The following is a 72,089-nucleotide window of genomic DNA, read 5'->3' on the forward strand; positions in this document are numbered from 1 at the left end:
ATCAAGATACGACTGAAGTCTGTAAGTGTTAATAATCACTGTGTTCCTCTCAGACAGATGGAGTTCTTTGTTCACTGTGTTCAGATCCAGAGTGATCCGATGGGAATCTGATGGAGATAAAACACATCACAATCAGGAATCATCAATCTGTCCATCTTTTAATCTACAATGTAAACATGATTTCTGCTGCTTGTTAAATGAACTTCATTAAAATGAGTTAAAGCACACAATTACTGCACATTCTGTCCTGATTTAATGGAGTAAATCCACTTAAACACGTCAAACTGAAGTTGACTTCATCATTATTGGTGTTGAACGAACTGAAACTGGGCAGTTCCCAGCATGCTTTGCTCTGGTCTGGATCTATTCCAGAATCTGAGGAGTTCATGTAGGATTTGTCTCAGATCTGAACTTGATTTAGGATCTTCTGGTCTCTAGTTGTGAATCTTAAAGCCTCCATCAGTTCGGTGATCGACTCTCAGGTCTGCTGTGAAGAAACGCTCCAGATTCAAATGGAGGATCAAAACAGGTGTGCTTTTAATGAAGTTTGATCAAAGCCTGTCACTGTATTTCATGAGTCTGTCATTATTCATCTCAGGGGCGCCTGCAGGATTTTATCGCACAGAACTTCAAATGTTAATAATTTAGTGGTTTGACAGTGAACACACTCACAGAAGACCAGATAAATAGACGAGACGGTACAAATGCTGTAAATCTCTTGAAATAATGTTTTCTGGATGTTCAGGTTCTTCCTCTCAGTCTTTATTCATCTTTTTTTTTCCATGGTTTCTCAACAGACATTCACAAAAGTTGATTATATTGTAACTGTATAGTGTAGTTCTAGTAGAGACACATTGTAACGCAGAACGAACCCTATCTGGATTATAAACCTGGTTAGTGTCTTCTGATAGTTAGTGAAGCATTAAAGAACGAACAGATAGGAGATTAAAATAATATCAGATTTATCTATAAATATAGATGAGAAAAATTAGCTTAAGTAATTCAGTTGGCTTGAACTTACTGTTATGCTATTTTCTTCTGAGACTAAAATTTCTGACGCTAACTCCTCCTAGAGCTTTAACTCTACAAACTCCAAACTCGGCTCAGACCTTCAGACTGTTCTGACTTAGTGTGCTATATCTTTTCTAAATGATCAGACTTACGGTTTTCCTAAAAATGACTATTAAAGCTCGGAAAAATCCCATTGACTTTCATTGAGAGAATGTTCAAATGAGCCAAGACTTTCAAATTCCAACTGTCAAAACTCAAATTTAAACTACGGAAGCCCATTAGATTCAAAAACTCAATCAGACTCAAGTGCCGTTCTATGTACTAATACATTCAAACTCATTAAACTCTATCTATCTATCTAAACTCATTCAAACTTATCTATCTATCTATCAAAATACAGGGAGTGCAGAATTATTAGGCAAGTTGATTTTCTGATCATATTTTTTTTACCAATTCCAATCCACATCAATCTTAATAACTACTATTAATATTGTTTTTAATCATTTATAAGTGATATATAATTGTTCATGAAGGCTGGAAATGAAAAATGCCCTATATTCAGGTGTGCAGAATTATTAGGCAGGTTTTCTTTTACAGGCAAAATGAGCCAAAAAAGAGATTTAACTCAGACTGAAAAGTCAAAAATTATTAAATACTCATGAGAAGGACGCAATACTAATGTAATACTAGAAATTGCAAAGTTAAAGCATGACCATTGGACAGTGAAATGCTCATTGGGTCAGCGGGGTCATACAAAAACAGCTGGAGAAGAAAAGACACACGTTAACTGCAAAATAATTAAGAATTAAGGTGAAGAATTAAGTGTGAAACCATCAGGAACCCTTTAGTCTCCAGCGCCACCATTTCCCAGAACTGAAACCTACCTGGAGTCTTCAGAAGTGTGAGGTGTCAGGATCTCAGAGACTTAGGTTAGGTGAAGAATCCTAAAAAATGACCCGCTCTTTATAAGAATCACAAGCTGAAGTGTTATAAAGTACATGAAGACTGGGTTTTTATAGGCCTTATAGACAGACAGATTGAGAGTGACTCCTGAAGGACCAGCACCACATCCTCTTGTACCACTGTTTGAAGAATTTATCTTCCAGAATCTGGCAGTAAGTTTTGGAAGATCATTTAGTCCATCTCTGCAAGATGGACATTTCAGGATAAGAGATGGACTAAATGATCTTCCAAAACTTACTTAATCAACTTGCCTAATAATTCTGCACTCCCTGTATAGCCTATATATATATATATATATATATTACATTTTCATATGTTCTGTCATATAACTGGTAAAACAACCTTTAGCAAATGTTTCAATGAAGTTTAGCTGTTTTAGAGAGCGTTTAAACATTTTGAGCTTGTTTTGTTAAATTTAATTTAAAGCCTCCATCAGTTCGGTGATCGACTCTCAGGTCTGCTGTGAAGAAATGCTCCAGATTAAAATGGAGGATCACAACAGGTGTGCTTTTAATAAACACACGCGCCAAGATGGCAGCAAGCTGGTTAAGTGCTATATGTCTCTCCTCTGTCTTCATGTTGTGTTAATTTCCCAGTAATGATAGCATACTTCAGTATTTTTACAAAGATTTCTGAACAACTTTGTCATCTACCTGTGTGCGTCTGCGAATGCTTTTGGACTGCTGGCGCAGGTTGAGTGATTTTGACCGCTAACTGGGGGATTTGTTACTCTCGGTGGACGTCGTTTCTGTGCGGCGTGCAAGCCGCACGCAAACTTCTGGTCCTACTGGTCCGGTGCTGCCCATTGCCCGTTCCCAGTTTCTGTTACAAGTATTGTCTGGATAAAGTTGCGATAAAGCGCTGACTGATGGTGTCGGCTTTTTGTTTACATGCTATCTAATTCAACATCGGCGGATCGGGAACACGGACTGGATTGTTTGTTACGGATTCTGGATTGTTTGACAGACTGCCCTTCTAAATCGGTGAAAAACTTTGAAAAAAATGAAAGTTGGTCCTGCTCTTAATGTATTTAGCAAGGCGACAAGTGCTGGGCTGAAATATATGGTGCAGCAAGAAAACCGCCCTCTTTCCTACCTGACTACAGCGTGGTTCCTGGAGCAAGTTGATCACTGGTTTGATCCCATGTCATCTCGTCATCCAGTTACAACTCTGAGCAGGGTCAAGATGGAGGCATATGAAAAGGCCATCATCTTCCTACAGGATATCATCCATCTGTTCCATGGGATGAAGATTGGTCATAAGGAAGGTTGGAAGCCTGTTCATCAGGGGTGATAATGGCAACAAAATCAATTTTGGCCATACAGGAGGAGATGCTGACAGTAGGACACAGGTTTGTGTTAACTTCAAGGTTCACACAAGACTGCCTTGATAATACATTCAGCTGTGTGAGGTCTAAAAATCCCATACCAACTCCAGTGGAATTCCATCATGCAATGAAAATTATATCTGTAGGGCAGTTCCTCACTACCATCAGGTCTGGGAGCTACCAGGAGGACAACAGCAGCTTTTTGGCTGACTTCCTTGACACAGTGGAACAAATTGTCACTCCATCAGTCAGAGTGGAACAGCTAATCCATCAGAGTTGTAGTAAGGGTTAGCTCTTCCATCTTGCAGGCTACATTGTCCACAAAGTAATCAGATTTGCCAGCATCTGTGGAAAATTCAAAACTGCAACACAGCACAAAGATGACAATCCTGCTTGGTTAACTTAAAAGATTTTAAGGCAGGTGCTCTTTATCGTCCCTCCCAAGAAGCCTATGATTAAACTCAACAAGTTGAGAAACTATTTAGGTTCCACCCTCATGAAGCTCCCCAACGCAGTGGATGTCTTGGAGAAAGAAGCTCAGTCCAGCAGGCTTCCATCATGGTGTGGAGTACAAGATAAAATCATCAAAAAATTTATAAGGCTGAGATTGAGACAAAAAAAACAACGAAATGACAGAAAAAAAAGAACACTTGAATGATGGACATCTTGGAAGCAAGAGCCAAACGAAAAAGAGCAAAAGACCAACAGTAGCCAAGCTTTAACATCCAGCAAACAGCTCCAAAGGTGCTATCAAATCCATTAGTTGTTGCCATGGAAACACTTGGACTAACCATAACAGCCAACAACACTGCTCCTCAACCTACCAGCACTCAGCCAAGATTTCATGGTATTTGACAATACTGTAACGTTACCTGGGTCCATTGCACGTCCAAGCTGGTGAACATATCGACATAAACAAAAGATTATAGAATTTAAATTGTCACATGTACTGGATAGTGATATTTCATGTCATAGAAATCAACCAACAGAACATACAGTTGTGACATGAACAGTAAAGATAATTGTTTTGTTTATTGTAGATTAAACAAGCAAAAACAGTAACGTAGACTAACCATGTTCCGTACACAACGATGTTCCGTACAGACGACCTTTTACCGCCAATCGCTGAATAAATACTTCCTGGTCATACATAAACTATATATCGGTGTCATCTTCATTTCTCCCTCTTTCACCCCAAATCACGACAGAGAGCACTCCACCATTTGCTTCAGTCAGATTTAAGTAAGTTTGCTAGGTGCGCCCGCTACGCATGAAAATGGATGGTGGGCAAGCTGCACGTCAGACTGCAGCTTGGGTGGGGAGACAACTAGAGCAGCGAAAATGTACATTTCGATTTAAATTATGCTTCTCACAGTATAACAGTATTTATGAAATTAATGTTATGTTATCACACATTTTAAAATATATTACCTTTTGTTGAATATATGCTTTGAAATAGGAATATTTAAACGTCAATCGCGGGCGATTACCGCTTGGCGCCACTCTCAGTCTGAGGCAGGTTTGCCCATCATCCTGCGTGCAGTGATGGTGTTTATTCATAAAGGTTTAAATATTCATGTAACGTTAACAACATTAACTTAATTGACCATGTTAAATTGTCTTTAACAAATTAAGTTAAACATGAACTATAACTCAAATGATTGTTATTTCATAGCCAACTTTTCATAAAGTAACTTAACATTGTTATTTAATGTTAACAAACACAATGATAGGATATTCACACATATTTAGTAAGATTATGCACACATTTAATAATATTTCATACACACATTTAAAAAAGATTTCATACACATTTAAAAAAAAATTCATACACACATTTAAAAAGATTTCATACAAATTTAAAAAGATTTCATACACATTTAAAAAGATTTCATACACATTTAAAAAAAAATTCATACACACATTTAAAAAGATTTCATACAAATTTAAAAAGATTTCATACACATTTAAAAAAAAAATCATACACACATTTAAAAAGATTTCATACAAATTTAAAAAGATTTCATACACAAATTTAAAAAGATTTCATACAAACATTTGAAAAGAATTTACACAAATGACGTTAACAAAGTTACATGATTAAATTAACATTTAACGTTAATGTTTCAAAGGAAAGTCAAAAGATGAGTGAAAAGATGTCAGGAAAGAAAAAGCAGTACACAAGGGAGAAGCTAGAAAAGGCAGTTGAGGAAGTGAAGGCAGGAGAGAGCTTGAGGGCAACAGCAAAGAAATACAACATACCACACACAACACTACAAGACTACAAAAAAAATTTATTTTTCACACAACCCTCATCCTAATTCGGCCCTGACACCATCAGAGGAAGAGGCCCTCATTTCTTTTATGTTCTGGATGGCGGACCATGGCTTTCCACTGACAAGATCTCTGGTAAAAGTTCTTGCTATGGGCATAATAAAAGAGAGTAGCAGATCCCAGAGCACCACTGTGAACATGGAGAAGGGGCCAAGTGATGTCTGGTGGGCCAGGTTTAAGGCCCGCCATCCAGAAGTGTCCTCAAGGACAGCAGATTCTCTGGACAGAGCCAGGGTCCATGGTGGTACACCGGAGGCCATTGAAGGCTTCTTTAAGTTATACGAGGCCCTCTATGTCAGACATAGATTGGAGGACAAGCCACACCTCGTTTATAACTGCGACGAGACTGGCTTTGGTGACAAGCCTCGATCCAGGGAAAAGGTCCTGTGCCAGACGGGGAGAAAGCATGTATATCAGCAGCAGCAGACGACAAGGGAGCACATCACAGTGCACTGCTGTGTGAACGCAGCCGGGGACAGCATTCCACCTTTCATCATTTACCCCGGCTGCCTCCCCAGTAGTGCCTATAGGCTGGATGGGCCCCCCAACGCCCTCTGTGGCATCCAGGACAAGGGCTACATGGACTCGGAGCTCTTCCTGAAATGGCTCCGACATTTCATTAAATATGCTCCTGAGGAGAGACCATTAATTTTAATCATGGACCAACACGAGACACATGTCTCAAAAGACGTAATCATGTACTGCAGAGAAAACACAATTGAAATTCTCTGCCTGCCTGCCCACACCACACACATCCTTCAACCCCTGGATATTGCCGTCTTCAACCCACTGAAGACTGCTTTCTCCACCATGGCTTCCAGGATGGGTCTGGTTCAAGGGGATCTTGTTGTGGGGAAGAAGCAGTTTTCACCGCTCCTCAAAACTATTTACCCCACTGCTGTCACGGCCCAGAACATCAAGGCTGGGTTCCGCAAGGCTGGCATCTTTCCTTTGTCCAGGGGTGCTGTGGACACAACACAGGTAATTTTAACATTAATACAATGATAATTCATCCTCTAAGCTACTTGAATGTCTTTTAAAGTGTGCTAATGTGTTTCACATATGTTTTACTTTCTTAGGTGGTGAGAGTGCTCCCAACTGCAGATGGAAGTGACGCCACTCAATCCATCACTCCCACCACTCCTTCCACCACACCATCCAGTGCTCCCGTCACTCCTTCTGCCACACCATCCAGTGCTCCCGTCACTCCTTCAGCCACCATCCAGCACTCATGCCACTCTCACTCACACATCCAGCACTCAACCTACTGACACAACATCAGCCACTCCCTCCACCACTCAAACACCTTGCCCCTCCTGTAATAGGGTGGCTCCAAAAAATTACCTGGTGGCAACAGGTATTATCCCCGAGAGTCTGGCTAATGTCCTCATGAGCCCAGCCCTAGAGAGGAAGGAAAAGGTGAGGCGTCGCATTCCGTTGCCAGCCCGTGTCATCACCAGCGACCAGTATTTCAACCTGCTGGTAGAAAAAGAAGCTGAGGAGAAAGAGAAGGAAGAAAAGAAGAGAAAGCGCAAGGAAGAGACGGAAAAGAAGAAAGAAGAAAAAAGGCAAGCCCAGGAGGCCAAAAGGCAAAAACAGCAGGCGGCTCCTCTGACTGATGATGACGGAGAACACTGCGCCCTCTGCCGTAGAGTGGTCCCACCTGGATCAGGAGACGAGGCCATCGATGAATGGGTGCAGTGTGATCTGTGCCATTTATGGTTCCACTTGCAGTGCACAGGGGTGGAGCAAGTGCCAGACACTGCCTGGCTTTGCCATAAATGTTGTCTGTCCACATAAAAAAAAAAAAACACACAAGTTACACATACACTCTCACACACACACAATGTAAATAGTGTAGAAAAATTTCTTGTTCAGGTATTTTTAATCAGTTTATAAATGTAAATAGTTGTAAACACACACACATAATGTAAATAGTCCACACATAAAATTTAATTCACACCCCTTCATCTCTAGTTATGGTATTTGTTAATTTAGTGTTAAATGTAAATAGTTGTAAACACAAACACACACACACACATTTGTTAATGTTAAGTAATAAAATTTTTAAATCAATGCAAATTGTTTGCCCTTCTTCTTTGTCTTCAGAAAGATATGGTAACGTTATTCACTAACGGTTCACATGGTTAATGCTTAACTCACACGCAGTAATTAATATCACGACACAATCATGCCTAACTCGCATGGTCCTCTATCTTATTTACGCAATTAAATGAACAATTTAAACAAATAAATAGGTACTCACCTTCCTTATTTATTTAAATGATGTTTTCTTCTCACAAATGATCAGGTAAATGTCCATTTTCGCCGCTGAAATCAAGTTATCCGCGCTGTACGGAACATCATTAGAGGCTGTACGGAACACCGTTAACGCTCATCATCTTCCGTACACAGGCGGAGGAGGTACTTTTCCCCACTTTTCTCAAAAACTATTGGTCCAAAAGACATCAATCAAAGTGTTGCCTGTACAAAAGGTATTACCCCAGAGTATGATCACACAAACATGCTTGTCTGTCTCTCAACAATGGAGGAGTGGTCGCGGACGTGCAGCGAAGGGTGAAAAGTGTACGGAACATGGTTAGTCTACGTTAGAGGAAACGCGGGAAGCTGTACAAGAGCCTCCAACCTGGCACTCCTAGGGTCCTTGACTGTCGTCCGGTCATTAAATCACCATGATGACAATTTTGGATTCCTCTTTTAAGTTTTATCTGGAGGATAGACTGGAAATACCCTCGAGACAGTAAGTGTTTTGATTGTGGCAGTTGTTTCAGGTATAAGTTTGGCAAATACATATGAAAATGTAATTGTCACAAGCATGTTTTTTACAACCAGGTAACTTTTAACTGAAGTCAGTTTATGAAGTGTCTTTACTGGGTAGAATCTGCCATTCTCTGACCCAGTTTGTTTGCTGGTTTCCATGGCTGCAATACACTGTGTTTCCTGCCAACTGGCAACATGTGATGTCAGAATACTATTGGATAAACTGACAGCACATGGTTTCACACAGACATTCCGAAAATCTTACATATAACCCCTTTAATACAGAAAATAGGAACTAGAAATTAGAATTAGAAAGTTCTATTCCAAAAGCATCAAACATTATATATATATGAAGAGTTCAGATGCAAAAGCCACTAATGGCCACTTCTGTCAAAAATGAGATAATGACATTGAGCAAACGCTTACGGCATGTAGTACACATTCAACAAATCACATGCTTCAAATCCACTAAATCCCAACATCAGCCCATTCAGAAATATCGGTTTGTTGGCAAAAGCCTCTAGATGCCACTTCCTTTTGGCAGCAAAAGCCGCTATGTTCCGAGAACCAATCAGAGGGCGCAAATCGAAAAACGTAACAAGAAAACGTTATTTACCTCAAAACTTTGCCCATCATAAGGCAAAAGAAAATAGATACAGTGGAAATGGCTTGGTCGCAATTGTATCGTGCACTCAAAACAGTTCTTCATGCAGTGCCGTTACTTTAAATAGGATTTATTATAACAGCTCTATTTCACGAAAGACAAAGTCAAACAAGATGCTATTCTTCTGTCTCATATGGAAGCTGTGCCATCCCAGCCAACATTTGTATGTGGGGCCCATATGGGTATGAAATGGGTTGAAAAATGGACCCTATGTAGGATTGTCCGTGGCCACATGTTAATTGCCCAGATGGATTTCATGCAGGATTGCACCTGCCTCTAGGTGGGCCCAAAAGTGGGCAACTTGTGCAAGACCCATCTCGGCCCCAGCTTTAAAACACTAAAAATTGGTGTAGTACTGTTACTTGTTTATAAATCACTCAATGGCCTAGGACCTCAATACATTGCAGATATGCTCATAGAATATAAACCTAACAGATCACTCAGATCATCAGGATCCAGTCATTTAGAAATACCCAGGGTTCACTCAAAGCAAGGAGAGTCTGCTTTTAGCTGTTACGCCAGCCGCAGCTGGAACCAGCTTCCTGAAGAGATCAGGTGTGCTCCAACAGTAGCCACATTCAAATCCAGACCAAAACACATCTTTTTATCTATGCATTTGCTGATTGAACACTGTGATATGTCCGAACTGTTTGCACTTTATTTTATACGTATTATCTCTTTATTCTTTTAATAATTTTTCCTGTTTTTATTTCATTTTAATGTATTTTATGTCACTTTTTTATCATCTAGTATCTTTTATTTCTTTTATATATTTTTAATGCATTTTAAATATTGCTGTCTGGTTGAAAGAGTTGGGAGAATTAGGAAGAAAGCATTTGTGATTAGGTTAAATTTGGACAAACCATGGGGAAATTTGAGCTGTGACGGATGGTTAAGATATCTCTGGATTACAGTTAGGACACTTTCCAAAGGGTAAATTTGAACTGCGTTCCATAGGTAAGATATCTCCGGAAGGGGGATTAGGGCTGTGTGGTGCAGTTTGAGGTGTCTTGGCAAAAGGGGAGATTAAAACTTTGTTTATCAGTTTGAAGTGCCTTAACAGGTCGCTAGAGAGCGGTCCTGTCATGTGAGGTTTAGATCCACTCTGACGGACAACAACAACAACAATGACAACAAAAAAAAACTCCCTAAGACTTCCTAGATCTATTAATCAAGATAGCAAAATTCTCTGTTTTTACTGTTATTCCTTATGTTTTATCTTTATTATTCTTCTTTATGTAAAGCACTTTTAATTACCATTGTGTATGAAATGTGCTGTACAAATAAAATTGCCTTGCCTTGCCTAATTTAATTTTAGTCAATAAATTCATTAGCATTTTCATCTGTTACACTAATTTGAACAGAAAACTCATAAATTACCATTTAAAAAAGCTTATAATTTAAAAAGTTTACCTGTTTTTAACCTTTTTTTTTTTTTTTTTTTTAATTAATCACTAGTTGAATAACCTACTAAAATGTAGGGGGGCATTATTAAATAGATGAATTTAAAAAAAAAAGAAATTATATTAATAAAAAATATTTTTATTATTAAAATATATTATGTAGACATTAAATCAATTTAATGTGTTTTACTAACAGCAATATGTCTTAATAATTTGTGGCACTGTTAACTCATTAAACTTTAAAAGATGATAATTTAGTGGATGATTTAAAAAAGAAATTGTTAATCATCTGTAGGTAGCGTATTCAAATCATAACGGTCGCCTGAGGGCGCTCAAAGACCACGTGATCTGTGAGCGTGAGAGTTTCTAACAACTTTATTAAAAAGGATAAATACATGAAATTATGTACACTATTTAATGTTTATTTTTGTTTGCAGTATTTTATAGTATTAAATGATTATGAACACATTAAGCATGACAAAAAAATTACACAATCGATTAAACTACAAAGCTGGCATGTATGATTACAAAATAAAGTCATTATGATTGTTAATGTTATTGTGCTTGTGGCGCGCACTCGTGAATTGCATGCGCAATTCTTACTTTATTCTAGGTTAAATAAAGCGCAAAAGAAATTACGAGCAATGACCGTCGTTGTTCTGTTGTAAGTTAAGTCATGTAATTACCAAACATGCGATTACAGCTGCCTCAAAACTGTGCATGCATCTATTTGTTGACATGGTTTTAAAGTTATTGTTATCCAATTTGTTGTCCTTAAAACTTAAAAATGCACGTATGTACACCAGGGAAATCAAAATTTTCTATAAATAACTACAGATTGATTTAGCATTTCTATCAGGAATTAAGAATTATTAGTGTCAGTGTAAATAGTGGTGCAAATATCTAAGCTAATGCTTCAAATCTCAAGGATAAATCAGGAGATTTTTTGTAAAAAATGTTTCTGTAACAGCTGCCAAAATTAGAATATAGCTCTATATACTAGATATCTATATACTAGATAATATTAGTATTTAGTATGTATATTTGCCCACAGAAAGCCCACATGGGGCCCCAAAGGGTTTGCCCTTGCCCACACTGTCCCACAGAAAACCCGCAGTGGGCCCACATTGGCATGTTTGCTGAGACGCCGCACCCTCAGCATCCCTACTTCCCGCGCAAATGGCTGGAAGTTAATAACTACTCCTCTATGAACTACTTCTTTAAGATCCATCCGCCCACCCCTACCGCGCCATCTTCGTCATAGCTGTCGATCTTCTTTACCTGATTGCATCTTTACATTAACATTAACTTGCAAATATGACATATGTGCTGATAAAAGGGAATAAAAGAGTGTCTTTGAGACTCGACGACATGCGGGCCTGAGAAAATTTAGAGGATTTTCCAGGTGAGTTTAATCATTGTAATTGAAACAAGGTTGTTAATGACTTTAGGCTAACAATAAACGCGTCCCGCCACGTGGGATGTTTGTTTAGGCCAAAAGTTATGGAAGCATATGGGTAGCAAAAATCATTTTGAAATTTATTAGGCAAAATAGCAATACAATATATAAAATGACAATGCACTTCTGAACCTCCTACGACCTGGCGTCCACATACGTGGACATCACATTTTTGGTTGTGTTCACCATAATACTTAATTCTGCTTAAGTTAACTGGAACCTGTTTGTACACAAACTTGGACACTTGCACTGCTGTCTAGCAGTACCAGAAGAGAAAAACACTTTACATACATATTTCAAGATGGCGGAGACAACATCTGAAAAGTCAGGAAGCGTCACTAGACCAAAACGTCCTCAATGTAAAAAAATCCAATTAAATTTAATTGTTGATTCTTGTTAAGTTAGGCATAATCGTGTTGTTTGAATAATATGGTATGCAAATTTGACAAATTTTCATAACAGTAAAGATTTACTATGCCGCTACACTTAAGGGCCACATATGTGGACAATGGGACTTAGCTTAGTTGAAAATGTAAAAATATTAGCCAAAAATGTAACTGTGAAAAGTAGTTTTGGAAGAATTTGTTAGAAAACATCAGTTTACAACAGTATAAATTTACATTGCATGTGTGATAAATAACTTTGCATTGATTTTTATTTTTCTCATGATATTATTTCCAGAATAGACTTGTGCCGATATTCGGTAATGCGATAAATCGCGATAATGAATATGCATGATATTGTAATCGTTGGCACTTCAGAATACCGTAAATAATAATTTATTACCAATTATTAATTTTTTATAAGGCAATTAAGAATATTTTACCCATCAATCGTGTAAAATGCACAACACCGCTGTATTCTGCTTCAAAAGGACACGCGCTCAGATGTAAACAATCCCAGCGTGCACGAGAAGCACATGGCGGAACCAGTGAAGGAGACGAACTGAATGAAAGTGCGCGTTCACTCTCTGACAGCAGAGGGCGCTGATGGAACAGCAGCGTGCAGCGGTTACCACGGAAACCGTGCAAAGTAACTGCGCTAGTGAAGTTTTTAAAATGCTTCAAACAGCCATTCATTTTTTTGTAATCTCAGTGTTGTTCATCACAGCACTAAATACTGAATACTTAAAAAAGACTTAAAAGGATATTTATTTTCAAACCTAAACATTTTTATATTTTAATCTGGACTACAACATGCCCTAATGATTAGAAATGTTCTGATTATTTGTTATTGTTCAGTAAAACTTTGAAAACATACAGCTTCATTGGTTAACATGTTAATTCATTATCACTAAACTGACAATAAAAATACTTATAAAATATTAATTATTATTAATTAATGTTAATTTCTTAGTTACCATTTAATAACATTACTAAAATCAAAAGAACTTATTTAATGGACCTGAGATGAAACTAACAATGATCATTTGTGTTTCTAAACTAACATTAACAAAAAATAACACTTTCTGTAACAAATATAGCTATTGCTCAATCTTAGTTAATGCATTAAATAGAGTAAAGTGTTATCTGTTGGTCTTTATAGCCTTCTTTTGCATTTTAATCTGTTCGAAAATTTCAGTCAGAGTTGTTTTGCAACTTATTTTAATACCATGATAATACCGTATACCGTGATAAAAGCTTCATCAATTAATTGCAACATTAAAAATTTATACCGTCACAAGCCTATTCCAGAACATATTCCCTCTTCCTCCACTTGAATTACTACTGGAGTCAATTCGTGGGGACAACTCAGAGGTTTGATATTGATGACCCCGTAGAGGAGGTTGATTACCATCCTCCTCAACAGGAGCCAAGCAGCAGTGAGGACTCGGAGGCGTGAAGTAGGGATGAAGAACCCACTCAACAGTGCACTGAGGCCAGCCAGGGACATAAACATCTCCATGGTGAAAATTATAAAGTTATTGTTCAGATCGTAGCATTACTATGATAGCAGCAGTCCCAGATCCCAGGTGAAAAAAGTACATTTCTATAATGTACTTAAAGTACATTAGTATTAGTATTTTTGTGCACTCATTTTGTACTTAATATACTAAAAATTCATCTTTAGTACTTCTTAAGATCATCTTAAAAACATGTGTCCTCAACTGTGCTATTTTGAGACGGCATTAAATATGAACTAAAATGTGCTTTTAATATACTATCTCTGTATTTAAAGGGTTAGTTCACCCAGAAATGAAAATTATGTCATTAATGACTCACCCTCATGTTGTTTCAAACCCGTAAGAACTCCGTTCATCTTCAGAACACAAATTAAGATATTTTAGATTTAGTCCGAGAGCTTTCTGTCCCTCCATTGAAAATGTAAGCACCGTACACTGTCCATGTCCAGAAAGGTAATAAAAACATCATCAAAGTAGTTCATGTGACATCAGTGGGTCAGTGGGTAAGTTTTTGAAGCATAACATGAATAAGCATGAACTGATCTCAAGCGCTAACAGAGATTTATCAGAAAGAAATAATATAACATCTCTATCACCAGTTAATACTGGATGTCACCGATGAATCTGACCAAAACACAACCATTATGACTGTGCTTCCCAAAGCATTGTAAACCTAAATTGATCAACTTTGGCTTACATAAATGTTTTAGAGCATTTATCAAGCAGAATTTTTTAAGTTTGTTGGAACAGAAATTTATTAAATCAGCGCTACTAAACACGGATATCGGCCAATGCCGATATATTAAAAAAAGGCAAATATCGGCCCGATATATCGGTCGACCTCTAATTCATATACAGGATGTGTAAAGCTTCAGTGATTGTTGTTGCTGTTTTATATTAGTGTTGATTGGTGTTGTTTTCAAATTAAAGAAATCTGTTAATATACAATTTGTAGTTACGGTGCTCATTAATTTTTGGTGGGTGCTCCTAAATTTTTGAAGTTGGAAGCATCAGTGCTACCAAATAAAAAAGTTAATTTCGAGCCCTGATCTTTTTTTTTTTTAAAGTACACAGACTGTCTGTGATTATCCTTATAGTGAGAGTGTTTCATTCAGAAGAAATGCTGGTTCAAGTGGAGTGTAAATGAACCCGAAATGGATCTGAATACCAGTGAAAAATGACTGTTTTGACTTCTGTGAATTCATTAAAGAAGGTAATTATTTCACTTTGAAATCAATGATTATTATTCATATTAAAAAGTATGTCATTCAATTTTATAAATGGACTTAATCCCAAATAATATTCTGATTACACTAAATACAATTTTTTTTGCATATAGTAATGTTAACAAATCTTTGTATATTGCAGTACATTTGACTTTAATTTTATCCTACTGAACTGAATAGTTATTTATTTTATCATATTGTATTAGATTTTTTTTTTATGTATTACTTGCATTTGAAAATAATACCAAATGATTAATGTTGTCATTTCAGTATGTTTGAACATGAAATTGAAATGTATTTTCTACCTTTAAGCTTCAGCAAAGTTCAACTTGCCGCATGGAGCCAATGTGGTTCTTAAAGACTCTGCAGGAGTTGATGTTGATGCTGATATTTTTGAGGAGCTTGTGAGAACATCTAAGGTGTCCTTCAAAATTTTGGATGGTGATACAGCAGGTAAGAAACTCATGACCTGCTGCCATGTTCAAAAATGTATAATCTAGTGTGCATTCTCAGACATCTTTCTTCACAATACATGATGATAGCATCTCTTTTTAATGTTCATATTGTCTTGTGTGCTGAATGTGATTCTAAGATAATGTTCCACAAGCTGAGACCGATTTCTCTGAGTCGTCATTTTCATCAGTAGAATCAGAAAGTTCAGATTCCACAGTGATTCCACAATCTTCAAAGGCACGCAAAAAGCGTTTCTTAGAAGAACCTTCTGACTGCAATGCGTCAAAAGATGTCAGTTATTTTTCCTCTCTTGCTTCAGTTTTGTCCTTAAATGATAACATTTGATACCGTATCAATAATCTTACCAACATTAGTATATCAAAGACTGGTTTATTTGCATTCATCTATGTTTTTTTTTACAGCTAGTTCATGCAGCGCTTCACTCAAAACCAGGAGGCTCTGATATATTGAAGGAGTACGAACAAACGAAGAGCCTGTCTGACAAGACACGAAGGAAGCTGGTATACATCCTTGTGGCTGATATGGTAGAGAAGTATGGGTAAGTGACAAAGAAATGTAGTTTATATATTGCACTGGTATTTGATCACAGTTACATTTTATGTATTTTTTTTTTTTTTTTTCATGCTGTGGTGTAGGAGGATTCCACCAGTCAGTATCCGTGTAAGCTATGCTCTTGGAATCATTACGCTATTCCCCAATTTGAAGGATAAGTGCTCACCGACTGGTTATGTAAGTATATACAGTACATGGAGACCGTACACACTCTTTATTTCATGAGATGATCAAATTATTTATTATTATAAATTATTTGCCTACAGATTGAAAACTGTTCAGCGCAACTCTGTAAATAACTTGAAGGGGGTGTCAAAGGTGGTTTACCAAGATGGTCCTAAGACTTTGCGTGAGACATCAACAACTGAGCAGCTGTCAGGTGATGAATGCACAGAAGCTATATCCATGATGAAGCATTCAACAGACGCACCAGTTATTAAGGAGAAAATGAAGGCAACATTCAAGTACAGGCAGGAATTGATGCATGATCCACTCATCCTTGATTACTTTCCCCGATTTTTGGATACACCAGGCTTGGTAAGAAATATTACAATTTTGATGTTTATTATATATTTAATTGTAATGTTTGTTGTTGACTTGACTTTCTATGTTCTGTGCTTTTTGGAGATGACATTTCAAGCAAGTTTATTGCAAAATGGCCAACATTCTACAAGCCAAGAATAATTGCTGACTGCAAAAACCTGCATCATGGTGCACATGTGGACAACCTTCTGTCTGCTCTGGAGGAGTCTGATTACAGTAAGTATAAATGTTGTTTTTTTTTTTTTTTATAAAGCTGGTATAAGGTTTAACTGAATCCTCTATCATGCTAGGATGGGACAGTGATGTGGCAGCTATTCTCTTGCTCCTTCATCTCTTGCCTCCAACTGTAAAAGGAAAGAAGACTGGGAAAATCAGTGCTCCTGAAGCGGCTGATATTATCAGCAGTTGTAACTCGGGGTATGACGTATTTTTTGAAGCATTTAATTTCTGATCATCATAGACTTTTTAAGTCCATGTTTCCTGAAAAAAGATTGATTCCGAAGCACCATCTAATGATCCATTATCCTAGATGTATTAGGAAAGTGGGTCCACTTATACATATGTGGTGCATGAAGTACGAAGGGAAGCATAACTTTTTTAAGAAGTCTGTAAAGAACTTTAAAAAATATAACCAAAACATTGGCCAAGAAACATCAACATCAGTTGGAGTTTTTATTTTAAAAGATTTCAGTTTGGTCCTTTTAATGAAGTCTCTACTTGCACTCTGGAGGGTAATGAGCTTTTAACTGAAACTTGGAATGTACCCACTGTCTCCACTACAACCTGGGTAAAAATTATGTCACCTAATAGGACCTGATGAAAATTGATATACAATTGAGCAATAAACCACAAGAGGTTGTGCTGCATCATGAGTAGTAATCAAAGTTCACAAGGTAACACTAACAGCAACAAAGCAACATGGTCTAATTATTTTTAATACAAAATGTGGCAGTATTCAATAGGCTAACACAACAAAATTTAAAAAAGTTTGTTATTGCAATGAGCAGTGAGCCAGTGACATTTGGAAATGTCTACCATTTGAATGAAGAAAGTTAAATGATCCATCTTGTCAGATACTATAGTGGAGTGTCATCAAGACAGAAGTTAAAGACCGTGTGCATCCAGGTTGTCCAACACCACTCATGAAGAACTACTGTCCAGCAGATTTCAGCTCCAACCCAAATCAAAGAAAGTTGACCTCTCCAGAATGTAGATCAAGCATAACAATTAAATCAAATTAGATGTCTTGCCAACATTCATGTTTTTACCACCTATGACCCAAATAGCCTTTTTTCCAGTAAACAAAAAAAGAAAAAAAAAACCTACAAAATCTCAGGTTGTAATAAGGCTTTTGACATTTTCGATCGTGGTACTGATTATTCAACACACAACTGCTGTTTTATCAATGAAAGAAAGAGAATGAAAAAGACAGTTCTCCACAAAAGGACAACTCTGATCTGATACCCTACATCAGAATAAAGAAAACATTAACATTAACACTGTTAACTGAATTTAATACAATCATTTTAACAAGTATTTCTCAGAGAAACTGCACTCACTGACTGTACATGTTTGTGTTTTTGAAGGAATAACGTTTATGCGTGGTTATTGAAAAAAAAAAAAACTTAAGTCACTGAAATAAGGCCAAAAAAAGTATATTAAATCTGTATTCACAAGACTTCTGGGTATTGGAGGTTGTAAACTAGAGTTTTTGCTTCAGAATTATGTAAAAATTATGCTGCTTACTCCTTCATATAAAACAATATATTGATTTAGTTTTTGTAAGTCACTTTATGTCAAGAAACAGTATCCGTGGAGGCGTGAATCATCATGAATAATGGGTCATTTACACCTGAGAAGACAAAAGAATCACATAATAATGACCTGAAATTACTTGCATAAATAATGAGCTCTTTCAGTCAGATAGGGTGTGAAAAAAACCCCTCTGTAATCATGTCTCAGCTCATCATAAACAGCAATGCTGTGAAATATAAATTTAAAATGTATTCTATTATATTCTTTAAAATATAATGTATTTCTGTGATGCAAAGTGTCTGAACAATTATGTTACCTCTATGGCATTTCATATAGGCTTTTAGCTTAAAGCATGCACATTTGGAGAAATATTGATGGATTCTTATATGTTTATGTCAAATTTCTATACAGAGGAGTAATATTTATTCTATATTTATTCTATATATATCATCACTATGAGTGCTGGATACAGTTCATACTTGCAGCCGGAGGGCGCTCTCTGTACACTTTTAGGCCACAAATCCATAAAGAAGAAGAAGAACCAGGAACTAACTGCATGTCTTCTAGAGTTCGCTAACCATGGCTTTACCATCCACATAAACACTTTTGAAGACAATGAATACACGATTGAGATGACGAATGCATGTATTGACTGAATTTGCATCTGAATAGCGCTGGCTCCGTGGGCGTGGCCGCTTTAGTGTATAATGAGCTGAATCACAGACTTCTGACATGGCTCTCTTTTCATACAGATTACTTAAACACAGAAGGTTTGTTTTCGATTTGACTTGCACGATTTATACCTGACATTTTAACGTTTCTTTAGACATAAGTGTCATTTTTTTGTCATTCGTATTCACTAAGTTACAGTTCATTTTCTGAGAACTATCAGATTGGACTTCGTTCAGAGGGAGATGAGAGATCACGCATCATGTTCGTTTTCTTTATTTTACAAAAAGCACAGCATTCTGTTTTTACTCTGAGTGTACACAAATAAAAGAAGATATTCCACAGATTAAAATGGTGTATAACTCTTAATTGTATGTGCAACATTGACAGAGTATTTTGAGTCTCTTTCACACTAATAAGAAAAAAAACGCGGTGGTATCTCCGGCGATACCATCAGACCTCAGAGTGTTAATGACAAACAATGTTTCAATGAGGGAAGAACAAAATAACTTACCTGAGGTGGCGTGTGGGAACTCCCTTGACCAGCCATTTTTGCAGTGGCGCAAAAAAAAGCGCGATCCCTTTAGGTGAGTGACAGGATGAGGGCGCGTGCACGCTCAGTGTGTGATCGATGTATCTCTCACTCGTATATTAATGCCTGTGACAGCGGTGACATAATCTTGACAGTAGATTGTTGCTTCATGATTCTTACTCGTAAAGTCAAGTCACCTTTATTTATATAGCGCTTTTTACAATGCAGATTATGTCAAAGCAGCCTTACATTGATAACTGGTATATAATTTTTCCTCTTAAAGAATAGTGTCAATGCAGGCAGATCAAAGCACGGTTGAATAAATGTCAAGAATACTGTTGAATATCAGATGTAAAGTCAATGTCAAGTGTCCCCAACTAAGCAAGCCAAAGGCGGCAGTAGATTGTCGATTCATGATTCGTACTCATAAATAAGACTTTGTACTTGTAACCCAGCAGTCGTAAAACTATATTTCGTGTGTGTAAACTACACCAGTTGTAATTTTTGGAGTCATACTCAAACAAACGTGGCATATGTCATCTGTGTATTTTGATCATAGATTCTGGAATTGTACCATCATAAAGTCACGATTACGCTCAGATAATTTTGACAGTTATAGAATTATGCACGTTATTATTGATAGCCTTTTCCATTAGGCAACAAGGAGCCACGAAGATGGCTGAGAACAAAGATGTCTCTTCGTGGAGCTCACAGAGCACCTGGAAATCTCAAAGAGGGTTTCCCCACACCTTAGCTGGAGGTTTAGGATCGGGACTTCCAGCTGAGTCATCCTTGGTTTTTGCAACTGCAAAGTACAAGTACAGTATCTCTTAATTTTTTCCTTAGTGTTTGCCATTACAGATTGTAATTAGAGGTGCACAGATACTAAATTTCTCAGCCGATATGATAGCTGATTATTCAGAATGACCCTTTAGATAGACAGGATATAATCAGCCCTGAACATCGGCCCTTTTTAAACATTTGCCTGATAGCTGATAGTGATAATAGCTTTTATCGGCCGATACCGATCGATTGTTGGCCAATACATCAGTGCATCTCTAATTGTAATGTTTTTTAATTAACTTAAACTAGGTGTGTAAAATTTACAATACAACAAAATACATAACGTATAATGTGCTTTTCAATCAAATTCTCATTTATTTTCACGCACCATACTCTAAGAATACTAGATAGATGAATGGAAGGACAGACAGGAAGACAGACAATACTTACTTTTTCTACCTTTCCTCTGAGACTAAGATAGCCACTCTTTGTAAAGAGGTCCATCTCGTTGTCATTGGCAGAAGGTGATGGTGGGCAGAGGGCATCGAGGGCTTTCTGCAACTTCACTCACATCCAGAGGAGCAGTTCTGAACTTCATGGACGTTCATCCAAGAAGCAGGTAATCCTGCACATTTCTATTTGAGACTGTGCCGTTTTTAACATTGTAACATGCACCCTCCTCAAATTCAGGAGTAGGGTAGTAATTCAGGTAGTAGTGTGTTAGTAAGGTGTTACTGAATGAGCCTTGGCATGGAAGTGTCTGTAACTAAAATATATTCCCTCATTTACATATGCCACAGAGCATGATAGGATGTTAACTGCATCATGCAATATACCTGTCTGAAATCTAATACACTCATCCTTCCACATTCATTATGTTTTTACTTCAGTTTGTCCCCCATCTGTATGTTATGTATGTATAAAATGATTGAGGTAAAGATAAAAACTCTAACCCTGGCTTCAGCTAGAACGTGATCATGTTTCAGTTCAAGAGCCATGCGTCTCCCCTCTTGGTCCTTTGAGTCAAGGATATGTCTGGTGGCCACTGCAACACTGACAGATACAGACACAGACAGACAAGTACACAAAACACAGAAAGAGAGGAAAGACTGAGAAATTGAGATAGATAACAGATAGAGATTAAAGAGATGGATAGAAATATAGATGGACAGAGAGGTTGTGAGAGATAGAGATAGAAAATGATGAAGAGAAAGTTAGAGGTTGGCTCTTAAAAGTGCCTTTGGGTTTTGTAAATCAGGTGTATAATAGGATGAAGGTGAAGTTTGACAGGATCTGCAGGAGAACAGAAAATGTTCATTATATAGTGAAGGCTAGATATGTTGAAAAAAGGTTTAAAATGTGTACCCCGATAGTGAGAGATACCCATTGACACTTGACATTGTGTTGTTGAATTATCAAGCACACTTTCGTGTTTATGTGTTGAAAGAAAGATGAGGATATCATTAAAAGAGAATTGGGTCATCAGGTAGTTTTAGCTGACATCTTCAACATAGTAAAAGTAGATAAGGCTCATGGGTACTGTAGTATTAGTTTATCCATCTATTTGGTGTCAAATCGAACAGTAAACGGCTTTTCTCAGAAAAGAAACCATAGCACAGTAGCCTACAGAAGATAAAGCAATTAAAACAAGGATAAAATCTCCTGGTTAAATGTTGAGTAAAGTTTAAAAATGAATAACAAATGAGAAAAAACAATGCTTCCGAGTGGCAGAAAGAAAAACGTGTTGCAGACTCAAAAGATGCTTCCTATTGAAATACATTAGATCGAAAGTCATGCTGAGTGACACGAATCAATAGATTAAATTTCATAACTATGTCACAAACTGTTGTGAGACTGGGTTGAATCAACTGTGTACACTACACAAAATTGTGTTATTTTCCAAGTGAAAACATTTCTACTAATGTAGTGAGTATTTGAAAAAAAAAAAAAAAAAAACATCTCTGCTACAAAGTCCAGTAGACACAAGTATATACACCTGTGACAAAAAACTCACTTCACATTGTACATATTTTGCAAATGTATATGTTGCAACTAATACAACTTCAACTTATCATAAACTTTAAAAAAAAAAAAAAAAAAAGAAAGAAAGAAACACAGCCTCCTATCCATTCTAACACTCAAGTTCTTCCAAATCCAAGTCTATGTCATCAAAATTGTCTTGAACATCTACACCCTCTTTCTCATTAGTACAAGCAGTAGTACAAGGAGTACAAAGCACACCGTCCTTCTCAATGTGAACATCAGATTGCACAGCTTTACTATGAACACATTCACTGCCGCTTAACCCTCATGTGGTGTTCAAAACCCTATAACACTCGTGATGTTCCCGGTCAAAAATGAGCGGCCCATAAAAAATAGCTTATAAATCACTCATTATACCATATTTTCACCCAATCTTGGATTCAATCTTTTTGTCAACTTGTTCTCTTTCAATTAGGACTGGTTTTATATTTCTGTTTGCATCTGATTAATCGTGGGCCTCATTTATCTGAGAGTAGGCATCTCATTTTTTGAGTAATTTATTTTTAATTTTTGAATAATTTTGGAAATATTAAATAAAATCTGAAGAAAATTGGTATTGTTGATCACACTAGTCTACTCTAATGTTTCACCAGGAATTTTGTTTTGAAACTTTTGTTTTGTAAAAAATATGGCACATAGTCACACTTGTGGTGTTCCCGGTCAAAAATGACCGGCCTATAAAAAAAAGCTTATAAATCACTCATTATACCATATTTTCACCCAATCTTGGATTCAATCTTTTTGTCAGCTTGTTCTCTTTCAATTAGGACTGGTTTTATATTTCTGTTTGCATCTGATTATTAATCGTGGGCCTCATTTATCTGAGAGTAGGCATCTCATTTTTTGAGTAAAAAACAAATAGTTTATGAGTAAATTTGGAAATATTAAAAAAAAAAAATGAAAAAAATGGCTACTGTTGATCACACTAGTCTACTCTAATGTTTCACCAGGAATTTTGTTTTGAAACTTTTGTTTTGTAAAAAATATGGCACATAGTCACACTTGTGGTGTTCCGGGTCAAAAATGACCGGCCTATAAAAAATAGCTTATAAATCACTCATTATACCATATTTTCACCCAATCTTGGATTCAATCTTTTTGTCAGCTTGTTCTCTTTCAATTAGGACTGGTTTTATATTTCTGTTTGCATCTGATTATTAATCGTGGGCCTCATTTATCTGAGAGTAGGCATCTCATTTTTTGAGTAAAAAACAAATAGTTTACGAGTAAATTTGGAAATATAAAAAAAAAAAAAAATGAAAAAAATGGCTACTGTTGATCACACTAGTCTACTCTAATGTTTCACCAGGAATTTTGTTTTGAAACTTTTGTTTTGTAAAAAATATGGCACATAGTCACACTTGTGGTGTTCCGGGTCAAAAATGACCGGCCTATAAAAAATAGCTTATAAATCACTCATTATACCATATTTTCACCCAATCTTGGATTCAATCTTTTTGTCAGCTTGTTCTCTTTCAATTAGGACTGGTTTTGTATTTCTGTTTGCATCTGATTAATCATGGGCCTCATTTATCTGAGAGTAGGCGTGGTCAAAAATGGTCACAAAGGCCAACCATTGAAAGTTAATGGGAGAGACTGAAAATAACAGAACAATTTAGTTTTCAGGAGCATGTTCATTATTTTCATGTACACATATGAGCATATGTGCTTGCAAACATCGAGCCCTTGGACCTGTGCATGTATCGATACATTTATACACACGCTACCCAGACACACACACGTTAAAACACACAAAATTTTTTGAGTATTACACACATTCTTTTCCACAGAGAGAAATTTATTCCTACCCCTCTCTAGAACAGTTCTCAATGTTCTCTGTTACAGTCTTACCAGTCTCACATCTCTCTCTCTCTGTGTGTGTGTGTGTGTGTGTGTGTGTGTGTGTGTGGTAATGTCAGATGGATAAATGTATATCAGATGCAGGTTAGGGTAGGATCAAATTTCTCTCTGTGGAAAAGAATGTGTGTAATACTCAAAAAAGTTTGTGTGTTTTAAAGTGTGTGTGTGTGTCTGGGTAGCGTGTGTATAAATGTATCGATACATGCACAGGTCCAAGGGCTCGATGTTTGCAAGCACATATGCTCACATTTGTACATGAAAATAATGAACATGCTCCTGAAAACTAAATTGTTCTGCTATTTTCAGTCTCTCCCATTCACTTTCAATGGTTGGCCTTTGTGACCATTTTTGACCACGCCTACTCTCAGATAAATGAGGCCCACGATTAATCAGATGCAAACAGAAATATAAAACCAGTCCTAATTGAAAGAGAACAAGCTGACAAAAAGATTGAATCCAAGATTGGGTGAAAATATGGTATAATGAGTGATTTATAAGCTTTTTTTATGGGCCGGTAATTTTTGACCGGGAACATCACGAGTGTAACAAGGTAACAAAAATTTCTGTTAGTGACAAAGTCACTAAGTTTCAGTCCAAAGCGATAACATTAACTAGTATTTTCGGGAAAAAGAAAATCTTCTCCGGGTCAAATTGACCCGAACACCACATGAGGGTTAAAGCACAAGCACTGGCAGAAGAAGTACAACGCACACTGTCCTTCTCAATTTCAACATTCGAGAGCATACGTTTGTGGAAATCAGGCACACTACTGCTTCTGGCCTCACACATGGACTTTTCTGCAGCATTGTCTAACAGTATATTTATCATGACTTGACCACACATATCAATCTGCAGTTTTTCATGGCCAAGTACTTTTGAAACCAATTCATTGGAGTCATGCCTACCACGTGTTGGCAAACCTAATAGGTTGCAGAAATTGTCATTATCCATATAAATTTTCTTGTTTTGTGCTCCTATTTTGACTGTGTCCACGTAACAGAGATGTAACTTTGGTTAAGTTTTACAGAAAGCTCTGCAATTTTCACATCGAGTCATATTGGTTTCCAGATTCACAAACTCCAAAGTATGGAATTGTGGACGGCACAATTTCTGAATTCTGATTTCTGTGTCCACAATTTCTCCTACAATACTTTCTCATTCACCTTGTTCTTCTTCTGCTGAACTACCACAGTCATCAACAATGGAAAAAGTTGTTTGCACAGTTGTGCTCAAACACAGTGTCTGTTTGAACAAGCGTACAGACACATCTGTAAGCTCATACCAGCTACCTATTATCAATGAAGCGTCATCCCACACTGTTAAGGAGATTGTTTTAGCATGGTCTGCAACGGTATATGTCGTCATATGTGTCGACCTCTGCCTTCTGAGAAAGTAACTGCAACACCTTCACCTTCAAAGACCCCTTAAAAATGTGGACATGTGGACAAGAATAAATGCTGGATTTGCACAAAGGCTTTTACTGAAAGATGGAGCAGTTCCTACTTTAAAAGCAGAAGCTGCTGTTTATTGGCTTCAAACTGTAAGTACGTTTTATTGTTTGTACATGTGTTTTATATGTATAGTTCTGTTGCTATTTTTGGTTGCATCAAGGACATATACAATGAGCAACTCGTTTTTACTTCGCTAGCCAGTTAGCTAAATTCTACAAACACCAACAAACTTCATATGTTCATAGACAAACAGTCGTTCATGCTATAATTAATTAAATACTATAACATGCTATAAATAATTAAACGATGCCTTTACAAAAATGTATTCGGCTACCGTAAAGCTTTAATCAGGATAAAACTGTATATTGAAAGCTAACAAACAGCAGTGACAGCATCTAAACACTTTGACACAAATACTAAATGAAATACCATTCATAAATATTCTTTAAAAGCTGCGATTGCGATTTACCCTCTTCATTTGTGTTTAATTCGGCTTAATTTGATACAGCAATATAGACGATAAAGCAACGGATGGTAAGGGGCGTGGCGTTTCCGGACACTTCAGCGAATCACGATACACTGGTCCAGCTACCAACCTGCTAACCAATCTGAGCACATTGTGTATTTCGGAGGGAGCGGCTTCATAGAAGCAGGAAGTCAAACTAGTCGTTCATATGATAGTGGAAACAGAGGTGTAGAATAAAGGTAAAATATATGAAAAATACAGCGTTTTCAAAAAAACGAAGCATTAAGACATGTTAAACTGTGCCCCCAAAACACAATCAAGCCTAGAAAAAAAAAACACTGAACCACCCCTTTAATCAGGAACAGCCAATTTAAGGCAATGTATGGATTGGATGTTTGGAAAGTCACGCTTAAGTCTTGCAATGACTCCAGAAGTTTTGCCAGTGAGAACTGCAGCCCCATCTGTGGCCATGCTGATGAGGTGTTTCCCTGATGGTTTGATATTTAATAATAACTACTGTACTGTACAAAGAAAGAGAACCACTGTAACTGCATTACAGTAAACACATTTCCAGTTTCTTTTTAAGATTTATGGGGTATTCACCATCATGATATTATATCAATATGGTTTTAAGGGTTTGTTCACCATAAAATTAAAATAAAGTTGAGGTAACCACAACTTAAAAAAAAAAAAAAACAGCCCAAACTTTCCTGAACAGCTTGCTTGTATTGTTAAGCTTGGTTTTTGCCTCCCCTCTTAGCTCATTAATGTTTGCAGATGTCTTCTCTCTTCTGTGTTATGTATTACAGGAAAGCAATATTTCATTTGACCATGAGATGAGAAACAGTTCAGATGAAGAATCTGAGGTGTGTAGAAATTAAAATTAAATATAATTATTATTCACGCTCATTGTTCCAAACCTGATTTAATTTTATCCTCAATGTAACACAAAATGAGATTACAGAAAGATCAAGAGCTTGCTTTATTTATTTAATTAGTTATTCAGATTAATGATTCATTCTGTCATGTGATTGAAGAATACAGTGACATTGAGCTGTCAAGTACAAAATAATCTTAATCCAAACTGAAAACAAGATTATATATCTTATTCTTGGTTTGATATAAGATTATTTTACTTACCCCACTGGCAGATTATTTTGCTTGATTATTTTCACTTAAATTTGACTTATTTTTCCTAAAAACAAGAAAATAATTTTTACTTGTCAAGAAAATGCTTCTTGATTTCAGAACTTTAAGATATTTTGTCTAGAAACAAGACAAAAACTCTAAGTAAGAACAGCATTTTTTGCAGTGTACAACTTTTCCCTCAATAAACTCCTAGTTTACTGCTTATTAATAGTTAGAAAGGTAGTTTAGGTATTGGGTAGGATTAAGAATGTAGAATAAGGTCATGCAGAATAAAGCATTAATATGTGCTTAATAAATACTAATAAATAGGCAATATTCTAGTAATATGTATGATAATAAGAAACCATTCTGGATTATAATTAATTAATTCCTGGATTATAATGCATTCAGTGATAGAACAAAGTAGCATGCAACTTAAGTGTTTTATATATTGTAATAATGTCATTATTTGATTATTATTATAATTATAAAGTTAACTATAAACTATAACTATAAACTTTTACAACTATAATAGAAATTGTTACTGTAATTTGAAATTTTGTCTGTTTAATTGTAAATAAAATATAAAGCTTTAGTAAACTGTTTGTTTGTGTGTGTGTGTTTAGAACATGCTTTGAAAGATGGATGGATTGACTGTGCACTGAATGTCTGCAAAAAGGTGGTGGGGTGCTTCTCCTATAGCTGGAGACGAAGGAGGGAGTTGTCTGAGGCCCAGAAAGAGCTCAATTTACCTCAACACAAGCTGAAGACTGAGTGTCCAACGAGGTGGGGCTCAAAACAAGCAATGATTGCCAGGGTGTTGGAACAACAGAGCGACATTTCTTGTGTTCTCTCTGTGGATAGAAAAGCCAGACACCTTGTCCCCACATGGCAGGATGTAGAAGTCCTTGAGGCGGTCAACAACTCCCTTTCTCCACTTGCTGAATTTACTGATGCTCTTTCAGGAGAGCAATATGTAAGTGTATCATATGTGAAGCCTGTTCTACATTTGTTCAACAATAAAATCTTGGCAGAGAAAGAGGGAGAAACAGAACTCTCAACATGCATCAAGATGATGATCCTGGACTACCTGAATGAGAAGTACGATGATCCACAGACTCGAGAGTTGCTTGACATCGCTTCTGCAATTGATCCCAGATTCAAGCTTAAGTACATCAAAGAAGACTGAGTTGAAGCTGTCAAGATTCGTTTGAGAACTGAAATGGCATCAATATCTACAGTCATTAAGGTAATAAGGTTGTATGTGCCATGTATATAATTTAATTTTGTTTGAGCCATTTTCAGTATTAATTTAACATTAATAAGTAGTCCTTATCTTGCATCTTACATTATCTTGAGTTCAACTAAATTTTTATTAAAAGCCTCAACCATTTGTGATTGTGACTGTGAGAGAGGAAGCAGTTGACCAAAATGCACCAGTACAAAAGAAGACCAAAAAAAACATTGGGCAGCTTCTTTAAAGTGGATGAAGACCCCAGACCAGCATCATCATCTCTCTCCAGTCTCCAAGACATGGCCATAACTGCTGAGCTACAGTCATATTTTCACTCTGCTTCAGTTGATAGTGAAGAGAATCCTTTAGTCTGGTGGAAGGAAAACACAAAGCAATTCCCAGCTCTATCCAAGTTAGCACAAAAGTATTTGTGCATTCCTGCAACAAGCTCTCCCTCGGAAAGAGTGTTCAGCACTGGAAGAAACATTGTGACTTGTTTGCGTGCATCCCTAAAGCCTGAAAGTGTAGACAGGCTTGTGTTCCTGGCCAAAAATCTTTAAAAAAAAAGTCAAACTTGATGTTGTTCATTCCTGAAAACTTGAAGTGTTTTTGTGGCTTGCCTTGTGTTCTAGGCCAAAATACTTAAGGCAAACTCAGTTTTGTTTTCTTTCTATGGGTTATCTTGAGTTTTTCCGTTGTTTAAAATTTATTATAACATTATTGTACCATGCATATTGCATATTTTACTTTTTACTTTTCTTTTTATTTAAAGAAAACAAACCAATGCATCATTAATATTTGTGGCAACGGGAAAAGCAATAAAGGTTTTTCAGGAAGTGTGTTTTCAGCTTGTTTTTTATATTTTTATATAATAATATGGCATGCAGTTGCTTCAAACAATTTAAAACATCAATTAATGTAAATTGTGATAATCGTAATCAATAATCGCAATTACAATTTCAAGGGAATAGTCGACAATTATGATTTTTGTTAAAGCCCTACTTTCACCAAAAGAACAGTCTCTTAAATGTGCATTTTTTAAGGTGGTTATGCCTTTTTTGGGGGGTAGTTATAACTACTTACTGCAAAATTAAAGGTCCCATGAGTTTCTTTAACATTAATATGAGTTCCCCTAGCCTGTATATGGTCCCCCAGTGGCTAGAAAAGACGATGGGTGTAAAGTGAGCCCTGGGTATTTTGCATTTTAGAAAATGAAAGCTCATGACCCAATCTGGAATCTTCCCTATATGTCGTCATACTCCCCGCCCATGAGAAACTAAGCTACTAAAGACAGTGGCGAGTGCAATATTTTTTTTTCTCCTTGAGAGAAATCATGGCTTGAAAACGAGTGAAGCATGGCAGTTGCTCAGTGTCTGAATTTACAAATGAACACTGATGTATTTTTTTAGTTCCTTCATCCGAACCAGGGTTCTAAATTAACTCCCGCCAAATGTGGGTTAAAATTAATTTTGGCTGGTGTTAATAAAAACTTACTAGCCAGTTTGCATGAGTCTCTCTTCTGTATGTGCAGTCAATCACAAGGAAAGCACGAGCCTTTTCTCATTAGAGTTGCCAGATCTTGCTAGAAAAATCAGCAAACTAGAATAAGCTCATAATAAACCTAAATAAATATAAATGCTTTATGCTGAAAATAAGACCAAAATGTTGCGATCATGTCTGCACACTTTAATAAACCCATAAAGCCGTTCGCTTTATGAGACGAGCTTAAACAACAAGTTTAAATACGCTTATACGCGCGCTCTGTGTTAGGCTACGTTTACACGTGGGTAGCTATTTTCATAAACGGACATTTCAAAAATAACATTGTGCACACCTGTCAGTTTTCAGAAAAGTGTTCATTTACACGTACCAGTGTATATATGCCGTCAAGAGCATGCCAAACCTGTAGGTGGCCGTGTAACGAGAAGCTCAAGCCCACGTAAGACAATCAGAATCCCGAAAATAGCAATGAATCAATTCCTCTTGAAGTGATTCGAAGTTGTTGCAAATTTGCTGACCTCTGAGCACTCATTTGACACCTGGGAGTGGACTTCACAACGGATCTCCCAGCTTCTGATGGCTATACATGCATCCTGGTGGTAGTAGACCTCTTTTCCAAAGCCTGTTGTCTGATTCCCCTGAGAGGTCTACCTACTGCCATGGAAACTCTTGTTTAACCACGTATTCCGTTACTATGGCATTCCTGAAGACATCGTCTCAGACAGGAGGACCCCAATTCATCTCTCATCTTTGGAAGGCATTCCTATCCCTCCTGGGTGTGACTGTCAGTCTTTCCTACGGATACCCCCTCAGTCGAACAGGCAGACGGAAAGGAAGATCCAAGAGATCGGCCGACTCCTGGAACCAGTACCTGGGTTGGGCCGAGTACGCATAGAACTCCCTACGCCAAACATCTACTGGACTCACTCCATTCCAGTGTGTACTCTGTTACCAACCCCCACTGTTCCCCTGGGATGGGGAACCATCCAACATTCCTGCAGTCGGCTACTGGTTCCGGGAGAGCGAGAGGGTTTGGGACTCAGCCCATCACCCCCATCATGACAGCAGACCTTCGCCGTTCCAACGCTCCCATCAAGCGGGACAGAAGGTCTGGCTGTTAACCCGGGACATCAGACTGCGTCTGCCCTGCAAGAAGCTGAGTCCCAGATTCATTGGCCCATTCACCATGACCAAACAAATCAACCCAGTCACGTACCAACTCCAACTCCCTCCACAATACACAATACAATTCATCCTACATTCCATGTGTCACTCCTCAAGCCTCACCACCCCTCTGTTCCTCTTTCCACAGATCCTGACGTGGTAGCCGCCAAGCCCCCCCTTCCACTCATCCTGGAATGATGAGTGGAATGGTGCAGCCTACGAGGTTTGTGAGATACTGGACTCCCGGCACCGTGGTGGTCTGCTGGAATATCTGGACTGGGAAGGCTACGATCCCGAGGAGTGCTCTTGGGTACCCAGAAATGACATCCTCGATCATAATCTTCTTCAAGCTTTCCACGCCAACCATCCCGACAGACCTGCTCCACGCGGAAGAGGATGACCACCACGACGCCGGGGTCCTCGGCCCTTCAGGAGTGGGCCGTGGGAGGGGGGGGGTACTGTCACAGACACGTCAGGTTCCACCATCCACCAATCCCAGCGCACTCAAGTGTATCAGAGTATCATCAGCACTGCAATCACTCGCACTACAAAAGACTCACACACACTCTTTGTCCAGTCTCATTTGCAGTTCACTTACCTGTTAAATCATGTTAAATCCATAATATTATACATTTACAGTTTATGGTCTGTGGCTGCAATTTTTAAAGAAATAATATTATTGTAAGGTGAGCTTAAAGCATAGTCGCCGCACCCACAGAAAATTACAAGATATTCTCCATGGATTTTAATGAGTAGAAAATCAATTGCAGCTAATCAGAAACAATCATATATATATATATTTTATTTTATATTCATTTTATTTATTTTTTATTTTAGTTTATTCAAGACCGTTTCTATTTTAATGGCAAAAGTCGAGAGCTCATCCAGTGTTGAGCAAGCACAAATCTCTCACTTTCGTGCTCACTTTCACCCACCGGGAGAAAGTCACCTGGTGCCACACTCTAATCGGCTAATTAACTCTAAACACCTGCAAAGGCCTTTAAATGGTCTCTCTGTCTAGGTCTGTAGGCTACACAATCATGGGAAAGACTGCTGACTTGACACTTGTCCAAAAGACGACCAGACTCCTTGCACAAGGAGGGAAAGACACAAAAGGTCATTGCAAAAGAGGCTGGCTGTTCACAGAGCTCTGTGTTCAAGCACATTAATAGAGAGGCGAAGGGAAGGAAAAGATGTGGTAGAAAAAAAGTGTACAAGCAATAGGGACAACTGCACCCTGGAGAGGATTATGAAACAAAAACCTTTCAAAATTGTGGGGGAGATTCACAAAGAGTGAACTGCAGCTGGAGTCAGTGCTTCAAGAACCAATACGCACATACGTATGCAAGACATGGGTTTCAGCTTGAACACAGACAGTGTCAGAAGCGGCTAAACACAAAAAGGACTGGACTGCTGCTGAGTGGTCCAAAGTTATGTTCTCTGATGAAAGTAAATTTTGCAATTCCTTTTGAAATCAGGGTCCCAGAGTCTGGAATCCACGTTGCTTGAGGTCCAGTGTAAAGTTTCCACAGTCAGTGATGGTTTGGGCTATCATGTCATCTGCTGGTTTTGGTCCACTGTGTTTTCTGAGGTCCAAGGTCAAGTTTTAGAGCACTTCATGCTTCCTGCTGCTGACCAACTTTATGGAGATACAAATTTCATTTTCCAACAGGACTTGGCACCTACACACAGTGCCAAAGCTACCAGTACCTGGTTTAAGAACCATGGTATCCCTGTCCTTAATTGGCCAGAAAACTCGCCTGACCTTAACCCCATAGAAAATCTATGGCGTATAGAGGGTATGCACATGACGTCACCGTCGACCGTTACGACTGCGGTCATGCCCACTGAGTGGCAAAAGACTGAGCAGCAGCATTGGTTTTCCACGTGAATGTCGCGAAAAACACACAAAACACTTCCAAAACGGGAAAAAGCTTTGTGATTGACTGTGGCCTAGCCTGTAGCCTGTAGTTTTTCAATAAACAACACTGACAAAACCTATACTATAAAACTATATATGTTTTAGGGCTGGACAATATGGCGATATAACATTGATATAAGTGATTACGCAGATTTAAACCTACCGATATTGTAGTTATATAAAGTATTCACAGGAAGATTTGCTTTATGTGTCTCCCAGGCATCGAAATCAGGCACATATAAGTGTCAGGAAACACGACTCCTGGCTGCATGTCAATATCTATGGATTAGGTTTATTTGACAAGTTGTAAGGAATACATTCAATTCCAACCTTTAGTGTAAATTGTTTTACTCGCGTTATCGCAGTTTCCCCTTATTAAATCAAGTCATGAAGCAGGTTCTTTTGCCACTCAGTCCAGCTGAGGGAGCACGTTTTCAGCGGGAAAGTAACATCGATGCATACCCTCTATTGTGGAGAGGAAGATGCGATATGCCAGACCCAACAATGCAGAAGAAATAAGGGCCACTATCACAGGAACCTGGGCTCTCATAACACCTGAGCAGTGCCACAGACTGATGGACTCCATGCCACGCCACATTGCTGCAGAAATTCAGGCAAAAGGAGCTCCAACTAAGTATTGAGTGCTTTCTAAAAATCCTTTCTTTGTATTGATCTTAAGTAATATTCTAATTTTCTGAGATACTGAATTTGGGATTTTCCTTTGTTGTCAGTTATAATCATCAAAATTAAAAGAAATAAACATATCAGTCTGGGTAAAGTATGTGTACGAATTGTACAGTTATGTAATCAATTTATAATAATAAATCATAAAGCCTTATGATTAATTATGATGCATATATCGACCCAAGAGGGAATTATGCATATATATGTGAATCAATTACAACAAATTATAATCAATTAAGTATATGATCAGTTTTAGCTTAATAGTTGTTTAGAGAAACTATCCAAGTTTGTCCAGCAAACTGTTAGTTTTCACAGACTATTGTAAAAGGAAGGTTATTCTCTGGCAACGAGATTAAACCTGCTATCATAGCATCAAAGCATAAAGCAATGGTGCTGGATCGAAAAACGTTAAAGTGACCAGGATTTTATAAATGAACAACAGAACAATTGGACATGAATATAATGTATTTAATATATGAAATTGAGTTCTCATGTCGTCTTTAAGGCTTCCTTTTCTGTTGAAACTCTTTCCACACTCTTGATAGGTGTAAGCCTTTTCTCCAGTGTGAATAGTCATGCGGACTGTAGGGTTTCCTTTGTCACTGAAATTCTTCCCACATTGTCAGGTGAAGGTTTTCTCTCGAGTGTGAATTCTCATGTGGAGTTTAATGCTTCTTTTATAACTGAAACTCTTTCCACATTGTTGGCAGGTGTAAGGCTTTTCTCCAGTGTGAATTCTCATGCGGCCTTCAAGGCTTTCTTTACGTGTGAAACTCTTTCCACATTGTTGGCAGGTGAAAGGCTTCTCTCCAGTGTGAATTCCCATGTGGACCATAAGGCTTCTTTTATGACTAAAACTCTGTCCACATTGTTGGCAGGTGTAAGGTTTCTCTCCAGTGTGAATTCTCATGTGGACTTTTAGGCTTTCTTTATGTGTGAAACTCTTTTCACACTGTTGGCAGGTGAAGGGTTTCTCTCCAGTGTGAATTCTCATGTGGACTTTTAGGCTTCCTTTATGTGTGAAACTCTTTCCACACTGTTGCCAGGTGAAAGGTTTCTCTCCAGTGTGAATTCTCATGTGGGCTGTAAGGCTTACCTTTTGACTGAAACTCTTTCCACATTGTTGGCAAGTGAAAGGTTTCTCTCCAGTGTGAATTTTCATGTGGACTTTAAGGGTTTCTTTAAGTCTGAAACTCTTTCCACACTGTTGGCAGGTGAAATAACTTTTAGTTCCAGTATTTTGAGCTCTTTTTTGTGAGGAAGCCTGTGTTGCTCTTTCCCCAGTCATGAAATGATGTTTATGATAATGTTCTTCCTCTTCTTGCCTTTCATTAAGTTCATGACTCGCCTCTTTCAGTGCCATTAGGTCTAGAGCAAAAATAGACATAAAACAATTTAGACATTTAAAGCATTAAAACCAACAACATGTTTGTATCCTATGGATCAGGGATGGGCAGCTTTTGTACTGGAGGGTCACTGTTTTGCAGAGTTAAGTTTCATCCCTAATCAAATACACCTGCCTGTAATTATCAAGCATTCCTGAAGACTTGAGGCTGATTTATACTTCTGCATCACATGTACTCTGTAGGTACGGTGTATTCTGTGAGTACCACATGTAGCCTATGACGTAGCCTGATAGGCAACTCTTAAAAAAATGTAACAATGTGTCAATTCTACCCAGACCGCAAGCGCTGTGATTGGTCTGTTAGAACCCCTCCCTTGGGTAAAAAAATTGGTGCAGAGCAATCAGAGAAAAGCAAGTGTGTGGCAAGGGATGACTAAGGATGGGCATTTTTACAAAAATTTTGCATTTGAATATATGTGACCCATCGCGGAAACCAGGGACACAAGTCGGCAGCACAACTATTGAGCAAACTGAAAAAGAAGCGTTTTTTTTCCTTCGTTTTTTTGCAGAATCTGTTAGTTGAGATCATGAAGAAGCCTCTCCGTGTTTGAGCTTGTTTTTCTGGGATTCTATCTCGCAGTAGGGGCATGTCATTGTCTGTTTGTATTTCCATACTGGAATCGGATACGCCGGCTTGTTTCTTTTGTTATTGCCCTCGCCCTCCAAGGGAAGCGTGGCTACTTATTTATGCAGCGTTCTGGCCGGCTCTAGCTGATATCAAGATTTAATGAAGATGGACGCCACAAAGAATAATCGCAGACGAGCTGAAACATGGCCGTTACACCAAAAATGTTTTGAAGTATAATATACGGCTGGATTCTTTAGCTGCAGAAAGAGTGGCAGGACATGCAAATTATTGGACATTTAGAGGCAAACAGACGCACAGTGCAAAAACCACAAAGACGACCCCGACAAAGAGAAAGGTTGAGTTTCCATAAACATCAAAATTTGTCGTTTTGTGATCATTCTAAGAACACGTAGGCTACATGTTATCTCATGTGTCTATTGTTATTAGCTAGCTCAGGACTGTCGTTTTAATTTAATTACTATAATGGGCTTTTTAGATGGTAATGTTAGCATCTGCTATTAATTTGAATAACGCTTCAATTGCTTGAATTGATTGGTGTGAATGACTTAGCCTACGTAAACCTGCCTATTCTTGAATTGAATGTGACGCTAATAATTTTAGCCAGTGGAGGAAGTGCTACTTAATATTCTTAACAAGGATTTACTAATGTAATAGTAAATGTATCAGATTAAATTCCTACGCAAGTAAAAGTATAAAGTATCCGTAGCCGTAAAATGTGCGTTATAAAGTATCCATAGCCGTAAAATGTGCGTTATAAGTCAAAAGTAAATTAAGTTTAATGTACAGGATTTTTTTAATCCTTTGACTCAAACCAGGTCTAACCACTAACTGAGGTCTAAACCAGGACTATAGTGACCAAAATGATCACGGTTGTCACAGAATCCTGTTCAAAAAGTCCTAATGCTACACAATAAAATCAATTCACCAAGTATTATGTAGAAAACCAGCAAATAACAAATAAAATTAGCATCAGTATGTACTTTTTGTTTACATTAACATTAAAATAATAACATTAAAAATGACGGCCAGATTTTAAAGGAGTGTCTTGCAACATGTTATCTACAATGCACAAGTTCAAATAAAGTTTTGACAAAAAAGGTTTTATAAAAAGATAAAACACATATTTCAGCCTCTAAATCATTTTTATAAAAGTCAAAAAAGATAAATTACTGACATGTACAATGCACATTATCCTTTATTATTAATAGTATGCGGTCTGATTTTTCCCGTTGCGTCTGTCGTTGCTATGCAACCATGCAGCTTTACAGGGGGCATGGCTTATCTAAATGAGATGTAAATGAGCCCTTTTGTCACTCCCAGCAAGTGAGAACAGGCGAGAACTGCAAAATCTTTAGGGCCATTTCTCAGTATGTGTACTTGTGTTCTTGTGAAACGTCATCAGTCACTGTCCAACTACTGTTCCAATTCAAAGTTCACATCTAGCCAAGTTCAGTTCAAATCCCCGGATGTATTCTTGATCCGCCCCTTTTATCGAGGATGCATCGAGAGGTGACTTGTGCAGACTTGAGACAGCCAGGTATCCCAGACTGCATCTCGCAGTAACCAGCAAGCGTCAATAGTAAAGTAGAAAACCTGACGTTGTCGGTGTTTTGAGATCCAGGTGATCACCGGACGCTCAGCGCTCATGTGCCCAGCCGAGAGCAGCCTTACCTCGGCTAATCCTTCTGACGTTTGCCGCTGGCTCCGTTTTGGCTGAGGGCAATGTGACATTTCATAAATTTATATATGGCCATTTAACTTTTGTATCCTACTAAAGCGTTGATTTTGTACGCTTGACTGAATTGTTTGCTTTATTTCTTATTGTATATTCTTATACCTTTTATAATGGCTATTATTGATCATTAAAACTGACATAAAACAAATTACATGGGTTTTGTTTTATGTTATAGCCTATTTCATTTTATTACAGTGAATAGTACGGTGCTAGTAGTACAGTGATAGTATTACATTTAATATTTTTGAAATATATACGAAAAGAGGCAGGGTTGGTCAATATTTCGTTTTGTTAGAAATAGCTTATATGCAGACATTGCAGATAATCAATCACTCATTGCCTGAGACTATTACGTATGTTTTTGTTTGTTTTTTAAAATAAAACGAAAAGAGGCAGAGTGTGTGCCAAGTGAAGTTCGCAAACTTCGGACTTGCGTCCTTGGTAGTTAGGACTTGGTAAGTTCAAGAGAACGAACTCCCGTGGACGGGAGAACACAAGTCCGGTGATTCTGCAAATGGAACAGCAGCGTTCTTGATAACTCACTCAGCTCGCTCTGGCTTCTCCGGTTATCTCTGTATGTATGTTTTAGCCAACAATAAAACGAAATTTGTTATAAAACACCACTATGCCTCTTTTCGTTTTATTTAAAAAAAACAAACAAACAAAAACATATTAATAGTCTCAGGCAACGAGTGATTGATTGTCTGCAATGTCTGCATATATTTATAACAAAACAAAATATTAAACAACCCTGCCTCTTTTCGTATATATATTTTAAAACATTAAATGTAATACTATTTGTGCATACTCTGATTAACTTCACTGTAATAAAGTGAAATAGGCTATAACATAAAACAAAACCATGTCTCTATTTGTCAGTTTTAATGATCAATAAAAGGTAAGAATATACAATAAGAAATTAAGCAAACAATTCAGTCAAGCGTACAAAATCAGCGCTTTAGTATGATACAAAAGTTAAATAGCCATATATAAAGTTATGTAAACGTCACGTTGCCCTCAGCAAAAAGGGAGCAAGCGGCAAACGTCAGAAGGACTAGCCGAGGTAAGGCTGCTCTCAGCTGGGCACATGAGCGCTGAGCGTCCGGTGATCGCCTGGATCTCACAACTCCGACAACGTCAGATCAAATTGTCAGAAAGGCACAATCTTTATCAATGAACCACAAATTTGAGCTTTAAACCAGTACATTTTCACCTGAAAAATTCTTAAAACTACATATCATGACATAATAACAGTAATATGTTTAAATAACGCTGGTTTTCTCCTTTACTATTGATGCTTGCTGGTTAGTGCAAGATGCAGTCTGGGATACCTGGCTGTCTCAAGTCTGCGCAAGTCACCTCTCGATGCATCCTCGATAAAAGGGGCGGATCAAGAACACATCCGGGGATTTGAACTGAACTTGGCTAGATGCGAACGTTGAATTGGAACAGTAGTTGGACAGTGACTGATGACGTTTCACAAGAACACAAGTGCAGACAAGTACGCATATTGAGAAACGGCCACTTTTTGCTAAATTATCTGTGTCTCATTTAATTTAATTTCGAAGACTGCATCCACAAGAGGACGAATCCTGTTTAGGATGCGGTATATGGAGTATCCTTAGCCAGAATTAAACGAGACGTCCTTCGTAGGACACACAGGCAGGAAAGGAAACAGGAGGTATATTGTTGCTATGCCAACGCGTTCACGTCAGCGTCGTTGCACTCTCAGCCAATTAATGAAAATAATTAATAAATTTGTATGTAATTTGAAAACACCTCATGCATCCTCCAAATTCCTGTGAAAGAAAAAAGCATTCAAAGTTCGCATTCGGAGAGACTTACTTTTCTGAAATGATACAGCCTCAATGACGTATGCAACCTTTGAATGCGACCTCTGGAGGACGCAGCCTTCGAAATAAGACACAGCTATTGTTTAGCCTTGTATCCAACCTTGTCTCCGTATTCCTTGATCCTTGCCTGTTTCCTTGTTTATGATCATTTGCTGCCTGCCTAGACCTTTGCCTGGGATTAAATTGCATTGTGTCTGTTTGCTGGTGTTTGACCCTCTGCCTGTACGACTACGCTCATCCTATTAATAAAGCCTGCACATGGATCTCCAACTCTGTTGTCCCATCCCATACCTTACACATAAAGGACAAAAGCATTTAAGCTCAAGCAGCGTGAATGGGAAAAACACTAATAAAGCAGACAGCGCCAGTTATCGTACAAACGTAATGTACATAATACACTCAAGTAAGTATATGATTATTGTTTCACATGTTCATGTTGAGAAAAAACTATAATATCCACATGCTCAGGCGAGAAAACGAGCTGCACTGACACAAAGATAACGATAATACATAACGGTGTGCTTAGCTAAGCTTCTAACAGCAGCACTTTGTATTTTCTGTTTGTAAATATATCTCCCTCGATGAAACTTAAAGGAAGCATATGTCTCAAAATCATTTTGCTATCACATAAGTCATCTTCTCTGCTCAGAATCCATAGAATGAAGATTGAGGAAGGCCAAGGTGTAGCGAATTACAATAGTCCAGCCGTAATGAGATAAATGCATGAATAACTTCCTCCAAATCTTGAAAGAAAAAGTGTTGATTTAAGTCTGGAAATGATTCTCAGTTGATAGAAGCTGTTTTTAACAACTGAGCTAATTTGTTTTTCAAGACAAAGCTCAGAGTCAAAGATAACACCTACATTTTTTGCATGTGATGAAATATATGGAGTAAGACTGTCTAAGTAATTGGCTATAGAATTTCTGTTTTTGGATGGTCCAAAAATAATCACCTTAGTTTTGTCATTGTTAGCTGGAGGAAATTATTTGCCATCCAGCATTTAATATCCTCAAGACAGTCCATGAGACGTTACAGAGAATCTCTAGTTTTCACTGGAAAGAAATGAAAAGAAATTTTGTATTTTCTAATTATGTTGCCAAGCAGAAGCATGTACAAATTATTAAATTAAAGTAATGGTCCCAATGTTCCAATTTTTTCTTATGTTCCAGACAATACTGTATCTATAACAGGGTTATTTTAAAGGATTGAATATGTGCCACACTTACTGCTGCCAGCTGGTGACACGATAACCATGAACAATTGATCAGCTCCCATGACCAAAAAACAACCCCAACATGAAATGTGATGTATACAAATCCATTTCTGGTGGATCCGAAATGGTCCATATTCATATATTTTATTAATATTTATGTTAATCATTTATGGTTCATGATTTATCAGTTTTACTTTTGATTTCATATATTTATGTACTTCTACTTATATATATTCTTATCATATTTTCAAGTATTTACTTGTTATTGTACCCTTATGGTCTTATTTTATATTTAAGAGTATGTATGCTTGTTATGTTCAACTGTTCTTCAAGTATTCCAGTGTGACAGGTTACGCGGACACGTTTGTGGTTAGATATTGGACGCCTACCAAGTACTGCAGAAGTGATGTTTTTCAGAATTAGTGCTTTTTTTTTGCAAAATTCCCTAAGGGTTAAAACAACTATTTTTGGCACTAGACTAGTGGATGACGTAACGGGTGAAATAACCTTTTATTTTAACAAAAACATCAGTTTGAGTGGGTTGGGATCTTCCCTGTATGCTCATGGTATAATATGGACTGAGTTGTTGATAATTGAGCTTTTCCTCTCCTTTGCTCTCCTGGGCTTCTGCTTCTTCTCTCTCATCTGCAAATGAAGTAATTATTGTTCTTCCTTTTTGTATATTCTGAACTCCATCTATTAGATACAATACTCAGATTTTAAAATGTTATTTTACCTTTTGGTTTTATTAAATATTTCCATTATCGATTGAAGTTTGCGTGTGAGGCTAAACTTAATTGTAATGAATAAATAATTTTTCATCAACGTTATCATCTGCCTGGATCTCTTTTCCCAAGTTTTTGCATCAATTTCCAAAGGAGAAATTTGAACTTATACCTGAACGATATTATGCTGGAATGAATGGATTCTGTAATATCATCTGTAAGATTATATTTCTGTATATTCTCTACTTTCTGTAGAGCTGGACATTTTAATAATGATCAAATGACTGAGTTCAGCTGTGAGAATAAAACCAACCTGTTTGTTCCTCAGTTTCTTCATGTTTCACTCTGAAAGCTTCTTCAATCTTTATTTCTTCAAACTCCTCTTTATTAAACTCAATCTTCATGTCTTCAGTTTCCTCTTTAATAAACTCCATCTTTAAGAAGAGAATAAACAGAGTTAAAAATCTTCAATGACCTGTTGGACAAAAAACACTCAAAACTAACGCTGCAAAATTTATGATCTACATTTTAGTATTTAAATAATTATAGATTAAATTTAAATGATTAAACTTTGATGAAAACATGTTTAGTTTGTTTATTTATAGAGAAATGAGACGCAGGTTTACTGTTTCTCATCAGTGGATGAGTTTTACTCACAGAAATATCCTTCATTACAGTTAGATAAACAATTACAATGTTACATTAAATAGTAAATAAACTTATTTCACATCGCTGGTAAAACTATTAAAACTACAAAACTGTTCCTATCGATTAAAACAGCTTAAATTCTTAAAACAAACCTTTCTTCAGCAGAATCACAACAGATGCAGGAGCGCGGCGCAGTCTTATGACGTCATGTCGCCACTCCAAAATAAAAGTCATGCATTGTCTACAATCACAGAAGTACATAGAAATCGAGATTTTTTTTGTAATTAAAATGAAAACAATGTCATATATATATATATATATATATATATATATATATATATATATATATACACACACACACACATACATACATACATACATACACATACAGTGTGCGATTTGTGAAAAAAACAGAAGAAGGGATGTTTTGAAGTTTTTTTTTTATTTGTTAAAAACAGTTAAGCTATTTTTTGGCAGCTGTTACAGAAACATTTTTACAAAAAATCTTCTGAGTTAACCTTGAGATGTGAAGTATTAGATAGCTTAGATATTTGCACCACAATTTACAATGACACTTATAATCAGTAAAAATCAATCGGTAGTTATTAATAGAATAACGAGACACAAACCTTTACATTCAATCATGTTTGGCCCCATTTATTTTTGATCACAGTGCACACACATACAAACTTTTTATCCAAAGTGCACACATTTGTAGAAATACACGTTTGCCTCAGATTTCATTAGATAAAATATAAGTCGGGCTGTACGCAGGGTTTTATAATTACCCTGGTCATAAAATGTTGTTTGTTTGGTGGGTACGGGGGCATGATCCCCTAGAAAATTTTGATTTCCCTGGTGTACATATGTGCATTTTTAAGACGTTTTAAAGGGGTGGTTCAGTGTTTTTTTCTAGGCTTGATTGTGTTTTGGGGGCACAGTTTAACATGTCTTAATGCTTTGTTTTTTTGAAAACGCTGTATTTTCATATATTTTACTTTTATTCTTCACCTCTGTTTCCACTGTCATATGAACGGCTCGTTTGACTTCCTGCTTCTATGAAGCCACTCCCTCCAAAATACGCAATGTGCTCAGATTGGTTAGCTGGCCCAGTGTATTGTGATTCACTGAAGCGTCCAGAAACGACACGCCCCTAGCCATTCATTCTTACATGTGCTTCAGTGAAAATGTAAATAAGGGTGTCTACAGGTGCTGGTCATATAATTAGAATATCGTGAAAAAGTTCCTACATGTAAACTAAAACATTTCAAAAGTTTTTTTTTTTAATTTTGATGATTAGAGCGTACAGCTCATGAAAGTCCAAAATCCAGTATCTCAAAATATTAGAATATTTCCTAAGATCAATCAAAAAATGGATTTTCAAAACAGAAAAGTTCAAGTTCTTTGAAGTATGTTAATTTGTATACTCAATACTTGGTCGGCAGCACATATTACAGCAAATGACTTAATGACAAATTACACCATCAGTGAAGTGTGGCATGGAAGTGATCAGCCTGTGGCACTGCTGAGGCACTATTGAGCCTTCAGATCATCTGTATATTGTTGGATCGACTGTTTCTCATCTTTCTCTTGAAAATATCCCATAGATTCAGGGGTCAGGCATGTTGGCTGGCCAATAAAACACAGTAATATCATGGTCAGCAAACCACATGGAAGTGCTAAAGTCCTGCTGGAAAAGGAAATCAGCATCTCCATAAAGCTTGTCAGCAGATGGAAGCATAAAGTGCTCCAAAATCTCCTGGAAGATGGCTGCATTGACTTTGCACTTGATAAAACACAATGGATCAACACCAGCAGACGTCACGGCCCCCCAAATCATTACTGACTTCAGAAACTTCCCACTAGACTTCAAGCAGCTTGGATTCTGTGCCTCTCCAGTCTTCCTTCAGACTCTGGGACCATGATTTCAACATGAAATGCAAAATTTACTTTTATCTGAAAAGAGGACTTTCGACCACTGTTCACTGTCCAGTTCTTTTTCTCCTTAGCCCAGGTAAGATGCTTCTGACGTTGTTTCTGTTTCAGAAGTGGCTTGGTAGTCCTTTTCCTGAAGATGTCTGAGTGTGGTGACTCTTGATGCGCTGACTCTGGCTTCATTTGACTCATTGTGAAGCTCTCCCAAGTGTTTGAATCGGCTTTACTTGACAGTATTCTCAAGCTTGTGGTCATCCCTGTTGCTTGTGCACCTTTGCCTACCCAATTTCTTCCTTCTAGTTAACTTTGCATTTAATATGCTTTGATACATCACTCTGTAAACAGCCACCCTATTCAGTAATGACCTTCTGTGACTTACTGTCTCTGTGGAGGGTGTCAATGATTGTCTCCTGGACCATTGCCAAGTCAGCAGTCTTCCCCATTAGTGTGGTTTCAAAGAACAAGAGATACCCAGAATTTAAACTGTAGGGATGGTCAGTTAATGAAACTCAAATGTAAATATTCTAATATTTTGAGATACTGGATTTTGGACTTTCATTAGCTGTACGCTCTAATCAACAAATTAAAAAAAAAAAACTTTTGAAATGTTTTACTTTACATGTATGGAATCTAGTATAAATGAAAGTTGCATTTTTTTAAATAATTTACAATAAAAAAATTAACTTTTTCACGATATTCTAATTATATGACCAGCACCTGTATATGTATATATATATATATATATATATATATATATATATATATATATATATATATATATATATATATGCATATGCATGCTTGTTTTTTTATCAGCATGAGAATGTCCAAATGTACTAAGAATACGATTTTAGAAGAAAATTTTCTATCAAATGATACTGATCATTTGACTCTTCCTTTTGTGTGTCACTCAGAATCAACTCTAAAAATGGCTTCAGTGCTTAAAAGGGTTAAAGAGCTATTATTATTGAGGAGAAATAGAGCAGCTCTGCTATTGTACTAAACCACTGTTCGTGATGTTGGTGATGCTGAAATAGATGTTGAAATCAGCCATGAACTATCATCATTTGTGTCAAATCCCAACGGACGCAGTGGATCAACAGAGTGTCCAATAATCCTTTGGAAAAACGTTCATTTTCAGCTCAGTTTAAACATTAAACAGTTGTTTCTGCACTTTTACTTTCTATCTCTTCTTCACACTATCAGAAGACGATGGGATTTCTTCATTCTGCTGATCTGAATCACATTCATGATCATTCATACTGTCATCAGTTCACATCAGTCATTCACAAACCAGTTCAGGATTAAATGAGTCTCAAATGTACTTTTATTCAATCTGATGAACAATTTACAATATGAATATTAAAGCAACTTTATTACTCTGTTTATTACAGATTCAGAACAGTGTGTGTTTCTGATCTAGATGTGTAACTTCTAGATGACAACAAAAAACATGAATTAAAAATGAATGAATATAAATGTAATGAAATGAGATTTGATGAGTGTGTGTGAAGATCAGAAAGAGGATTTACAGAGTGTCTCTCGATCCTTTAATATCACACAGACACACTGAGGAATAAACCCTAAATCCAGCACAGAGGGGTTCAGTGAATGTGGTGTTGAGTGTGTGTAAGTGTGTGAGTGTGAGAGACGCTGTAGAATAGGGGTGGGGAACGTTAATCCTGGAGGGCCATTGTCCTGCAGAGTTTAGCTCCAACCCTAATTAAACACATCTGAAGCTAATCAAGGTCTTCAGGATAACTAAAGTTACAGGCAGGTGTGTGTTTTTTTTCAGGGTTGGAGTTAAACTCTGCAGGACAATGGCCCTCCAGGATCAACGTTCCCCACCCCAGCTGTAGAAGGACAGAGAGCCGGCCGACACATACACTCCTACTCTCTTACAGGATAGACGGACAGCAGGTATATCAGTGCCGTTATTATTATGAGAGACAGAGAATCCTCCATTAGAGCAGTACAGACTCCAGGATTTGTCATTTAATCCAAACACACAGTCTTCAATCCTTCCTTTCCTGCTGATTCCTTCATATGCCACTGATATTTCAGAATCTCCGCTCCATTCAGCCTCCCAGTAACAGCGTCCAGTCAGTCTCTCTGTACACAGAACCTGATGACACACATTAAATCTCTCTGGATGATCAGGATACGGCTGACGCTCTGACAAGTGTGTCACCCTCCTGTTCCCATCAGACAGAACAAGTTGAGGGTATGCTGTGTTTGGGTCCAGTGTGAGATCACAGGCATCTGAACACAAGAAGAGAGAAACATCAAGAACAACAACAGTGAAGATGTGTGTGTCAGGGTTCTGTCACTTCTGTCTAGTTTATTTGGTTTTGTGACAGAGCTCTGACACTCCTGTTTTTGTCCTGTCTTTGTGTGAGCATATGGTCTCGAGTGTTCTCGAGCTGTGCGTTCTCTTGTCTGCGTGCCTTGTTTCATGTTCGGATCCCGGCACTCATGTCTAGTTTGGTTCTGTTTCGAGTCGGGATTCGGACACTAGTGCTCCCAGTCTTTATTGTGACCGCACGGTTTGTGTGTACTTTCACTTGCCATGCACTCTTGTCTCATGTTTTGTTAAGCGGCTGGTCAGTTCTTATTGGCCAGGCGCTCTTGTATTGTCTTGTTTTGTGTAGCACGTGGTTGTTTCCACCTGCCGGGTGCTTTCATGTTGTTTTTGTCTTGTGTTGTGTAGCACACAGTCTGTGTTTCACGGGCTGCGTGCTCTCATGTTGTCTTGTTTTGTGTCAGCACATGGCTTGTGATTTGTCTTCATTGGCCATGTGCTTGTGTTTTTGTTATGTTTGGTGTGAGCCCATGGCTTGTCATGTGTTTCTTTGTACAGTGGGTACGAAAAGTATTCAGACACCCTTAAATTTTCACTCTTTGTTATATTGCAGCCATTTGCTAAAATCATTTGTTCATTTTTTCCCCTCATTAATGTACACACAGCACCCCATATTGACAGAAAAACACAGAATTGTTGACATTTTTGCAGATTTATTAAAAAAGAAAAACTGAAATATCACATGGTCCTAAGAATTCAGACCCTTTGCTCAGTATTTAGTAGAAGCACCCTTTTGATCTAATACAGCCATGAGTCTTTTTGGAAAAGATGCAACAAGTTTTTCACACCTGGATTTGGGGATCCTCTGCCATTCCTCCTTGCAGATCCTCTCCAGTTCTGTCAGGTTGGATGGTAAACGTTGATGGACAGGTGGTCTCTCCAGAGATGCTCAATTGGGTTTAAGTCAGGGCTCTGGTTGGTCCATTCAAGAACAGTCACAGAGTTGTTGTGAAGCCACTCCTTCATTATTTTAGCTGTGTGCTTAGGGTCATTGTCTTGTTGGAAGGTAAACCTTCGGCCCAGTCTGAGGTCCTGAGCACTCTGGAGAAGGTTTTCGTCCAGGATATCCCTGTACTTAGCCGCATTCATCTTTCCCTAGATTGCAACCAGTCGTCCTGTCCCTGCAGCTGAAAAACACCCCCACAGCATGATGCTGCCACCACCATGCTTCACTGTTGGGACTGTATTGGACAGGTGATGAGCAGTGCCTGGTTTTCTCCACACATACCGCTTAGAATTAAGGCCAAAAAGTTCTATCTTGGTCTCATCAGACCAGAGAATCTGATTTCTCACCATCTTGGAGTCCTTCAGACGGGCTTTCATGTGTCTTTCACTGAGGAGAGGCTTCCGTCGGGCCACTCTGCCATAAAGCCCCGACTGATGGAGGGCTGCAGTGATGGTTGACTTTCTACAACTTTCTCCCATCTCCCGACTGCATCTCTGGAGCTCAGCCACAGTGATCTTTGGGTTCTTCTTTACCTCTCTCACCAAGGCTCTTCTCCCCGATAGCTCAGTTTGGCCAGACGGCCAGCTCTAGGAAGGGTTCTGGTCGTCCCAAATGTCTTCCATTTAAGGATTATGGAGGCCACTGTGCTCTTAGGAACCTTAAGTGCAGCAGAAATTTTTTGTAACCTTGGCCAGATCTGTGCCTTGCCACAATTCTGTCTCTGAGCTCTTCAGGCAGTTCCTTTGACCTCATGATTCTCATTTGCTCTGACATGCACTGTGAGCTGTAAGGTCTTATATAGACAGGTGTGTGGCTTTCCTAATCAAGTCCAATCAGTATAATCAAACACAGCTGGACTCAAATGAAGGTGTAGAACCATCTCAAGGATGATTAGAAGAAATGGACAGCACCGGTGTTAAATATATGAGTGTCACAGCAAAGGGTCTGAATACTTAGGACCATGTGATATTTCAGTTTTTCTTTTTTAATAAATCTGCAAAAATGTCAACAATTCTGTGTTTTTCTGTCAATATGGGGTGCAGTGTTTACATTAATGAGGAAAAAAATGAACTTAAATGATTTTAGCAAATGGCTGCAATATAACAAAGAGTGAAAAATTTAAGGGGGTCTGAATACTTTCCGTACCCACTGTATAATAAATGCTTCTGTTAAATGTAATAAAAAGAAATATAACGATGCCTTTTCTTATCCTTTTAGTTTCTGTCTGACTTGCATTTGACTTGCAATTTTACCATGCAAGATTTTTGTTTATTCAGTTTTTTTTCATGAAAACTAGCCGGAGAACAGTGAAGTTGGCTTTCTCCAAATACGCACAAAACAAACAGCCATCTCTGAAGTATGGAAGCCCGATTCCGCCACAGTTAAGTAAAAATATAATTCTGTAAGTCATAATAATGAGAAACTTTCTCATAATTATGACTTAGTATCCCATTATATTGAAAAAGTTTCTCGTAATAATGACTTAGTTTCTCATAATAATGAGAAAGTTTCTTGTAAATGACTTAGTATCTCATAATAACGAGAAACTTTCTCGTAATTATGACTTAGTATCTCATAATAATTAGAAAATTTCTCGTAATAATGACTTAGTTTCTTATAATAACGAGAAACTTTCTCATAATTATGACTTAGTATCTCATAATAATTAGAACATTTCTCGTAATAATTACTTAGTTTCTTATAATAACGAGAAACTTTCTCGTAATTATGACTTAGTTTCTTATAGTAACGAGAAACTTTCTCGTAATTATGACTTAGTATCTCATAATAATCAGAAAATTTCTCGTAATAATGACTTAGTTTCTCATAATAACGAGACACTTTCTCATAATAATGAGACACTTCTATGCATGCAGTGCACAGAGCATTGGAGCAGAATTGCGACATCCGCTGGTTAAAGTCTCGTAAATGCAAGAACAGCAAACATGGCACATTCTGCATTTGTGCACTTCTGTTTTCGTTAAATTCAGTGTAATATACAAAGTGCAGTCTATAGTATTTTCATGATCACAGTCTGCTCCTGTCAGTTCCCGGACCACACTTCCCACAATCCTCCCTGCCAGTCACATGTTCACTCCACACCAATCACCTGTCGCCACATACAGCCATGCACACACTCCTCACTAATCACCACACCCACCCTGCCTGTACGACCACTCTACTTTAATAAAAGCTTGATCGCCCAGAGTCACGTCACGTCTCCGCTGATCGCCCAGAGTCACGTCACGTCTCCGCTGATCGCCCAGAGTCACGTCACGTCTCCGCTGATCGCCCAGAGTCACGTCACGTCTCCGCCGATCGCCCAGAGTCACGTCACGTCTCAGCTGATCGCCCAGAGTCACGTCACGTCTCCGCTGATCGCCCAGAGTCACGTCACGTCTCCGCCGATCGCCCAGAGTCACGTCACGTCTCAGCTGATCGCCCAGAGTCACGTCACGTCTCCGCTGATCGCCCAGAGTCACGTCACGTCTCCGCTGATCGCCCAGAGTCACGTCACATCGCTGGTCCTGTCCGAGAGCGGAGAGGATTGCGTTCCAGCATGAATGATCCTCCACTGACTACAGCACGAGCAGCTGGCATTCCGAAACCCACAGCCGCTTCGCTCTCAAGCCAGCCGGACGCTTCGCTCTCAAGCCTGCCGGACGCTTCGCTCTCAAGCTCGTCTGTTGCAACGCTCTCAAGCTCGCCTGTTGCAACGCACTCAAGCGCCCTGGACACGATGGACAAGATGGCTGCTTTCCAAGTGCCTACGGGCAAGATAGCCGCCCCTTCGGTGCTCACGGAGGTAGGGGGCGTTCCAGCCATTGAGTCCGCTCCAGAACCCGCTTCAGCCAGTGAGATTGCTTCAGAACCCGCTCCAGTCGGTGAACCATCGCCGCACTCTCGGAGGAGGAGGAAGAAGGCCACCTGAGCTCCTCACCCTGCCGGCGCCACCTGAGATCCTCGCCCTGCCGGCGCCACTCCAGCGTCTTGACCTGCCGGCGCCACTCAAGCATCTTGCCCTGGGGGGATGGGGGGGGGGCAGTATACCTGAGGGTGGGGAGCTTGAGGGTGGGGAGCTTGTGGGTGGGGACCCTGCCTGGTCTTTGAACTGTTATGGCCACTAATGGACTCTGACCCACTGGGGTCATCTATGGACTCTGCCCCGCAATGGCCGTCCAAGCCACCTGACCTGCCGTGGCTGCCCAAGCCACCTGACTTGCCGTGGCTCTCCTTGGCACCTGACCCACCATGGCTACCCGTGGCACCTGACCCGCCATGGTGGACGAGTTCCTGGAACCTGCATTGGGGACCCTGTTCATGTTTGCATACCAGTCCCCAATGCACCCACCCCCCCTCCCTAGCTGTTCCGTTTACGTCGCGAGGACGCGCACATGGATCTCTGCTTGAGTCCTGCTTCGTTACAAGTATCATTAAATAACATCAGTTATAAATTATCAGTATACCTTCAATACTTTTCCATGCGCACGAACGCAGAGTGGTTTCTGTGGTAACGGTGGAAACTGCTGCATGAACGCGAAGGCTTTCAAAATTATCAGATTAATGAAGGAATATGACATTTATTCGTTAAGATTAAGTGCAACGTCTTCATAAAATGTGTGGGTTTATGTGTTAACTTTAACAAGTATTTCGCGGATGAGTCTAGGCTATTTCATGTGCAGGTTTGCCTAGACATAGGCACTGGAATTTTTCTAATATAAACCGGGTCTTAAAGCACTTGGTCAGGCATAAATCTTCATTCCAGGGATATTCCTACAGAAAACACCTTTTAAGATGTTTATGACTCATTAGAATGTATGCAAAAGACAGCCTTCCAGGTGAAGCGTTCTTTAACAGAGTTGGATATGTAGGTGTGTGAGCACACCACACCATAGACTGTAAAAAAAAAAGGGTTCATACACAAAAATACAAATGAATGTTACAAATGAAGACTATATGCCATCTCATATAGGCTACTGATAATTTATCAATAATGGTTTTATTTAATGATATTATAGATTACACTTTTGCAGAAGTGCCATGATCACGGAGTTCTCGCATTTGACCAGCGGATGTTGGGCGTGCCACGCCCTTTTGCTCCACTGCTCTGCGCATGCGTAGAAGTTTCTCATTATTATGAGATACTAAGTCATTATTACAATAACGTTTCTCATTATTATGAGATGTTAAGTCATTATTATGAGAAAATTTCTCATTGTTATGAGATGTTAAGTCATTATTACAAGAAAGTTTCTAATTATTATGAGAAACTAAGTCATTATTACAATAACGTTTCTCATTATTATGAGATGTTAAGTCATTATTATGAGAAAATTTCTCATTATTATGAGATACTAAGTCATTATTACAATAACGTTTCTCATTGTTATGAGATGTTAAGTCATTATTACAAGAAAGTTTCTCATTATTATGAGATACTAAGTCATTATTACAATAACGTTTCTCATTGTTATGAGATGTTAAGTCATTATTACAAGAAAGTTTCTCATTATTATGAGATACTAAGTCATTATTACAATAACGTTTCTCATTATTATGAGATGTTAAGTCATTATTATGAGAAAATTTCTCATTGTTATGAGATGTTAAGTCATTAATACAAGAAAGTTTCTAATTATTATGAGAAACTAAGTCATTATTACGAGAAATTTTCTAATTATTCTGACATACTTAGTCATTATTATGAGAAACATTCTCAATATAATGAGATACTAAGTCATAATTATGAGAAAGTTTCTCATTATTATGAGAAACTAAGTCATTATTATGAGAAATTTTCTTATTATTCTGACATACCAAGTCATTATTATGAGAAACGTTCTCAATATAATGAGATACTAAGTCATTAATATATATTTTTATTATGATTTTTACAAACATACAGAAAAAACAAAAACAGACAAACAGACCCTTCGTATAAAAACAATCTGCGCAATGTGTAAAGTGTAAAATAAAGCACACAAAAAAGGGGAATGATGATATTCAAAAACATTTCCTACAGAATGTAATTACCATAGATATAGAAAAATACTGTTACAGATCCGGAATAACTGTTTAAGTCTTATAGTCCTAGTCACTCTCCAGAAAAGAAAAAAATGGCTATCATTGGATCGGGGAGTAAAACACAGTTATAAACCTTGGCAAGAAACTGAAAGATTTCTAGCCAAAAACTCTGAATTTGCACACAGTACCAGAAAGGATGTGCCAGGGTACCCTCAACTGCTTTACACTTATCACATATGGGGGAAACGGAAGAATAGAATTTGCTAAGCTTTGTTTTACAATAGTGAAGTCTGTGTAATACCTTATATTGAATAAGTTGATGTCTTGAATTTATAGAGCATGAATAAACGGACAAAAGGCATTTATCCCAGTCACTCTCAGAAATCTGAATCCCCAGGTCTTCTTCCCAAGCAGCTTTCAAATGAAGGGAGGAAAAGTCGGTTACATCTTTAAAAGCATTAACAAATAAGGATATTAGGCCTCTAGAATTAGGAGAATTTGAGAATAAGTCAAATATTTTACAATCTGAAGACAAAACATCAAAATTTGAAATACTAATTAAAGCATAGTGTCATGATAGACTACAGGAAGCAAATGCAAGTAACGCCGTTTATTCAACAATCAGTAGAAAAAGAACACAGTCAATGACAAACATGCAGGACTCAGGTGGCGCAGGGACTGAGATGGTTGGTCGGTGACGTGACGTGGTGACAGATGAGTGGCGGTGAGATGAATCCAGGTTCCAGACAGAAGACAAGGCACGAAGACAGTAATCCACAGATAGACGACGAACAACTGGGACTCTGGTCAGGAACAGACAAAACAACCACGAAGAGGACACCAAACAACGATCTGACAATGGAGAGATGAATGAGGTGAGTATTTATGGACTGAGGAAATGAGCGGCAGCTGGGTCCACTGATCACCCACGTGGCCTGGGCACACCCACAAACACACTCGCACACAAACACAAACACAACCACTGCTGTCATAACACAGAGCACGCGACAAGAAGGAAACAATGCATCTGCGAACCGTGACACATAGTTCCTGACCTGAAGATATCTGAAGAAGGGAGACTGAATCTCTCACTGAGCTGAGGAAAAGGAGGCAAAAGCCTTATTAAAATATAAATCTTTAACACTGAAAATTCCTTTGCTTTGCCATTCCTTAACTTTATCAGTGAGAGATGGTTTAAATGCATGATTATAACAGATAGGAGTAAGTGGGGAAGTACTTGGTAACTTGTTAACCTTTCTAATTTGGTACCATATTTTGATAGAATTATTAAGGATTAAATTATCTTTGGGAACATCATTACTAAGCAGGGGTACTGAAAAAAGCAAAGCAGAAAGAGAAGAGTGAAAGGCACTTTGTTCTATTGCTAGCCAGGGGGGAGTGTCTGCATGAATGATGCCTGGAAAAGAATCACGCCAATACATTAAAATTCTGCAATTCGCTGCCCAATAATAATGACGAAAGTTAGGCAGACCGAGACCCCCCAAGTGTTTAGGTTTATACACATGAGTCTTAGATATACAAGCATTTTTGAAACCCCAGATGAAAGGCATAATAATGGAGTCAAGAGTTTTAAAGAAAGATATGGGTGGGAAAAGGGGCACATTTTGAAAAAGATATAAAAATCTCAGAAGGCTCACCATTTTAATTGCATTAATGCGGCCAATCATTGATATAGGGAGTGATCTCCATCTTTCTATGTCCTGTTTCAAGTTAGTCTAGTAGCTAATCTAGTAGCACAAAAAAAATTAAATTGAACTAAATCCTTTGGATTCTTGGGGACGACCACACCGAGGTATTTTATCATGTCCGAAGCCAGTTGAAAAGGCAGACTCTGCATGAAGACTGGATCAATATTATTGCTGATGGGCATGAACTCGCTTTTTTGCCAGTTAACAGAATAACCTGAAATGGTGCTAAATGAATTTAATAAATCCAACAGAGGGGGAACAGAGCACTCAGGATCTGAAAGGTACAAGAGAACGTCATCGGCATAAAGAGATATAATATGATCTACCTGGCCTATGCTTGAAGGTGGAATCTGCAGGTGGTGTCTAATAGCAATTGCCAAAGGTTCTATGGCGATGGCAAACAACAGGGGTGAAAGTGGACACCCCTGTCGTGTGCCCCTGTGCAATTCAAATTGTGGCGATCTGTCAAGATTTGTTAAAACAGATGCACATGGATGTTGGTACAACATACTGACCCAAGAAGAAAACTTATCTCCCAAATTAAATTCTCTAATAGTGGTTAAAATGTAATTCCATTCAACTTGATCAAAAGCTTTCTCAGCATCTAATGCAATAATAGCTAATTTAGAGTGAGTTTTTTGCTTAGAGTAGATTATATTTAAAAAACGTCTGACATTGAAAAAAGAAAATCAATTAGGGACAAAGCCGACTTGGTCAGGGTGAATGATAGTCGAAATACATTTGTTTAATCTAGTTGCCAAAATTTTGGTGAACACTTTTAAATCAGTATTGAGAAGAGCAATTGGACGAAAAGAAGACACGTTGGTCTCATCCTTGCCTTTCTTAAGAAGTAAAGAAATATTGGCAAAGTAAAGAGAAGGAGGAAATTTCTGCTCACAAAAAGAATGATTGAACATCCGTAACATAATGGGTGCTATTCTACCTGCATACCTCTTATAAAATTCAATACAAAAGCCGTCAGGGCCAGGAGCCTTCCAGTTAGGGAAAGCATGAAAAGCATCCAATACCTCTTGAATAGTAATGTCAGCATTCAGCATTTCCTGATCAGCTTTACTTAATTTTGGAAGGGGAAGTGAATGAAGGAAGTCTTCGATAGCCCCTGATGATACAGAAGTCTTGGATTAATACAAATCTGCATAGAATTCCATAAAGCGATTATTAATGTCCTTTGGATTACACAATATTGTACCATCTTTGTCAGCAATACTATGAATTGATCTACTAACATAGGAACCTCTCAATTGCCACGCTAATAGTTTATCTGGTTTATCCCCTATCTCGAAATGTTTCTGCTTAATTTTTAGCAACATCTCATTCACCTGATCTGAAGTAATCTTATTATATTCATATTTAAGCGACATAATATCATTTAAAACATCTGAGTCTGCAGTATCCCTATATAATTTTTCCAATTGGGTAAGACGGACATTTATTTCCGCTAAACGTTTAGTTTCTTTGCTGCTGACTCATAGGAAATTATATGTCCCCTCATCACTACTTTAAAAGTTTCCCATAAGACAGAGTCAGAGACATCACCTTTGTCATTGATCTCATTAAACTCTGTCAAAGAATCTGAAATATGCTGGCAAAATTTCACATCTGTAAGGAGGTAAGCATTGAATTTCCAATTATAACTTGGCTTAGCCCAACCAAAATCAAAAGATACAGTAACAGCAGAATGATCAGAGATCAGTATGTTGTAATATTTAGATGCAAAGACGTTAGATAATAATTTAGAGTCTATAAAAAAGTAATCTATTCTTGAATACGATTTATGGACATGGGAAAAGAAAGAATACTCCTTATCGGTGGGATGGTGTAGCCTCCAGATATCAACAATGTCCAGTGACTCAGCAAGATGACTGACATAGCGTTAAAAGATGGATCTGAGCGAACAGGAAATTTGTCCAAGGCAATTGAAGTCACCACCAACTATAAAGTGAGTATCGGTAAGAGAAGGTAGAAGATTAAATACCTCACGAAAAAAAGCAGGATCGTCGTAGTTAGGGCCATAAAGATTTAAAAAAGTAAAATGTTTAGAGGCGATTAAGCCGGTGACAAGAATATAACGACCGTTAGGATCTGTTAACGTAGAAATATGTTTGAACGGAACAGAATTACGCAGCAATCACCATGCTTAATGTGCGTCTCCTGTAGGAAAATTATGTCAGCTGAAATGGAGCGTAAATACGAGAACACTTTAGCTCGCTTCACCTGACTATTAAAGCCACGCACATTCCAGCTAGCTAAAGTAATATCGCCTCCTTGTGGTGAAGTTATTGTATGTGCCATTTTACAAAATCAACTTAGCTGCAGAATCGCACAGATAAAATGAAGGGTCAACAATAATAAACAATAAACACAAACTACGTCCTCCCACCCCATCCAAGCCGCTTCCCCAAACCAAGCGGTGTAAAAAACCCATATATACTGTGGCGCCGAAAAGTAACAAATAGTAGCAGTATTACAAAATTACAAACCAATAAAACAAAGCAAAAAAAAAATAGGAAAATGCCTAAGGAAAGACAAGTTAGTCATCAAATCAATAAACACTAAGAATGCTCTGTCACATATTGTGCTCTTAACATAACGTTAGATGAGAGAAAAATATACAGATCAAACTGATCTGCGGCAGCTCTGATATAGTACTCACGAAGGCCCCGCAAACGGGCAAAAGGCTTGCCAAACAGTCTGACTGCAAAAAACATTTATGCAGACTGTGCAGAGTTGTCCTCGGCTGTGACAGAGTTAGCAAAGGCTTGAGCTTTTTCGTCTGAGTCGAAAACATGTTTGAATTTGAGTCCCTCGATTGTCCTCAGTGTGAAAAGATAGATCTCAAAATCATTCAGTCACTGCTGGAAAGGGTTCAAATATGCAAAAAATGCTTGAAAACTGATGAATCTGCAGGAGCTGGAGGATTTTTCTGAAGAACAGAGCTCAGTTTAACTGCTCAGGACAAACAAGAGACTCATGAACAACCATCACAAAACATAAAAACAGTCATGGATCATCAGGTAACCACACACAGTATTGAGAATCAATGCTTCACATAATTATGAATGGGGTTATTTTAATAAATTCAGCTATTGTTTTGTCTTGTTTTGTTAAAAAATGTTTACATTTTCACAGATTCTGAAAGGGGTTCCCAAACTTTCGATCCCCACTGTATGTTGTAAAACTCTTTACGATCGTATCTAACAAACAAATGAGCCCTTTTCCAAAGTATATTTTTTCAAAATAGTGCAGCGGTTTTAGTTATAATATCCAAGCAGTGCTGTCGGATTTTAATATTCTCCCGCCATTGTCATTGTAGTAAATCTCACAACCAAAACTTTCAGCCAATGCCATGATCCAACAACGTGTGTCTGTTATATCTTCCGCATTCGAGCATATCTACACAGACACACATCAGTCTCGAATATTATGCAGCAAGCCATATTTTATAATTGTTTAAAATAATCGAGAAAAAAGCACAAATACAGCGGAGATGCCAAATTCAGCAGCTGGAATTATCTTAGGTAACATGACAGCTCACAGACAGCAGAGGCAATCAATCTGTCACTCAAATAACCACGCTTTTAATTATGCAGAACTTTAAGGCTTAATATAATTTAAATGGATGAGTTATAAAAAAATTCACCCACCTCAGAGTTATCATGAAGGGCAAGATTAGCAGTATATGTAACCCTCTACCCAGGTCCTACTCGCCCTGCTCTGTGTGGGCCTCGAACCCCGGTCTCCGACGTGGAAGTCGGACGCTCTAACGAGGAAGCTAAAGGCTGCAACCTCTAGTGTGAGTTGCTATAGCATCTCGAGACCAGAGGAGTGAGGTTTACTACCACAGCAACTACTAACTGTCCTCCGTTACATATAGACCAAAACCACAGTTTGAACCAACTTGTAAACATATTTTTTTTCTGCTATAAACTTGGCCAATTTAACATGGGACTCAATGAGATTCTGCTCTCTTTTGAAGCCTGTCCCTAGCGGCCAGTCGATGAATCGCAGTTTAAGTTACTTCCGTATTGACTTCACGAGAGACTGGGGGAGGTTGCCGCTTGGTTAGCCATAAAGGACAGGAGACACACCTACAAATAGCCGCCATCTTAAAGTACAGGTGCTATTTATTAATTATTTTTATTTATTAATGTGATCATTTCATTGTTTATGTTCAACACCTTATGTTACACCTATAGATGATGAGTGATTTTCTCAGTGATGGCGTTTACTCGTATGAACCAACTCTCGCCCTGTAGTGATTTTTACTCCACATAGTGGAGTAGTGATTTTTGATCATGTGTCACTTAAGGTGTGGTTATAAGTGTATCAGATGACCCCTCCCCCTTTTGTAATACGGGGCACCAGTTAAGAATACTATCTTAACACTCCAAAAGAGCTGTTCAATAATTCAGAATTAATATAAACCAGAGGGAGTCGGTCAACTGATTTATCTGAAGCATTTGTGAGAGTCTGGCCAACTATTAGAATCTTTGATCATCAACACAAGGAAGACACAGTTATAATAAAATCAATTAAATTTATTAACAATAAACATGCAAGAGTAAATACCACAATGATTAATAATGAAATGATGAATATGCACTTCTAAAAGATAGTAAAATAATAATCAAAGGAGAATACTGAATTAAATCAAAGAAACAAATAAATGAAGTGAACACAGAATGAATAAATGCAATGCTGTTGAACTGAATGTAGGATGGAATAAAATTGGCTCTGGTAAAATGATGACTCAGGACATGGAGTGTCTGTTAATGTCTCCTTCCCCGTCGAGTTGGAAACGCAGAACAAGGGTGTGTCTACCCGGGGGACATATTTATCCCTTTCTGATGAGGAGGAGATTGAAATGTGGCGCCTTGCCGATCCTGAAGTGTGATTGGCTACTGTTATCTGAAGCAGCCCGGTGTTGCCCACCCTAGTGTGGAACTCATTTGCATAGCATAAAGTACAGTGTTAAAATAGTGACTTTAACCTTTTACCCATGCATTATTTCTTTACCAAACCTCTTTCAAATTAATAAAGGCATCGTAGGGAGCAGATAGACACCAAACACATGAAATGGTTAAATCATTGTCCATGCATTTGTTTATCTCTTAACAGGTCTGTCCCATGACCTGTTGGTTTAGCAGTCAGTAACCATTAACATAAACTGTGCTTTTGCATGAAGAAGGAGTGTATGTGATCCAGTTTAGATCAAATTAAGGCCTCCAAACATAGGTATGAATGGATTTAGATAGATATCTGTGGCCTCTCTTTATTTCAGTCTCTGCTGCTCCATCCAGGAGGTCCTGAAGTAATTTTTATGGCAGTCCTTGCCTAAACCTTAGGAATCAGTCCTAAGGTTTAGGCAAGGCTAGAGTCAATGTGTCGTCCAATGAGAAGTCTTCTCCTTGGTTTTGGTGGGTGCAGAAGGTCCCCCCTCCTGCTCTGGAAGAGGTGTCTGGTAGTTGTCCCAACATCTTATCTGATGTTGCTGAACATTTATTAATGTTCATTCACCAAAGATCCAATCACGGTGCGGCACATCTTCCTACACACCGGCAGTTAGAGAGGGGCCCTGTCGTAAACTGGTCCTTAGAAAGCCATCTTGACTGGTGTTCACAACAAACATTATCGTCTTCTAAAAAAATCCAAGGTATTTCAAACCCCACCTATTCCAACACAAACCTTCAGGAAGACAGAGAGCTGCACTTTTTTTCCAATTTACTTTTGCTGAAGACCATTTACCAAATTCCTCTATTAGTCTAGATAAAACATTTATATCACTTTGTTTATTAATAATTATTATAAGGTCATCAGTGTCACGGTTGCACACAAGAACAAGATGATAGATCCAAGTGCAGCATAAGGGTTTATTGGGCAATCCAAATCGTAGTCCAGAGAACAGGCAAGAGTCAAAATCCAGAATATCAGTCCACAAAACAAAAAGCCAGCAATACAAAATGTGCAAGACAATACAACAAACCACAACTGAGGACAGAAACAACTGAGATTAAATAGACAGACACTGATTACAAAATACATGACAGCTGGGTGTAATGATGTGATAAGTCCGGCAGTGCGTTATGGGTAGTGTAGTCAATGGGGTGAAAACAGTCCAGGATGGAGTGCCCTCAAGTGGCTAATTCGGGCACTCTCACTGACGGTCGTGACATTACCCCCCCTCAAAGGAGCGGCTACCAGACGCTCCACCAGACAAAACAAAAACACCAAAACTCAGGAGGGAGGTGGACAGGAGGAGGATCAGGGGGAGGGATGGTGGGCCAGATCCAGGGTGCCCAACTGATAGCCAGGGCGGTGCTGGAGGAACTGACCAGGCTGGTTCCAGTGGTTCTGGAGTCCTAGCTGAGTGCCATGGTGGCGCTGGAGGAACTGACCATGCTGGTTTTAGCGGGTCTGGATTCCTGGCTGATTGCCAGGGTGGTGCCGGAGGAACTGACCAGGCTGGTTCCAACGGTTCAGACGGCCTGGGCAGTGGCGGCAGGGCAGAAAGCCTGGGCAGTGGCGGCAGGGCAGAAGGCTTGGGCGACGGCGGCAGGACTGAAGATCTGGGTGGTGGCGGCAGGGCAGTAGGCTTGGACGGCGGCGGCAGGGCAGTAGGCTTGGACGGCGGCGGCAGGGCAGTAGGCTTGGACGGCGGCGGCAGGGCAGTAGGCTTGGACGGCGGCGATAGGGCTGGCCAAGGGTGCTTCGTGGCCGTATCAGGGAGAGCGGACAGCTCGGTGACGGCCTCCGTGGCCGTGTCAGGGAGAGCGGCCAGCTCGGTGACGGCCTCCGTGGCCGTGTCAGGGAGAGCGGCCAGCTCGGTGACGGCCTCCGTGGCCGTGTCAGGGAGAGCGGACAGCTCGGTGACGGCCTCCGTGGCCGTGTCAGGGAGAGCGGAGGACTCAGGGACGGCCTCCGTGGCCGTGTCAGGGAGAGCGGACAGCTCAGTGACGGCCTCCGTGGCCGTATCAGGGAGAGTGGAGGACTCAGGGACGGCAGCGTGCTCAGGCCGGGGCTGCTCTGGGACGGCAGCGTGCTCAGGCCGGGGCTGCTCTGGGACGGCAGCGTGCTCAGGCCGGGGCTGCTCTGGGACGGCAGCGTGCTCAGGCCGGGGCTGCTCTGGGACGGCAGCGTGCTCAGGCCGGGGCTGCTCTGGGACGGCAGCGTGCTCAGGCCGGGGCTGCTCTGGGACGGCAGCGTGCTCAGGCCGGGGCTGCTCTGGGACGGCAGCGTGCTCAGGCCGGGGCTGCTCTGGGACGGCAGCGTGCTCAGGCCGGGGCTGCTCTGGGACGGCAGCGTGCTCAGGCCGGGGCTGCTCTGGGACGGCAGCGTGCTCAGGCCGGGGCTGCTCTGGGACGGCAGCGTGCTCAGGCCGGGGCTGCTCTGGGACGGCAGCGTGCTCAGGCCGGGGCTGCTCTGGGACGGCAGCGTGCTCAGGCCGGGGCTGCTCTGGGACGGCAGCGTGCTCAGGCCGGGGCTGCTCTGGGACGGCAGCGTGCTCAGGCCGGGGCTGCTCTGGGACGGCAGCGTGCTCAGGCCGGGGCTGCTCTGGGACGGCAGCGTGCTCAGGCTGAGGCTGTTCTGAGAGCATCCTCCAGGCACGCAAGACCGCCAAAACATAGAACGTGAGGACAGCCCTCTTGGCCATCACCGGACTGATAGGGAGAGCATGCCGTACTGGAGCGGACTCACTGACTGGAGCGGGCTCTGGAGTGGACTCACTGACTGGAGCGTGCTCTGGAGTGGACTCACTGGCTGGAACGGGCTCTGGAGTGGACTCACTGGCTGGAACGGGTTCTGGAGTGGACTCACTGACTGGAGCGGGCTCTGGAGTGGACTCACTGGCTGGAGCGGACTCACTGACTGGAACGGGCTCTGGAGTGGACTCACTGACTGGAGCGGGCTCTGGAGTGGACTCACTGACTGGAGCGGGCTCTGGAGTGGACTCACTGACTAGAGTGGACTCACTGACTGGAACGGGCTCTGGAGTGGACTCACTGGCTGGAGCGGACTCACTGGCTGGAGCGGGCTCTGGGAAAGCCTCCAGGCCTTGAGGGATGACTATAGCCTTCCTCCTCCTCCTTTTACGAGTGTGAAGCGGAGACTCAGTGCCAGCCTCCTCTGAGGCCTCTGGAGCGGATTCACGGGCTGGGACGCACTCATGGGCTGGAGCAGGCCTTAAAAAGGACACACGGGCTGGAGCGGACTTACGGACTGGAGTGGAGTCACGGGCTGGAGCGGGCTCTGGAGTGGACAACCGGGCTGGAGTGGCCTCACGGGCTGGAGCGGGTGCTGGAGGTAGTCGAATCGGCCCATTCCCACACAGATGCAGGTAATTGGAGAAATTCCAAAAGTTTAACCCCTTTACCAGCTCCATCTCCCACTGCGGCAGAGGTTTATCCAGACATCCATTGAATATGTCCTTAAGGACCACATCAGGGAGACCATACCCCTCCGCCCGCGACCAGAACTTCTGGACGAATGCCCGCACTCCCATTCTCCTCTGACGAAGAGTTGACAACAGGGCCTGAGCCTCCTCAGCCCCTCCTGCTGCTGGATCCTTGCATAGCGGTGGTTTGTTCTGTCACGGGTGCACACAAGAACAAGATGATAGATCCAAGTGCAGCATAAGGGTTTATTGGGCAATCCAAATCGTAGTCCAGAGAACAGGCAAGAGTCAAAATCCAGAATATCAGTCCACAAAACAAAAAGCCAGCAATACAAAATGTGCAAGACAATACAACAAACCACAACTGAGGACAGAAACAACTGAGATTAAATAGACAGACACTGATTACAAAATACATGACAGCTGGGTGTAATGATGTGATAAAGGGATAATGAGTCCGGCAGTGTGTTATGGGTAGTGTAGTCAATGGGGTGAAAACAGTCCAGGATGGAGTGCCCTAAAGTGGCTAATTCGGGCACTCTCACTGACGGTCGTGACAATCAGCATAAGCTGATAAACAAAAACTAACATTACAATGTGGTACCTTAAAACCATCTAAGTTCTTCCTGATTGTTTGTAAAAGTGGTTCAAAACATTCCTGATAGTGAACATCCTTGTCTAATACCCCTTCTGACCTTGAATGGAGCACATAAGCCACCATTAATCTTAATAACACCCTCAATGTCACTATAAAGAATTTTAATCATGTTTAAAAACTTTTCATTAAAACCAAAGGCATCTAAAACATTCCATAAATAAGCATGCTTGACCTGATCAAAAGCTTTCTCTTGGTCAAGAGATAACAAACCACAATTGATATTAAATATTTTGGAAACCTGCATAATGTCTCCAATTAAAGAAATATTGTCAAATATTGACCTGCTAGGTACGCAATAAGATTGATCCAGATGTATCACCTGTCCCATTACTTTAGTCAATCTATTAGCTAAAGTTTTAGAAAATAATTTATAGTCACTGCACAGAAGTGATACCGGCCTCCTTTTTTGGGAAGAAGAGTAACCACTGCCCTTCGGCAGCTCAACGGCAACCCACCTTTCAGCAAGCTGTCATTGAACACCTCCAGCAGGTCAACTCCTATTTCCGACCAGAACGCTTTCAGAAAATCCACTGGAAGCCCATCTACACCTGGTGCTTTTCCAGACTCCATATCTTGGAGTGACTTATACAGCTCTCCCAGAGTTTGGCCACATTCCAGTTCTTCATTGGATTTTTCTGAGATCTTTGGTAGATTATCTATGAAAGGAGGTTTTCCTTTATTGTTTGGCTCAAGTTCACTGCTGATAAAACCGCATAGCTATATCACGAATCTGCCTGGAAATAGATAACAAAGTACCATCCTCAGAATGCAGAGCATGAATAAAACGTTTTTGCCCATTCTTCTTCTTATGACCAAAAAAATACTTGGAAGGTGCATCCATCTGATCAATATTTAAAAAATGCTCTTTGTGCTTTATGCTCTAACAACTCTTTAAGTTCAGCTTTTTTCTTAAAAAAGGTTTCCATAAAATTTTTATCACTTGAGGTTTGAGACAATTTTTGTAAATCCATCAATTGTTTTTCAAGCCTTTCTAAAGAACAATTCAATTATTTTGTGACATTTTGAGTATATTGCTGCGTAAACTGTTTTATCTGCACCTTGCCATAATCCCACCATTGTTGTATGGATTTAAAAGTAGATTTTTTCTCTTTAAAATCTTTCCAAAAAAATTTAAATGATTCAATAAATAATTTATCATTTATTAAACTCATATTAAAATGCCAATATGCACTTTAAGGCTTTACTGAATTAACAATAAATTTACAACTTACCATACTATGATCAGTAAAAGACAAAGTTGTGATAAAACATTTGTTAAACACATTCAAATGATGTTTAAAAACATAACATCTGTCTAACCTAGCCAATGATATAAAATTATCACGTGCATGAGCCCATGTATATTGCTTTTCATCACGATTCATTACTCTCCAAATGTCACATAAACCATACTTCTCAATCAAACGAATTAAACGTTTGCGTGAAGCCATATGAGGTTCTACATGATTCCTATCTATATCCAGTTCAGTACAATTAAAATCACCACCCACAAATAACAAATCTTCAGTACAACAATTTTCTAGTGCTGAACAAAGAGTATCTAAGAACAATATCCTTTCTATAGGTGCAGTTGGAGTATAAACACAAATAAAAACAAATACAAATTTTTCATAAACAGCTCTGACTTTTAGCATTCTACCTTTCACAATTTCATCCACATAATAAGAGATTGGTTTAAAATTCTTACTAAATAAAACAGCAACCCCACCACTCACATTTGAATAATGACTTAATACAGATACACCACTAAATTCCTTCATCCAGTCAACCACATTATTTATACTACTATGAGTTTCTTGTAGCAAGATTATGTCTATATTCTTCTGTTCTATTTCTTCAAAAATCTGTGCTCTTTTTTTGGCAAGTGAGAGATTTGATTTTGAAAAAAGCTTTATTACAAATACACCATAGACCAGGGATGACAACTCCGGTCCTGGAGGGCCAGTGTCCTGCATAGTTTATCTCCATCCCTGATAAAAACTCACTTGCCTATAACTTTCTACTAATCCTAAAGACCTTGATTAGCTGGTTCAGGTGTGTTTGATTAGGGTTGGAGCTAAACTCTGCTGGACACTGGCCCTCCAGGACCGGAGTTGTCCATCCCTGCCATAGACCCTTGACACAAAAGCGTTAACCAAACCATACAATCAACAATAGCACATTAAAAATTGATTAATAATAATGAATCTTAAATCTCTAGAAAGAAAAAAAAAACCACCTTCATGTACTGCACACAAAGCACCATGGCTACACCATATTTGCTCAAAAATGGAAAAATCATTCATTGCTTTATAGAACTGAAAATTAACCAACACTCTTGATTTAATAAAAGATACAAAACACAGCATAACATCATCACTAGACTTTTGTTCAATCTTGTTTTTACGACTAATATACATAGCCAATTTAGCTTGTCCCAAAACAAAATTCAACAACTGACGGATAAAATGTTTTTTTTCTGGAAATATCTGAAACCCAAAATAACCATTTACATAGAAAACCCTTCATTAAATTTAAAAAGCAATTCTTTTAACATAATAAATAAAGGCTCTAACCTAGTACAAAACATAAAAGCATGAAACACAGTTTCTCTTTGCATACAGAAAGGGCATTCAGGGCTGACTTCTGGATTCAACACAGAAATAAAATCAACTGTGAGACATGAATTAAGTTTAAACAAAAACTGAGATAACAAACGAACAGATCTAATTCCCAAAACCTTGGATGCTGCCTTCACACACTTAAAAGAAGGTCCAGTTAAAGCCAATAAATGTTCCAAAGTAAAAACCCTAGAAGCCTGAAAAGAGGTACTAAACCCCGGTAAGTTGCAATGTGTAGTCATATCCAACCGGGCCCCACAGATCAGAGGTTCCTGTATCAGCAAGTAGAGAGAATAAGAATTATCAGTCTTAACACGAAAGAGGCTCCACACCTTGAACAGATTCCGATAAAAAAAAAAAAAAACGGCAAATCCGATAAATCCAGTTTCCTTGGGTCCATTAAAATGAGGGATTTGTCTAGTCCAAAACCTCCAAGGGTACGTAAAATTGTGCAGCTGATAGCACGCCAGCTACAATCTGTTGAGCTGTCCAAAAAACGCTGCAGGAACTGTAAACGAAAAGCAGCAGTTCTACTTTGCAAGTGATTTAAACCTTGCCCACCTTCTTCCTTGGGGAGGTATAAAACACTCTGTGGGACTCAATGTAATTTGTCCCAGAAGAAGTTCACAAGAACCGCTTGAACTTCAGCTAAAAATTGTCGCGAACGGTCAACACATGCCAACCTGTGCCAAAGAGATGACGCCACTAAATTATTAGCAATGAGAGCATGCCCTCTATAAGACATGTTTGGTAATAACCATTTCCATTTGTCCAAACGTGCTTTAACTTTGTCCAACTGTCACAGATCCCTTGTCTCCCGGACTCCATTTCCCATGATCCTCCTGTTCTCCACACCTGCACTCACTTCCCTCGTCATCTCCCCATCATCACGGATCACCTGCACCTGGACTCTATCTGCACTCCCTTTATAATGCACTCACTCCCTGCACTCCTTGTCCGTTCTCTGTTGTGTTTGTGTATGTTGGTATTCCCTGCCTTTGGATTATTAAAGCATATCTTGTATTATTGTGGAAATCCGTATCTGCCTCATCCTTCTACCAGCTACCGTGACAGAAGAACGGACCTTAAACCGACCGGATTTTCACAAAACAGATGGAGACTTTCCCCGGCTCCCTGGCTCCTGCTCCTCCAACGCCTCTCACTCTCCTGACAGCCAGCGATCGCCTTATCGGGCTCCTGCAGGTAGGTCGTTCGCTGGAGAGGTATGTGGAGGAGTTCGTTGAGCTCGCTTTTTTGTCTGACTGGCCTGAAGCTTGTTTGATCTCCTTGTTTTTGGATGGACTAGATGATGACACCATCCGTTTTGGTGAACCCGATTACCGATTCTCCTTAAGTGAAACTATAAATTCCATTTTATGGTTAAATGACTCCAAATTCGTAGTTGATTGGGTTCAGGATGGGTGTCTGTCTCTAGTCCATCCAGAAACATGGTTGGCCGGGCCAGTCAGTCAACCTCCGTCTTCCTCCGCATACCCCTCCAGCAAACGCTCTGCCTGGCCCACACGGAACCCACACTTCTCTACTGGGTCCCGAAAGCGGAGGAGGAGGAAACAAGCCGCTCCAGTATCTCCAGAGCCCGCTCCAGTATCTCCAGAGCCCGCTCCAACCCTGTGCGAGCCGCCAGAAGATGCCGTGTGGCTTATTGACTTTTTCACTGAGCCTAGTTCTCCAGTCTCCGCCGAGCAAAGTTCTCCAGTCTCCGCCGAGCAAAGTTCTCCAGTCTCCGCCGAGCAAGGTTCTCCAGTCTCCGCCGAGCAAGGTTCTCCAGTCTCCGCCGAGCAAGGTTCTCCAGTCTCCGCCGAGCAAATTTCTCCAGTCTCCGCCGAGCAAGGTTCTCCAGTCTCCGCCGCCGGGCAAAGTTCTCCAGTCTCCGCCGCCGGGCAAAGTTCTCCAGTCTCCGCCGCCGGGCAAAGTTCTCCAGTCTCCGCCGCCGGGCAAAGTTCTCCAGTCTCCGCCGCCGGGCAAAGTTCTCCAGTCTCCGCCGCCGGGCAAAGTTCTCCAGTCTCCGCCGCCGGGCAAAGTTCTCCAGTCTCCGCCGCCGGGCAAAGTTCTCCAGTCTCCGCCGCCGGGCAAAGTTCTCCAGTCTCCGCCGCCGGGCAAAGTTCTCCAGTCTCCGCCGCCGGGCAAAGTTCTCCAGTCTCCGCCGCCGGGCAAAGTTCTCCAGTCTCCGCCGCCGGGCAAAGTTCTCCAGTCTCCGCCGCCGAGCAAGCAGCGCCAGTCTGTCCATATAAACTTCCCTCGCCCACTTCACGAAGTGGAACGCACTTCAAAATGGCGGCAGGGATTCCCCCGAGGGGAAGTGTTTAGGGAAGTTTGCGAGTGCGTGTCTAAAACTGGAGTGGAACGCAGCCCCGGTTGCGCGCGCACTCAATATTCAGAGCGGCCAAAGCGTCAAGCTTCCCAGTACTTTTTTGACAAGCGTCTTTGACAAAGCGGCCAGAGCTTCTTTGCAGCTCAAGTTGGCGGCGGTGTGTACGTACAGTTAACGCTCTATTTGTTGAGGGCGCTGAGGAAAAAGGATATGTGAAGCTCCTGCCACTGGAAGAAGCGGTCGCCGCCCATTTGTGGCCGCGCAGAACGTCTTCAGCACTCCCGGGTCATGCACACTCCGCCGCTGGCCAGGCTGCTTCTGCTTTACACACCATGGGCGTTATTTTCTCGAGAAAAGGAGATTTCTCATAGCGTTTGCAACGCAATACTCGTTCCCTTATCTCTCAGGGAACTGAGGTTATGTAAGTAACCGAGTACGTTCTGCCTTCCCTTCCACACGAGTCAGGTAACAAAACTGACGGCAAATAAAATAAATTATTTCACCCCAATGATAGTAATATTTCATACATTTCTCTCATTTTGATCAATCCCTGACAGCAACATAGTGTAGGTCCATATCCGGCCCACATCTGGTCTGCGTGTAATCCACATGTCACGGGCACACAAGAACAAGATGTGGAGATCCAGTTGCAGCATAAGTATTTATTGGGGAATCCAGAAACGTTAATCCAAAGGCAGGCAAGGGTCAAAATCCAAAATATCCAGTCCACAAAACACAACGCCAGAGAAACAAAACGGTGCACGTAACAAATACAATAAACCACAACCAAGGACAGAAACAACTCAGTATAAATAGACAGACACTAATAACATAATACAAAACAGGTGTGTGTAATGAAGTGATCATGAGATAATGAGTCCGGCAGTGCGTTATGGGTAATGAAGTGAATGCAATGGGTAGAAATGAGAGTCCGGGATGGAGTGCCCTCTAATGGCTGATAGGGCACTCTCACTGGTGATCGTGACATTACCCCCCCTCAAAGGAGCGGCTACCAGACGCTCCACCAGTCCAAAAAAAAAAACCCAAAAACACCAAAAAACCCAGGAGGGAGGTGGACAGGTGGAGGATCAGGGGGAGGGATGGTGGGCCAGGACCAGAACCCCCAACCGAAGGCCAGGGGGGAGCCGGAGGAACAAACCACGGGGGGCTCAAGAGAGTCAGGGTCCTGGCTGAATGCCAGGGTGGCGCTGGAAGAACTGACCAGGCGGGTTCCCCGGGGTCTGGGGTCCTGGCTGGTTGCCAAGGCGGCGCCGGAGGAACTGACCAGGCTGGTTCCAACGGTTCAGACGGCCTGGGCAGTGGCGGCAGGGCAGAAAGCCTGGGCGGCGGCGGCAGGGCAGAAGGCTTGGATGATGGCGGCAGGACAGAAGATCTGGGCGGTGGCGGCAGGGCAGAAGACTTGGACGGCGGCAGGGCAGTAGGCCAAGGGTGCTTCATGGCCATATCAGGGAGAGCGGACAGCTCGGTGACGGCCTCCGTGGCCGTATCAGAGAGAGCGGACAGCTCGGTGACGGCCTCCGTGGCCGTATCAAGGGGAGCGGACAGCTCGGTGATGGTACCAGGCTCGGGCTGCTCAGGCGGCAGGGCAAGGCGCTTCGGTGGCGCCGGCAGGGTAAGGCGCTTCGGTGGCGCCGGCAGGGCAAGGCGCTTCGGTGGCGCGGCCTCCGTGGCCGTATCAAGGGGAGCGGACAGCTCGGTAACGGTCTCCGTGGCCGTATCAGGGAGAGCGGAGGACTCAGGGATGGCAGCGGGCTCAGACTGGGGCTGCTCTGGGACGGCAGCGTGCTCGGGCTGGGGCTGCTCTGGGACGGCAGCGTGCTCGGGCTGGGCTGCTCTGGGACGGCAGCGTGCTCGGGCTGGGGCTGCTCTGGGACGGCAGCGTGCTCGGGCTGGGGCTGCTCTGGGACGGCAGCGTGCTCGGGCTGGGGCTGCTCTGGGACGGCAGCGTGCTCGGGCTGGGGCTGCTCTGGGACGGCAGCGTGCTCGGGCTGGGGCTGCTCTGGGACGGCAGCGTGCTCGGGCTGGGGCTGCTCTGGGACGGCAGCGTGCTCGGGCTGGGGCTGCTCTGGGACGGCAGCGTGCTCGGGCTGGGGCTGCTCTGGGACGGCAGCGTGCTCGGGCTGGGGCTGCTCTGGGACGGCAGCGTGCTCGGGCTGGGGCTGCTCTGGGAGCATCCTCCAGGCACGCAAAACCGCCACAACATAGAACGTGAGGACAGCCCTCTTGGCCATCACTGGACTGATAGGGAGAGCATGCCGTACTGGAGCGGACTCACTGGCTGGAGCGGACTCACTGGCTGGAGCGGGCTCTGTAGTAGACCCACTGGCTGGAGCGGACTCACTGGCTGGAGCGGACTCACTGGCTGGAGCGGACTCACTGGCTGGAGCGGACTCTGGAGTGGACTCACTGACTGGAACGGGCTCTGGAGTGGATTCACTAACTGGAGCGGGCTCACTGACTGGAGCTGCCTCTGGAGTGGAGTCACTAACTGGAGCGGGCTCTGGAGTGGACTTACTGACTGGAGCGGACTCTGGAGTGGACTCACTAACTGGAGCGGGCTCTGGAGTGGACTCACTGACTAGAGTGGACTCACTGACTGGAACGGGCTCTGGAGTGGACTCACTAACTGGAGCGGGCTCACTGACTGGAGCGGCCTCTGTAGTAGACTCACTGACTGGAGCGGACTCACTGACTGAAGCGTGCTCTGGAGCGGACTCACTGGCTGGAGCGGGCTCTGGAGCGGACTCACTGGCTGGAGCGGGCTCTGGAGCGGACTCACTGGCTGGAGCGGGCTCTGGAGCGGACTCACTGGCTGGAGCGGACTCACTGGCTGGAGCGGACTCACTGGCTGGAGCGGACTCACTGGCTGGAGCGGACTCACTGGCTGGAGCGGACTCACTGGCTGGAGCCTTTCTCCTCCTCTTCCTCCTTTTACGTGAGATAGACGATGTACCTGTGTCCATCTCCTCGGTGGACTCTTGAGCGAACTCACAGGCTGGATCGGACTCACTGGTTGGTAGATCAGGTGAGGTCCTCCGACCCCGATCTTCGAGGTAGAAAACGAAACCCCAAAAATCCAGGGTCCGGAGCCCCTCCAACTCACACTGAGGAAGAGGGTCATCCAGGCATCCATTGAATATCTCCTTTTGCGCTGCATCATTATAACGCAGTCCTCTTGCCATTGTCCAGAAAAACTGGGCAAAACCTCCTACCTCTGCTCCCTCCTGTCGCAGAGCCAATACTGCCCGAAACAGAGCCATTCGCTCTCCAATGGAGGCTGGAGGACGAATCCGAACACTCATGCTGCTGGATCCCTTGGTGGTGGTTTATTCTGTCACGGGCACACAAGAACAAGATGTGGAGATCCAGTTGCAGCATAAGTATTTATTGGGGAATCCAGAAACGTTAATCCAAAGGCAGGCAAGGGTCAAAATCCAAAATATCCAGTCCACAAAACACAACGCCAGAGAAACAAAATGGTGCACGTAACAAATACAATAAACCACAACCAAGGACAGAAACAACTCAGTATAAATAGACAGACACTAATAACATAATACAAAACAGGTGTGTGTAATGAAGTGATCATGAGATAATGAGTCCGGCAGTGCGTTATGGGTAATGAAGTGAATGCAATGGGTAGAAATGAGAGTCCGGGATGGAGTGCCCTCTAATGGCTGATAGGGCACTCTCACTGGTGATCGTGACACCACATGTACCAGATGTGGGCCGGATCTGGGCCACATCGTGTTGCTGTCTGGGATATTTTTTTTTTTATTATACATTTCAAATTTTGCTGTGGACAATTTTTCATGTTTGTATTCAACATAATAGGCCTATAATAACTATTATGTGTCCCTTTTGTTTGATATTTCTCATTGTTCTGAAGTTGTAGTTTTACATGTTATTTAATCACTGTTATTTTGTTCACCTTTACCTTTATTTTTTTTATAGTGCAATCAATAAATTAATTGTACATTTTGAAAAAGCGTTTCCATTATATTCAGGTTTTTTTGTGCATAAATCAGGGTTTGGACTGGACTGACATTGATTTTTAAAATTAGGGTTA

The 72,089-nt window shown here is 40.2% G+C and overlaps 1 protein-coding gene across 2 annotated transcripts; it reads right to left on the reverse strand.

Annotated features, from left to right (window-relative positions):
- Positions 1-34,302: 34,302 nt before the first annotated feature.
- LOC137007159 (gastrula zinc finger protein XlCGF8.2DB-like) lies at positions 34,303-42,188 on the reverse strand. 2 transcript variants are annotated; one of them, XM_067368486.1, is made up of 3 exons: positions 42,151-42,188; positions 41,664-41,784; positions 34,303-35,198 (listed from the first exon to the last, which is right to left on the reverse strand). In XM_067368486.1, exons 2-3 carry the CDS (start codon positions 41,782-41,784, stop codon positions 34,453-34,455), a joined length of 867 nt encoding a protein of 288 aa, XP_067224587.1. In that variant the 5' UTR covers positions 42,151-42,188; the 3' UTR covers positions 34,303-34,452. The 2 variants fall into 2 exon arrangements, with proteins under 2 accessions (XP_067224587.1, XP_067224596.1); XM_067368495.1 differs by lacking the exons at positions 41,664-41,784; positions 42,151-42,188 and adding an exon at positions 40,365-40,428.
- Between the last annotated feature and the right edge of the window lie 29,901 nt (positions 42,189-72,089).

The sequence above is a fragment of the Chanodichthys erythropterus genome, chromosome 3 (genome assembly GCF_024489055.1).
Source record: "Chanodichthys erythropterus isolate Z2021 chromosome 3, ASM2448905v1, whole genome shotgun sequence".
NCBI classification, from domain to species: Eukaryota; Metazoa; Chordata; class Actinopteri; order Cypriniformes; family Xenocyprididae; genus Chanodichthys; species Chanodichthys erythropterus.

Excerpts from the sequence above, each read along its gene's own strand:
- LOC137007159 (XM_067368486.1), bottom strand. The coding sequence starts at position 41,784 with ATGGAGTTTATTAAAGAGGAAACTGAAGACATGAAGATTGAGTTTAAT. Across the intron at positions 35,199-41,663 it reads AGAAACTGAGGAACAAACAG|ACCTAATGGCACTGAAAGAG; the intron begins GTTGGTTTTATT and ends TTTTTGCTCTAG.